This window comes from Zootoca vivipara, chromosome 7 (assembly GCF_963506605.1).
Source record: "Zootoca vivipara chromosome 7, rZooViv1.1, whole genome shotgun sequence".
NCBI classification, from domain to species: domain Eukaryota; kingdom Metazoa; phylum Chordata; class Lepidosauria; order Squamata; family Lacertidae; genus Zootoca; species Zootoca vivipara.
In genome coordinates this window covers 75999431-76071519 of record NC_083282.1, presented here as the reverse complement: position 1 = coordinate 76071519, position 72089 = coordinate 75999431, and the positions used below count along the sequence as shown (strand labels likewise).

The 72089-nt window shown below is 40.0% G+C and overlaps 1 protein-coding gene and 1 long non-coding RNA gene across 2 annotated transcripts in view; both read right to left on the bottom strand.

Moving 5' to 3' along the window:
- Window positions 1–302, bottom strand: part of NCOA3 (nuclear receptor coactivator 3) — a 27220-nt gene extending 26918 nt beyond the window's left edge. The window contains exon 1 of the mRNA XM_060277291.1: window positions 207–302. Within this exon, the coding sequence (XP_060133274.1) occupies window positions 207–295 (89 nt within the window). The 5' untranslated portion in view covers window positions 296–302. The remainder of the gene's footprint in view (window positions 1–206) is intronic.
- Window positions 303–17649: 17347 nt separating this feature from the next.
- LOC132592455 (uncharacterized) lies at window positions 17650–68715 on the bottom strand. Its single transcript, XR_009557955.1, has 3 exons — window positions 68411–68715; window positions 27082–27130; window positions 17650–25332 (listed from the first exon to the last, which is right to left on the bottom strand). It is a non-coding gene; the product is annotated as an uncharacterized LOC132592455 (long non-coding RNA).
- Window positions 68716–72089: the final 3374 nt, after the last annotated feature.

Here is a 72089-nt window from a genome sequence, read left to right as displayed (position 1 = left end):
CTGCCTCTAAAATTGTATATACAACAACTTTCCTTCAATCATATTATTTGACTGTTTCACATACTGTACACCAATATCAGAATGTTAGGCATGTCACCAACTACAATTTGGCACTAAATGCCAACAAATCAGTTTTAAATACTGAAAAAACCCATTCACTATTTGTAAACAACCCATAATAAAATAAAAAAAGGAATACTCTCTACCCTGGTCCCGGGGTATCACAGGGCAATGGCTTGCGTTTTCTTGAATCACTGGTCATGCTGTCCAAGGAGTTCTCCCCTAATCCACTCATTCTGATCACACATCAGCAACTGAAACAGTCAAGGAGTAACCAAGTTGAAATTTTCTCATGAACTAAAAAACAAAGGTGTTCAAAAACAATAAAGTTAGGAACTTAAACTTTTGTAATGTCGGGGTTGCAAGTGACCCGAATATCATCTAGTTCAATGGTTTTCAAACCTCATTCCAGGGCTTATTAGGCATCCTCAATGAAAATGGATTTCAAATATGTCCATCAGCGAATGTGAACATTATCCCTATAAAATAGCATAACCACCCACTTCCTATTATTTCTGTTTTAGATCTCATGTTCACAGAAGGATTGTATCACATACCAACTGGTTGGCTGAACAGACTGTCCAAGAATAGCACTGCCATTTGCCAGGCAGGTGCTGCTTTTAGGATGCCCTCCCCACCACCTTGCCACTGAGTAACGAGAAGGTGCCTAAGAGCCATCTGAGGTACCAGCGTCCTCCTGGATGTTCTGTCATTTTGGACGTAGTGCTTGGTAGGTTCAAAGCAGAAGCTATATTCAAAGGCCATTGCAGTGCCCCTGTCAAATTACAGGGGTTGTGGGGCATCAGCAAGTTGGGAAGGAAGCTGCAAAATTAGTTACCAAAGGCAGGGTCACTTGCAGGCTTTCCTCCAAGCTTACTTACTAAAGCAAAGGGCAGGGGGTGTTGGTGGAAATATACACGGAAGAGCTGGAACGTTCTATTTGGCCACTGCTGTTACACTGTCTACTCTTAGATCATGATAGACAACAGTGAGCCCAAACAGACCAGGCCTTTGTGAACTGTGCACACACACCCCAAATCCTCGGCAACATACAGGGCTCTGTGTTAAGATACTTGGCATTGCAGACATGTTTATACCAAATATGTTCCCTGAAGGAAAAAAAGTTTGAAAATCACTTGTACAATTCAATCTTAAAGTAGGCTGCCACCTATCTTTTTTAAAAGCTGATGAAATTCTGTAATATTAGATATCTGTGTGCTTGCTTGTTTACATAAAAATTACATTTCTAACCTTTAAGGCAAAAATTGCATTGCAACTGCAGCAGTGTAATGACCACTACAGTTTACAACATCAAATATGCTTTTCACTCCCATTTGTTTTAACCTCCTCCAAATCTGCAACAGGCATGGCATCCTTCACAGATTAAACCATATCATCCAGATGTTGTAACATCCAAATTAAGAAGGAAGATATGCCATGTAGAAAGCATGCACAGACTTAGAATACTTAAAATATATAAAATGTATAAAATAATCCAGATGGCTCAAGAGAAAAGAGTACAGTATATGAGTTTGCAATGGGGGCACTCCATCACCAATCATAGTTCTGCTATGAATTCTGTTGTGTCTGTATTCAACCTGATGCCTCAGAGATTATTATGGTTTAAGATACAGGTTGATTTAAATATTTAAAAGGAGTCCTTTCTAATAAAACATTATTAACTAGGAGTGCAATATTAAAGTGACAGATCATAAGACAGATCAGATAGCATTCGGCTTAAAGTTTAGCATATTGGCCACAAGAGAACACAGGAGAATTTTATCCATGAATGTTTAGCTACCGGTACATTCATTTCTAATACTCTTTTTGCTAAAAGCAATAATTTTGGTAGACCTTAGTTTTTCCAAAGAAAAGGGGTCATCTTGTCACTTTTGGGGCCCCAATATTTCCAAAAGTTATCAGGGTTGCCAGTCAAAACATTGCTGAAAAGCCTGTATTAATTATTTGGAGGGTTATTTTATTCTAGATATATGGCAGAATTGCTTAACAGAGGCATAGTGTCCCAGTCAAGGGAAGTAATACCGTAGTACTGCACTATTCTGTCTTGGTCAGAACACACCTAGAATATTATGTCTAGTTCTGGGTTCCACAATTTTAAAATGATAACGACATGCTGGAACGTGTGCAGACGAGGGCAACCAAGATGATCAAGAGTCTGCCAAACAAGTCTTGCGAGGAACTCTTGAAAGACATGGGTATGTTTAGCCAGGAAAAGAGGAGACTGAAAAGAGACATGATAGCCATCTTCAAATATTGAAAAGGCTGTCAAATGGAAGATGAAGCTGGCTTGTTTTCTCCTGCTCCAGAGGGCAGGATCCCAACCAATGGCTTCAAGTTACAAGATTCTGACTAAACATCAGGAAAAACTTTGTGGCGGTAGCTAGGAGCTGTTTGACCGTAGAACTGACTCCCTTCAAAAGTGGTGGACTCTCCTTCCTTGGGGATTTTAAAGCAGAGGTTTTATGGTCATCTGTCATGGGTGCTTTGGTTGTGATTCCTGCATTGCAGGAGGTTGGACTAGATGATTCTCAGACTATCTTCCAACTCTACAATTCTATGATTTTATGATTCTACGGAAGCAGTTACACATCACAAACTACAGGACACCGGTTAATGTTAGCTTAAGAGTTAGCTAAACTAAATTTCTACTAAATGACTGTTTTTCATGTCATATCTAGAAGGCAGCTATCATAAAGCATTACTGTTTCTTCAACTTCTTTTTTAAAATTTAGAAATTGCAGGCACCCATGTCATTGTGGAAGCCAGTTTCCACCTATTGTATTGGGAGAGTCATCATTTTTCATGTACAATGAATGCCCCAAGATAAAGTTCTTTAAAAATAATAAATTTGCATGACAATAGGAAAACCCAGAGAAAAACAAATTGTGAGTTGCATGCTTGCCACAAGATGGCAGGGTAGTATCAAACACTTGGACCTGGCATTTAAAGGACAACAAAATCACCACACACAAAAAGGGAAGCTTTTTAACAGAGAAAGCAAGACCAAGCTCTGCTCTGTCATGCAAAAGGCACAGTGCAGACTCATTCAGACAGCTGCTTTCAACAGTTATGTGGTTTGTATGATTTTTTTGGGGGGGGAGAGTTCCAAACCTCGAAGTAGTATTGTGTAGATACTGCATGCAGATTACAGTATTTGGTTGCCTCTGCTCTCATAGCAACTGCATTCCTAAACAGACACACAGTTTTGTGGCGCTAGAAGCTGCCACAGAAAGAGACAGGAAGTAAATAAAACAAGATAAAGAGTTGGAGAGAAGCTCAGGAAGGGTATGGGGTACAGAAGACAAGACAGGAACCCAGGAAAAAAGTTTCTGCACTTAAAACAAACAGTACAATGCCTTCAAAAGTCAAGCTGTTTTGGAGGGTACTAATTTGGATATGAAGTAATATTAAAAGGAGAGTTGGGTGTCTGTGTATAAGGTTCTATTAAAAAAACCCTCTTTCAGCTTTGATAAATTATGCTCAAAAGTATCTTGTTGCACTAGGGAAAAATTATACTGAATACTATATTTTAAAAACTTGTATTGTTCACTCAACTTACAGATAATAGGATGGCCCACAGTCTGTTCTTCTCCTGCATATTACAGATATCCATTATTTATTTCAGTTATACTTCAACGCATAACAGTATCCACAAAGTTGTCAAATCAGGGTTTGCTTGTTGTTGTTTTGTTTTAGAAGGGGGCTATCTTATTTATTTATTATTTGAATTTATAGCAAAGCCTTCACCACAAGGTCTGTTCAGGGCTGGATACATACAATCCTATAATACTGTTTAAAATAAAAATGAGAACTTCAGTTAAAACGATATCATTAACAACTATATTTTAGTGCTTCTTTTATTACCACTGTAGTTGTGCCCTAAAGTAAATAGCACCTTGTAAGGAACTGGAGTAGCTCTGAAACAAGGGACACTGTCTTAAAATGAGACTAGCTGGTGAGTCTATTTCCCTAGCAACAGTGTTCTAATAAACCCTACGAAGACCTCCATCATTTCTCCATAATATTATTGCTTCTGCAATGTAGAAAGCAATGCAATACCGCAGCCAATTTGCAAGGAAGCCCAGAGGGGCTGTGCTTTTGCTGCTTATGGTCCTACAGTGAGCATGCTTAGTGATAGCTATTTTTATGCAACAAGAGACCTTCACAATTGAGCCAATTATTAATGCAAATACAACCTATTAAAATATAGCAGCAATGCTGATCAGTCAGATGTGAGAGCATAATAACTATAGTTCCTATGTTTTTCTGCAATTTTTCTGCAATTTCTGCTTGAAATTATTTTTACTGAAAGTACAGTCACTCGCTGACAAGCAAAACCACAATGCGGCTTTAGAGCTCAGAAATCAACAGTCAACATGATTATCAATGCACCAGCTACAAGAGACAATGAGGTTGTGCATCCATAGCAGTGACCAGAGGAGGAATGGCCACTGGGAAGAGCACAGAGAAGAGACACCATGGTGCATCTGCAGCAGCCACAACTGGACACCTTCATTTTCCCCAGCTGCAACAAAGCATCTCTCTCCCACATTGGTTTCTACAGGCAAAGCTGGCACTATAACCTTCCAATAGTTTGAATCCATCCCCAAAAGGTGCACTCCTGCAATATCTCCCGAGACAGGTGTATGCCAACAACAGCACTCTTGAAAGCATTTCTACAGAGGAATAGTATATCAAGTACTCTGCATACAGATTAAGAAAAGTTTGCTGTTGCCCTCTCTAAGTGTTCTAGTATTTCCCAAAAATATGAAAATGGTTATTTCCATATGTCACCAATTTTCAAAGAACTTCACTAAACAAAAAGCTTCTTTAGAATCATTCCAGAGCACAATGCTCTTGTATTTATTAAGCAGTGTGATAGTCAAAGCTGTTTACAAAGTTCCACCCAAAACAGTGCTAGGATGTTGTTGGGCTACAACTCCCACCATCCCTAGCCAGCAGGAGTATCAGTCAGGAATGATGGGAGTTATAGTCCAACAACATCTTGGGGACCCAGGGTTGGAAAATGCTGGCCTAAGTCCCTGTCTCAAAAAGGAATATGCTTAACTTATTATGCAGACTTTAGATGGCACTGATCCAGGGATTAACCACTAAACTGCTTACAGATACAAAAACAAATAAATAACATGAACTTCTGTTGCCTGAGACTTGTGGAGGGCAACAAACAATGGCTAGTTTAGCCATTGCCAATATGGTGCCCCTCCAGGCCTGACCCAGCCCACTGATGGTGCATGAGAGGCAACCACCTCAAACAGCAGGCTCTGGACTACTGGAAGGTGACAGATGCATGTGTGCCACCACACACTCCCCTCTGGGAGCTTGATCTGTAGCTACTCATTAGAGAGATAAGATAGAACAACACTCTGCACATGGGCAGGGAATAACTTTCCTCTAATACTAGGCAAGTTACAGGGCTGGGTTCTGAAGTAAGCAGGTTCTAGCCTAGCTGCTCACTGAAATAGAAAACAAGGAAAGCTAAAGTTGAGCATCTCCAGCTAAGATTTATTTGCTATTTGGTGAGCCCAGCCAGGGGGACAATGCCATTCCACTCTCTATCTCCCAAGCCAGCATGCCTTCCAGGAAAATGCTGTGGGGGGAAGGAAAGAAGCCCCCATTGAAGACTCCTTGCTCTCCCAGAGAAAGAAGTAATTTTTCCACAGAGCACCATAAACAGTTCATTGGGTGGTGTGGAGTCAACATACTAGCTTCCCAGCTGGTGGGGAGCTGTTGCTTACTAAGAGGTAGGAGGGTGAGGTGAGGAAGCAGTTGACACAATTAACAAACACCTACAGGAGCACTATGTTGGCTCCAGCACTACATTTGTATCATGTTGACCTTGTTAGCAAGCCTCCTTGGAAGACGTGTGTTTCACATACACACGTTCCTGGCATTTAGTCAGTGGCAATAGTGCATCTTGGCAGATTTACACAGTAATTTACACAGGGAATGGGGATGCTTATTGGGCAGAAAAAGTAAGAAAATCTACACATTTCCATTTCAGTGGGGCTCAGCAACAATACATATCTACTCTGACAATGGGGACAGCTAAGTGCATTTTCTTTGGTATGTGAGAATTAGTTAATTCTAACCATGACTAAACTAGCACACACAAACACACAAAGCAAACAAACACATAAGGTATAAGGGGAGGGGAGGGGAGGGGAGGTGTTCAGAGCTGCTTAGGAAGGCACACTAGCCTGCTCTTCCTCTCTAGGCGTACCTTTCAGACTTCCTCTCTAGGCGTACCTTTCAGACAGCTGAATTGGTGAGGACCCACACATGCAGACACTCCAAGGTAGGATGTTAAAAATATATCTAAAAACATAGGAAGAGGAAGCAGATGTGGATGCTACATTTTATAGGGGAAGGACCTCCAGAAGACAGAAAAGCAAACAAAATGTACCTTTCCAACACTGTTGGCAATCCTGAAGAAAGAGGACTAGTGTGTGTCTGTTGAATCTTCCAGGTAAGGCAGGAAACAATGAGACAGGGAGGCAGGCAGGAGGCCTGAAAAGGACCTCTGAGCAGCTGGAACCAAGATCTCTGATTCAGCAAGCAGGGATCCAGAGAAGAAGGAACTGAAGTAAATTCCTGAAAAGGGCTTCTGAAGCAGCTGCACTTGACGCAGCAAGTGACCATCCAGAGGTGCAGGAACCAGTGTTGGGGAGGGGAAAGCGGAGGAGGATAATGGAGTTAGACCTCCATTTAAGGGATTTACAGCAAGTGATTTCAAGGAAAGTGGAACTGAGCAATCAGAAGTAGTAGTGGGATCAGGACCTCAGCTTTTGTACCTTTTTGGACAAAAGCTTCAAAGCAAATTCAAAAATTGATTGGATCAGGGAGGTGCCATTCCTGACCAGCCTTGCTTAATATAGTTCTGAAGCACATGGCAAGATGGGGTGGGTCTTTTTCTTTTGCAGATATAAGGCGGCATTCTTCACTCTTTCACTAGTCTGATTAGATTTTAGTCTTGAACAATGGTCACATTTCCTGAGGGAGGAGACAGTAATTATACTTGGATTGCATTGACTGGATTACATTTCCCAAAGCTATGACTTGTGACATCGCTTCCATTGAGGTGACCAATATTCCTTAGGCAGGCCTTTTTCCTTTTATTGCAAAGTGAACCAAACTGAAACCATTTAAAAAAACTTATAGGCAATACTGGAGTGGAGCATCTCCCAGGCTCTTGAGCTAGCAGCCAGCCAAAATGCCCTTCCCAGTAAGCAACCCACCTACTGGGAAGCTTTGGAGTGGAACAGCTGTCAGCCAGATACCTTTGGGTGGAAGGCAGTAGAGAAAGACCCAAAATGTGAAAACAATATAGATTTTATTTTTTTGACCATTGATGCATATGAAGAATTGGGACACATTCCCCTAAGAAGTTTGTTGAAACTATTTTCCCCCAAGGACTCAAGATCACTGGGGCATGTTGGGAAAACACTCACTTGTCGAAATGGACTAATAACCATCATGTGTATACTATTCATGGTCTTATGAGTCACATTGTTTATTCCATTTAATATATGGTTCTTGAGTACAACAGAATATATGTTCACATTTGGTACTTGACTACTGTATTACTATATATGAACCCTTATTGTAGAGTACTTTATCCATTGCAACATGTCCTGGATCTGAGGAAGTATGCTGTGGAACAGCAATGGGAAAGGGCTATTGCCTTCATGTCCCTGACTGAGGGAAACAGAATGCTGAACTAAATGGACATTTGATCAGAGCCAGAAAGCTTCCTCTTATGTAGCTTGCACCAATGGTATTACTAATCAGACTGATTATTATCAAGACGTCAACCCAGATAAAGACAGGTTTTCTTGCAATCTGTAAAGGAACCTACTATTTAGAGCCAACTCTCAGCCAAAGCAGCTAAGCTGAAGCACAGATTTTGTAACTCCAAAGCTAGAAAAATAATTACAATGACTGCACAGACTGTGCACATGAAACCAGACAACATACTACCCATTCACTGCAGTTAAAAAGTAATACATAGTTAAATTTCTTATTTTTGATCATATATGGGGAATTAAAACACGTATTATCTGATGTCAGAGAAAGGCCACTAACTAGTAAAACAAAATGCCACACTTCTTTTCCTGATACCTTGTTATATGAGTTACTTTAAAAGCTTGCTTTTTAAACAACAGTCTTCATTGGTGATATTCTGAACACAAAACAACCCAATGTCAGACCAAATCACAGCGCTTAAGTAGTTGCACTCAGCAATTGTACCAGGAGTGACTTCCAGAAGAGGCACAATACAGGTGCAATATTTCTAGCTCTTATTGCTGCATCTGATACAATCAGATACACAGACCTATTTGTACTGTGTCATTGTCTTGCTCAAGTGGTTTGCTATGCTTGCAAGAGCTCTTTAAATGTTCCTGGTTCCTGGATTCTTTAAGGTCAAATACAATCTCTGCATAGAAGATACTGTTTCGGGACTTGTCTTTAACACTAATATTAATTAATACTCCAATTGAAGGGCAACATGTTGCATCTATAACCCACACAAAAAATATTATCAGCTTCTAATTTCTACGTTTGTTTGAGGGACACAAGCATGGAATGACATCATGGGCTTCTCAGAGGAAAGACATGGAATTGAGAGGGGCTTTTGCCACCTGAAGAGATCAAGAAGCAGCTGGCCAAACCCTGCTACTAAGATAAAACCCTGGGTTCTCAAAGCTAATGTTCAATAGCTGATAAGTGTTTTTCCCAGCACAAGAAGCAGCTGGCAAACCCTGCTATTAAGATAAAAACCCAAGTTCTCAAAGCTAAGTTTCAATAGCTGATAAGTGTTTTTCCTAAACAATACTGTCAGAGGATGGAAATTCAGGAAGAGTTGGTCTGATAAAACAACTGAGTCTTGTGGCAACTTAAAGATGAGCTACATTATTGTTTGTGTGAGGGTTCACTGGCTAAAGCCTGCTTCATCAGATGCATGAATTGTACTAGTGAGGTGATTAGATTGGAAATGGATGCAGTGAAGGGGAAAAAAATTGTTAAGTGAACCTTTAAAGCAGGGATGGCCAAACCAAATGGCCACGCTGGTTGGGGCTGGAGTTGGAGTCCAAAACATCTAAAGGTTCTGTATTCCTGTTTTAATGTCTTGTGAGCTAGGAAGTCCCTAATTCAAATCTCTCTTCAGCCATCAGCTTACCAGGTGGCCTTAAAGCAACTCACTATCTCACAGCTTCAAGGATGCATCTTGAGCTAATGTATGTGGAACACTTTGACCACCGAAAAAAATACATAACAAAAAAACCATGGGAACATTAGGGAAAACAGTCAAATAGTAGAAAAAATTGTATTTTAGGAATGTCCAGATATTATTCTAATCTTTATTTACATTTATGATTGGCCCTAGAACTTTTTTCAGGGCTTGTTCATAATATTACCACTATTATTTATTAACTTTAATTAGCTACCTGTGCCTATAGTCTTTAAGGAAGATATCACATATTAAAATTTCAATAATAGGATACTCCCTATGGTCTCACTAAATACAGTATGTTAAAATTAGGAGTGAGTTTTTGGTTTGCAACACTTTTCCTCTCATCATCACCATTTATTTGTTTGTTTGTTTGTTTATGAAATGTCTATACTGCCCTTCACCTGAAGATCATATGGTGGTTTACAATATAATTTTATTTGTCAAAGACTTATTAAAACTATACAACAGTGCCCAACTTTAAGAAAAAAAAATCAAGCCCCACCAAGAGCTGTTAAAAACTTTTTGATTTCTGTCCTAGCTTAGGAAAACAGCTGCTGGAATATAATCAAAAGATTAACATTTTACTAACATAGGACATAGTCCATCTACATTAAATATTATTGATTTCAGTGAGAAACTTTCAAGCATATTGGTGCATCTCCTATCGATGGGATTTTGGCTAGAGTGTGCCCAGAATCTATGTTTATAATGGAAACTTAAGGAAAATAAGTAACAATCTCTAAATTTTACTTTTAAAATATTTTCACTTACATGTCCTTAAAACTCAAGCATGCACAGATGATTTCTCAATGGCAGGCATCAGGATCAGTAGGCATTGCGTGTCACGTTCTGTTAAAGAAAATTTTAAAACTTCATGTAAGTATCATTGTGTTCCCCAACTTCATTTTCAGTAAAGCTTAATATGAGATATTAAGGAAATCAGCCCTGAGTGCTCACTGGAAGGAGAGATCGTGAAGCTTAGGCTCCAATACTTTGGCCACCTCATGAGAAGCGAAGACTCCCTAGAAAAGACCCTGATGTTGGGAAAGATTGAGGGCACTAGGAGAAGGGGACGACAGAGGATGAGATGGTTGGACAGTGTTCTCGAAGCTACAAACATGAGTTTGACCAAACTGCGGGAGGCAGTGGAAGACAGGAGTGCCTGGCGTGCTCTGGTCCCTGGGGTCACGAAGAGTCGGACACGACTAAATGACTAAACAACAACAATATGAGATATTCCAATAATTTAGTCAAGGACTACTATTATTTTCACTTGTTTTACTTCCTTATCTTTTATATTTTATTATTCCTAGTAATGATTGATGATAAATAAATATTGGTTATATATTGATATTTGTTGACTATTTTATTTACATTTTAAAGAATTTGGGTTGGGGTTGATGACAAATTTTAGAACCTCATCACGAGGTCAAGGCAAACCCTGCTTCAAACAAAAGGCTACTCAGCTACCACCCTCAAATCCAGGCTGCTCATGCATGGAGAAGATAGGTAGGAATGGTTATTCTGGTTACCTCTGTTACTTTAAAAGAAAGAAAGAGATAACAACAGTGGAGCAGTAGAATAAATTTTCCAACTATCTTCAACCTGTATAGGCTGAGAAACTGATAATGTTCCGTACCTGCTGAAGGCCTAGCAACCCTGCACATAATTCAGCTCATCTTCCTTCCCTCCCACCAAAGCATAAGGTTCTCAGACCAGTTATCTGACCACTTCTATTATTTTGGCCAAGGACACTACCCACCCTTGATTTACAAAAGTGAGAGGACTTTGCTTGAGACTACAGGCAGCTTTCTGCAGCTTATTTTCTACCTAGGGGAAGCAGGTTGCTGATCCTGTTCACCAGCACTGAAAGAAGTCCATGTTCTGCAATTGTCTCTGTCATAGTCTCAGCACTCTAAGCATTTTGAGATTACAAATCTATATCTGGGCCCTTTAAAATACACATTTTTTAAATATATATTTTATTGGTTTTATAACAAATACAAAAAACACAAAGGATACAAAAAACAGGAAAAAATAAAAACAAAAAACAAAGAAAAAAAGAAAAAAACATTTCTTTAACATTTCTCAAATATATTTCTTACACTGTCAACTTCCTCCTTCCCCCCTTCCACGTTTCTATTAATGACTAATATAGCACTCTCTTCTTCTTAAACCACTTCTTCTTCTAAAATACTTATTATATATATATATATATAAATTGATCCATTTTAAACACACATTCCCAATATTTCAGAATATCATTTGGATCTAAAAATCTTAATAATTCTGTTACATTTAAACATATTCTCTTCTTACTATATCTAGTTGCTTCTACAGCCTCTTTGTACTTCCACTTCCCTTATTGTCCATTTTTAATTTTATATTTCTTCTCCAAATAAATCTTAAATTTCTTCCAATCTTCTTCCACCGCCTCCTCTCCCCGATCTCGGATTCTCCCAATCAGTTCAGACAGTTCCATGAATTCTATCAGCTTCATCTGCTAGTCGTCCACCGTAGGGAGATCTTCGGATTTCCAATTCCTAGCTAATATAATCCTAGCTGCTGCCGTGGCATACAGAAAAAAATTAACATCTTTCTTTGGCAATTCTTTCCTTATGATTCCGAGTAAAAAGGCTTCTGGGTTCTTAGGAAACGTGTTTTTAAACACCTTCTTCAACTCATTATAAATCTTGTCCCAGAAGCTCTTTACTCAGGGACAAATCACATATGGTAAAAGGTCCCTTCCAATTCTTTGCATTTCCAACATTTGTTATCCTTTTTATGATATATACACATTTTATTAAAGACATCCACACAAATCTATGACATGAAGGTAAATAAATCTGGCTGTGCATCTTTTCTGCTGCTCATGATGGTTACCAAGTGGTCTCCCATCCAGGCATTGACCTAATCCGGATCTGCTTAGCATCAGCAAGGTTGCTGGAACATGGGCCTTCACACCATGCCCAATAACATTGTTGAAGCTATTTTAAAAATATGGTCCTTTTTCTAACATTTATATTCTTTTATCCTCCTAAATGGTATGTTTCAGAAAAATGACAGAGTAATTTCTTAGTATAAGTTATATTCTGAATAAGCCATGAATATTGCAACGCCTATTATCAAAATAAGCAGAGACCCTGACAATTTCCCTTTCTCTACTTTATCCATTAAGTTTAGAGACTGGTTTAATTTATTTTATAATCATGTTGTAAATGGTATTATTAAATCGACTAGTTAGGAAGCATTCTAATAAGCTATTGAGAATTACAGCAACTTAAGTGAAGTTTTGAACAACAGCTGTGTGTTTGAATTGATTTATTCAAAACTGCTTGAAGCAATGTGTAAAAAAAAGTGAGACTCTTCTAGCTAATTAGAAAAATAAATTGCTCTTGGGAAATATTTATGAGGCATTCATATGTAGAAGCACACATTATAGTACTATCCAGAATTCAGAATTTCAAAATTGATACTTCTACTCAGACTACTTATAGATAATTACTAGTAGTCAGGTGAAGAGCTTTGTACAGGCAGATAATTTCTTAAGAAATTTAACTAGGGCCTTTTCATATCAACTAGTTGCATATGCATTTGCATGCAAGTTTAACCACTCAGTTGACAACATTGACAGTAGCTGTATTCAGATGAACTCACATTACCAATTAGAGGAGTGATTGGCAATATGGTCACGTAAAGATAAGCATCAAGACTGAACTGCCTCCTAATTACACACCTTTGTAAAGCTTTCTCTGTAAGAAACCCCCGCTAGTCAGGGAGGAAAGAATGAAAATATATTTTCAAAATCTGAAGTACTATTGTGGAAATTCTTATGGCAGAATCATAATTTATTCTAACCATTTGAACAAACAAATCATTTCCCAATTAATCCTATATGGCAGCACTTTTCTCCTCATATGCTACAGAGGTGGGGAAAATTTAATTCCCAGTTATGTGACTATTAAAGGCACAGCAGCCTTGTACTTCAAAGAACCTGGCAATCACTGTCAGAAAAACCAAGGGTGGAATTCAATGCCACACTATTACCAACATTCCATCTGCATTAGCATTGCAGCTTGCCAGATGGAACGATCCCCTCTCGATCCCCTCTCTCCTCTCCCAGCAAGCTATTCTGCGGGTTCTCCTGCCTGCCCCAAGCCAATTTCAGAAGGCACAGGGAAGGAGGGGGGTGGAGCCCTGTTGTGCAAGCGGAATTCCTTGCTCAGGTCTCTCGGTCTTCCGATGATGGAAGGTTTTAGGTGAATCCCACCACAAGAGAACATACATGGCTACAAATTGCAGAGTATCAACCTGAGTGCATAAAGAAAATAATATGTCCACCCCAACCATCTGTGCTTAGTGGGTAGGCAGCATTATACAGGTAAGAGCATTCCAGGGCCTGCACCCAAAGGGCTCCAAATCTATCCCCCTTATTAGAATCTGAGTAGATTTGAGTAAGGGGAGATTGAGAATCAACAAAAAATATTTGAAAGTTATTAAAGATAAAAATCAAGAGCTCATACTATGCACCAAGAATACAAGATCTATCATTAACACACCCCCAACTGTAATCTCAATTTCAACCTCTCAAAACAATGCATCAGACTTAAATGCAAGTGGAAAACTGTGCAGGAAATCCAGGCCAGGCATATTTCCTTTCAGGACAGGGCAAGCATCAGGATCCTCAAACAGCTGTCAGAGCCCAACAGAGCGAAGCAACTGATTACATTCCCCACAGTGCCCTGGAATGTTCAACCTAGTGTTGCTCCAGAGAATTGTGGGGAATTTAAATGGTGGCTTGATTCAACCTACCAGTGCAGCTAGGTAAGCCTGCAAGCTGGAATTCCAGGAACGTAGAACAGATACTACAGGGTGAATTTTGGAGCTGGTTCTACTTCAGAAAAGGTGGTCATTATTTGAAACCACTATAATGAGATTTAAATATTGCATATAAAACACCTAAGTGGGGGGCAGGGAGGACAGGAACACACAATCAAGTCCAAAAGGATGAAATCATGGGTGAATGGCAGAGTCAAAGAAAATGTTTTTTTTAAAAAAACAACAACAACACAGGTTTCTTTTTAAAATTGGAGGTCTTGAATAAAGAGAACACAAATATTGGAAACATGAACCCAACCAGAAAAACTATAACAAAGGAATAAGCAGATAGATGGAATCTTTCCACCCGTCTTCACTGCAGCAGATATTGGGAGTGTATCTTCATAATTAGGTGACAAAAATGAGCTTTAGAAGCAATGAATATTAAAAAGAAACAAGTCACCCAAACTGGCATGTATCTATCCAAGTGTTCGTAAAAATATTCAAATGTGAAAATTATATTTGGACTAAAATATGTGGCTTATTGCTAAAACCAGCCTCTTTACTACAGAAGTGGAAGACATTGATGTAACATCAATAGTCTAAAAAGGGTTGCAGGAATTCACATTTGCCAGGTAGCTGAACTGAGTAATTTGAAGGCTGAAATCTTTAAAAGTAAAAACTAACTAACTCAAACAAACAAACAAACCCCACTACTGAGGAAGAACCATTACTAGAGGGTTTTAAGGGGAAAGCCCTGCTTCATCTACATCTAAATATAGGCATATGTGATCACATTATGAATTTCATCTGTCAAAAGGTTTGTCAATGGTTAAAACAAGAAGCATAAACAGTGCTTAAAGTAAACAAACAGTGAAGTTCATCAAGGAATTCTATGATGTTGCTGTTAGTCAAATTATCAGGAATCTGAGCTGGATAGCAATAGACATCAAAGAATGTGGGGTGACAATGCAAAATGAATTAAAAACTTGCCTCCTGGGCTGTAGCAAGAAATCACATAAGAACTGTAAACAGTTTCATTCATAAGATAAATACTATGTTACAAGCGCGTTCTGTATCTCTGGTCCTAGTCGGCTTTCTGGTACCCACAAAATAAATTAGTTTGCAGCTCTTGGTTACTTCCATCTGGGTGCCCTCAGATGCTATGAGCTGCAAGTAGCCTAAGCATCTCTTAGGCCTTCATCAATCCAGTACACAGTTCTGGGGAACTCTACCAGGAAGTGACTAAGCAGCATTTTGTATTGAATTAAATAAATAAATTTGAGAAAGCTGCAAGCTCTTGGAAAGCTGATGTATCTTTCTCAAGCTCATCACTCATCGAGTGCTCATCCAAGATGAACAAAACTGTGATAACCAAGTACTGCTATTTTTACCAGCAATAAGCTATTGCTCCCAGCCCCAAACTTCTTGTCAGTCATTCTATTTTCTCCCATTCTGTTAGTCAGGTGGTTAGGGTATGGATTTAGACAATGGACTAGATCAAAGCTTTCCCCCTCTGTACATACATACATCTCCGCACCACAACGCGGGTGGCGCTGTGGGTTAAAACCACAGAGCCTAGGGCTTGCCGATCAGAAGGTCGGCGGTTCGAATCCCCGTGACGGGGTGAGCTCCCGATGCTTGGTCCCAGCTCCTGCCAACCCAGCAGTTCGAAAGCACCTCAAAGTGCAAGTAGATAAATAGGTACCACTACAGTGGGAAGGTAAACGCTGTTTCCGTGTGCTGCTCTGGTTCGCCAGAAGCAGCTTTGTCATGCTGGCCACATGACCTGGAAGCTGTACGCCGGCTCCCTCGGCCAATAGCGCGAAATGAGCGCCGCAACCCCAGAGTCAGTCACAACTGGTCCCTTTACCTTTATGTTCTGGTGCACATAAGTGAAATCAAGTTTTCCATGCTCTCAAGCTCTCTCTCTCCACATAACTATCTCTTCAACCAGAGCTGAAGCTCTGAGGTCAGCTGGAGACTGGAGGACACGTGAGGAAGCAGCTGATGCTGTTGCCATACCCCACACGTCAGCTGTTAAGACAGGGATGCTGAGCAGTCTAAACAAAGTCCCATTGTGTCTCAGGTTTCTTTGGGGCTTCCTCTGTTCTTACTGGCAGCATCTTTGGGCTCATGAGCCACAAGGACTCTCCAGCTCTCTCCCACCATTTCCTGGTAAGATTTTATTTTAATTATTTGCTTGCTTACTCATTCATTCATTCATTCATTCATTCTTCTTTTCATTTCATTCCCCAGCACAACATGTATACATGGTTACACAAGAGTAGAACATAAGTGGAGGGATGCCTGTATATATAGTGTAACCCTTGTAAAAACAACACTCACTGAAAGCCAAAGAGAGAGAAAATGTACAGTACTCCTGCTCGGAAGATCCTACCACAACACCCAGTTAATGACCAGATATCTATATGGAAAAAAGTATTTGCCTGTGAAAGGAAAGCAGAGGAGAGGCCAGTCTAGCTGCCTGTGGAAGGGAATGCCACACTTTGGAAGCAGCCACTGAGAAGGCCCTCTGTAAATGTATGTCCTTACCAAAAGTGCCTGTGAAGGTCATGTCTGTCTTTTGGAATGTTAGCCTGTGGGCAGAGATTATCTTGTTTTTATTTAGACTTCTCAACTGATAAAAATGCTTTAAAACAATAATTTTACTTATCTCAACTAAGATATTTATTTTGTCTTCAGCATGGAACGTCTAAAAGGCTTATAAAATACGTGCAAGGGGGAAACCATTGTCTATAAAATATGTACAATGAAGTGCCAAAACTGCATATTTCACATAGTTTTATCTTACTGTGACCTTTTACATGCCTCCAAGCCCACTTCATATAATGCCTTGTATTTCAGGAAAATGATACCTATTTGCTTCACTGCAAATACTCATGAACAATTTTCAAGAGCATATTTTAAATATAATTTACAATTAATCATTGTCCTATTCATTTTGGTGAATAGCACTGTAAGGCTGAAGCTGCACCTGAAAAAAGTGATGCTTAAAAGCCTCAGTGTTCATAGCAGTCCACAGAACAGAGGTTTCTGCTAGCTTGTTTTCCGCCCAGTTTCTTCGCTCCCAAGTTGTGTCTCCTCTTTGGATTCTTTCCTTTTGAATGTTTTATGGATTTTAGGAAGTTTGATGAGTCTTCTAGATCAGAAGGCATGATATAAAATGTTTCAAACCCCAATTTTGCATAAAGAAAACCAAATTTCTATCCCATATTTGAAAATCTGCTGGGTCCTCTTCATTGTCTTTCAAGTTCAATGTGGGAATATACCCTTAGGTATATACTATACAATGGGGGATTAGGGAAATAGGACATGATTTATTAACTGTGTAAAAGTTATACAATACATCTAATATACAATATGGTTTTTGATATTTTAGTTTAATAATTTAATAATAATAATAATAATAATAATAATAATTTTTTCATACCCCGCCCTTCCCAGTCCAGAAATCGGGATCAGGGCATCTAATAACAAATATAAAACATTGATTAAAAAAGACTTAAAAACAGCTTGAAAACAACAAAGTACAACATAAATTTACACAAAGAAATTGGCTAGAGTAGACGAAACACAGCGATAGGTGAGGCAGCTGGCCGCAGAGCTTCATGGAAAACACAATTTTATAACCATGTTTTAACGAGCTTTTTAAAGGAGTTTTAAACGGTGTTTTTAAAACCAATTATTTTATCAATTTACTCAATGAAATTAAGGTAACTGTATCTAGGAAAGTGTAAAAACTGATTATTGACTTTATAACCCTGTCACTTGTAGTTAAAAATGAGCAGGTCACACTATACATGTTAAGAGAAGTGTTAACTTAAATTTAAGATATACTTGAGATAAAATATTAGCTGTTGTCCAGTGATAGGGCAAGTAAGGATGGGACTTCAAAGGAACAATCAGGAGCTTAAAGCTCCCAGTTTTTTCTTTGATTGAGTACATCTTCAATTCCTTCAAACCACTGTAGTTTGAAGAAATGGGGAGCATTTGAAGGTGTGTTCCCACCCATCAACTGATTGGTAATTGGGAGCATACCTTACTCAAGGCTTTCAAGAAGAAAGGAGTGTTTTGAGAGGGTAATTTTGCTGTAATATTCCCACATTGAACTATTGCAATATTGGAATTAAGGGTGAATGGTGTGATGGGAGGGCAGGATTTTGTCCAACAAAGTAGTTAGTCGTGAGGGGGAGGGGTAATGAGGAGGGACTAAAAGAAGTGAAAACAAGCATGTGGAATAATTTATTTTGATACTGCCATTTTTCTTATTTCCCTTGCCTTTGAATGTTAAAACTATTAAAGCTAAGGTTTAATTTAATGTGGCCACATGAATCTGAGAAATATTCTAATATTTCAATTACAGCTTTTACAACTAAAAAAACAAGGCACACAATGACTTATCTACATTTTTAACAAATTTGGCATACAATTGCTTTGTACATTTAACACATGCACTATGGCAAAAGCTGCACACTGCAAACACTGATAATGCAATATGCTAAGTAATATAATAAAAGCTGCCTTATGAAAATTTGATTATTTTCACAGCTACACTGCCTTTCCAAATGACATTAGTTCTTGCAAAGCATTATTCCTGACAGTTTTTCACAACTAGCTGATGCAGATATAAGAGCATTTATCTATTAACTGACCAGCCAAGAAAATATTTCCCCTTAAAAGGGAGATGTTCCAAACACACACCTCTGGTATACAGTTTCAGAGCAGCAGTATGTCATTTCCTTTCTGCAATAACTATCCCTTTCATCCTTAAGACAGAACACATCATTCTAACACTTTCAGAAACTGGGATCACTCAAGGTCTTGATGAAAACAGGACATACAATTAATTAAAAACACACAACTTGTATCATAAAAACAAAACAAAAAAGACTTTTCCTGTCAGAATATCAGCTTAGTTTGGCATTTCCATTCACATCCCAAAGGAAATATTTAAAAGTGCCCCAGAAAAATTTGCAGATCTTCTAAGTACTGTATGACGTTTTTAGTATAACTAAGGCACTGCAATTTGCATGAACCTCCTCTTTTGTCTTCTTACATTTTTAATAAGTGAATCAGGTTTTAAAAGAGCACATTCTGACTCATTAATCTCAGAACAATGTTGTACTAGTATAGCCTGTTGTACTAGTATAGCCACAGATTCTTCAACTGATCTCATTCAGAGGTGTGTGTTTTCCATTTTAGTTTGGATTATTTTAAAAAAATTAAACATAAATCTGTTTCAAGCAAGTAAGCTTTTTAAAGCTGACCATTTTTTCCCAAACTTCACAATGGCAACACTACTATTGTTGTCAGGAAGCTCAAGGATTCCAGAAAGATTCAGGGTGGGGGAGACCCCAAGTGATATAATGGCATAACTTACTGATTGCTATGCTGTACCCGCAAAGGTCTTTCTTGAGACCTTCTACATCTCCCCCCCCCCCCGCCCCCATGGTCCTTCCCCCACTAAAATTAGGGTTGAAAGGAGACTTCTGCTGTGGACCAAAGAATGCCTTTTCCCAAGTTTACTTGCAGTGCAAAGGGACATTTTTTTGGTAGGTGATGTTTCACAGCTGCAGAGAGCCAGCACCATGATTAGGCTTCAGATAAGCCTTTTGCTGGCTACAATAGAAAGCCTTATTACAATGGAGGTGGGGAGATAGTGGGCAGTTGCAGCTTGGAAGGTAAGGGTTACCACTCCCTTCCCAGCTAGACAGCACTCCCAAGATTTCCCCTCTGCTGCTGCAATTAGACTTGGAAAGAGTTTTCTCTTGTTGAAGGGTGGGGCAGTGATCTTCCTGGAGATTGTAGCTGCAAAGGGAAGGTTATTCGTGTTTCCCTAGCTGCATAGTCCAGGAAGCTCACCTTTTCCCCATTAAGCTTTATAAAAAAAGTGAACACCTCATAATACGTTGGTTCTTCTCCGCTTTCTCAGAAAAAGCTTTATCTTTGTACAGCCCTCATACTTAGGGCCTAATAATTCCATAATGCTGCCCAGCTCAATCAATCATCCAGGCTCCCTAGGGAAATGGACTCTTCAACACATGTTCAGCAAGTTCATAAAGAGGCTCCTGTGGTTGCTGAAGCCATTTCCACCTCCAGAGTTGATGGCAATTCAGTCTCAACTAAAGATTCAACCAACCAGCTCACTTCACTTAAAAGTAATACCTGATTTCCACCAGCTACTGTACTGCTGACTTCTGTTCAGTGCTGGTAGTTTAGTTCCTTTAAGAGTAGATTACTTACTGCTACAAAACCCACATGCTCTTACTTCAATACTGTGCAGGACATAAATGATGTGACAACAATATGAATACATATGTGAAGTTGTACGTGGGGGGGGGGGCAGAGAGCAAGGAACAGGAGGACATCCACCCCATAGAGCTAAATTACATGTTTCTCCCAAAGAACCCTGAAAGTCTACCCCTCACATAGCTACAATTCTCAGCACTCATAACAAACTGTAGTTCTCAGAATTCTTTGGGGGAAGTCATATGCTTTAACTGTATGGCGTGGCTGTATCCAAAGACAGTGACTGTGGTAGTGTGGCTTACACCCATGCAACAGGGCCCCTGCAGTTTGGTCAAAGTCTCTGTCCCAGCCAATTGCTTCACCCACAACAGCAAAAGTCTCTCTGCCTGCCAAGACAGCAGCTGAAATATCACTGCAGAACTAAACAAGTCAGCAGCTCTCCCTTCCCCACATGATTTTTATTTAGTCATCAACAAGTTTTGAAAAAGTTAGCTTTTGAAAAACTATTCCAAGAAATACATGAACATGTTCTAGTGATAAACCTTCCATCTAGTGTTACTGAAAGCAGGAAACTTAAACCATGGTATGTGATAATATCTTTGAACTTTGCAAAAATGTGCAGCTTGGGCACTTATGATTAGCAGCCCTGAATAACAGCATTAAGCAAGCATTTTTAAGATTATAATTTTAAAAAGGTACTTCAGTAAAAAAAAATCCTATTTTTATTATGATTAGGTATTTTAAAAATAAATATAATTGTGCAAACAATTATAAAAAGCTCATTACATCCTGTAAACATATGTTTCATTAATCTTTCCATGCACCTGGTCCACCAGTTTAATCCTGCAATGCTTAGGAGCTGAATACCTGCAAAGAGATATACAGTTGTACCTTGGTTTGCAAATGCCTTGCAACTCAAATGTCTTGCCTCCCAAATGCCACAAACCTGGAAGTGAGTGTTCCGGTTTGCAAATGTTTTTTGGAACCCAAATGTCCAACAGGGCTTCCATGGCTTCCGATTGGCTGCAGGAGCTTCCTGCAGCCAATCAGAAGCCGTGATTGGGTTTGTGAACATTTTCGGAAGTTGAACGGACTTCCAGAATGGATTCCGTTCGAGAACCAAGGTACAACTGTATATAGTGTTAGCAGCTGGAAAGTATTGCAAAGACCTACAAGATTCAGTATTTGCATAAATTAGAAAATCCCCTAAAATAAAATCTTCTATTTCTAATTTCCCAAGTAGCAATATCAAGTGGGTGTAGTCTTCCTTTCCTTCCTCTGTACGATGAATTTTGGCTTTTTATAGCCAAAATATTTCCTGAAGTTACCTTAAGTTTTGGGGGCTTTCAAGCAAGATTCTCTACATGTGTTTCTTAAAATGTGAGGGGCAGAGTGAGACCTTCACACAGGGCACAGCATGAGGCCAGAGTCCTATATTGTTATACCCCACATATCTTACCTCTTCATCTCTTCCCTTGTATTTGCCTTTCTTCCCTTTGTAAAAGAGGTAGAATACAAGACACACACTCATGAGAGGGCTTTCTCGTTCTTGCTTTTTAGCAAGTTGCAGACAGGAGGTATTTTTTGTTTGGTTGTTCCTATCTTCCCAGGCTTACATAGAAACAAGAGAGCCTCACTAGTAGCTTTCAGGATGCTGTTCAATTGGGGATTTGAGTATTATGAGCATCACACCCAGCAAAGCACTCATGGTTGCTATAACAAAATGTACATTTTGTATCCATATCAATAGGTCAAAATGTACTAATTCCTTTTTTACAGTAGCTTATCAGAACTGCTTATTGTAAAACTGTAATTTATTTCATTTTACATATATGACTTTAAATAGCCTAAATTTCAGCCACCTATCTAATTTATCTTGACTGATACAATTAAAGGAAGAATTTATTGTATTCAATAGTATTCTAAGTATTAAAATGGGTGAGACTCAGGAGTGGACTGAGGTCCCTTATAATAGCCTGGACAGCAAACCATTATAAGACACCTGAGTTTTACTAATGCTTAGAATTCTTCCACCCACAGCAGCCATTATACACTTCCCCCCCCCTCTTCCCCACAACAGTTTGCCAATAAGTAGGAGAGCCTTCAGTTTCCAGACTGTCTCCAAATCATGAGTTGGAAGTAATGATACAGTCTGACATTTTCATTTGCCTACTGGTTTATTATTAGTCAGCAGTTCATGTTATTCAGTCAAGAATCATCATATGTGAATGCATAATTCATTTCTGCAGTGGCAGACAGACAGCTAACAGTAAACCTGTAGGCAACATCCCATCAGGTTCTGGTTCAATAAAATTAATAGCCAGCTGGCCACAGAATAATCCAATAATAGATACCTATGATATATAAATACCTGATACTGTTTCCAAGATGTAGTGAATCCTGTACAAAGCTTAGCTATTAAAATATAACAGAAGAGCCGAACAACTGGTGCTCGTTGTAGAACACAAATAGAATACAAATAAAGGTAACTTGCATCTTACACTTATTTAAAATATGTGCTCATAGCTTTACACATGTTGCAGAAAAATGTTTTTTTTAAAAAAAAATGATGAAAAGTTGCACACACAATGAAAAAATAAGAAAATGGTGCATGGGGTGGGGTAGGGAGCGGAGAGGGTGAGAGAGCATAAAAAATGGCCAGCAATCCCAGCAGTCTTCATGAAAGTGTTTAGATGTGGAAGAGGCAGATGAAGAGGGTGACTGGAGGAGACCACAGAGATTTGTGGAGGTGTTTGGAGAGCTTCAGACCACAAAATGGCCCCAAAACACAAGGCATTACCATCATCAGCTGATGGGAAACCCAAGAAGCAGAGGGTGGATCCCACACTGGAAGAGAAGTTGGCTCTACTGGACTGCTTCAGAGATGGCATATTTATGTGTACTGTAGCACTCAGATTTGGCTGCAATTAGTCCAGCATCCATGCCATCAATGTGCATGAGAACGAGATCTGTGAGGCTGTGGCAGCAAGCACACCACTGACTGCAAAGGTGACCAGCCAGGTGCAAGACAAGGCTTTGGTGAATATGGGAGAAAGCAATGAACTTGTGGCTCGAAGGCATGAACTGGAAACGTGCTCCTATGGATGGCAGCATCTTGCATCAAAAGGCTCCAAGCCTATATATGAGCACTTCAAACCTTCCACCACAAATGGGGAGAGGGCTACCAAGGAATTTAAAGCCAACCCAAGTTGGCTTAACAGTTTTAAAATCTGCTTCAACCTGAAGAATATCTGAACGACAGGAGAGGCTGCATCTGCAAGACTAAGAGGCTGCAAAAACATACCTTGTGCAACTAAAACAGTTACTGGACGACAAGGAATACCTTCCAGAGCAAATCTTCAACACAGACAAGACAGGGCTTTTCTGGAAGAAAATGCCTGAGTGGACTTGCTTTGTCAAAGCTGAAAAAAGAACCCCTGGATAGAGTGACTGCTGCTCTGTGGCAATATGGCAACACTTAATAAATTGGTTTGGTTTCTTTTTAGACACCTTTAGCTTCATAACACACAGAGTGCCCCCTATTCACTAGCTCAAATAATATAAATATATAAATAAATAATTGGGGGAAAGGAGTTAGATCAGGCTTCCTCAACCTCGGCCCTCCAGATGTTTTGAGACTACAGTTCCCAGTATCCCTGACCACTGGTCCTGCTAGCTAGGGATCATGGGAGTTATAGACCAAAAATATCTGGAGGGCCGAGGTTGGGGAAGCCTGAGTTAGATAAAGCCTCTAAGTTGTTTTGGTGATTTAATCTGAAATCAAGCTGGATTTAAGCTAATTAGTTCTCTGATAGCTTCTCTCTTTTTCAATGTGGATGTTGGCTTATTTATGGACGGATGTTCTGTATTTTATTAATGCTATTCCTACAAGACTGTCATGACTTTTGGCTAGAACAATAATCTTATGAATTTGAAACTTAATAAAGCTAGGTTTCCTAAACAGGTCTCAAAAAACCCCATACCCTAAATCAAGAATCTGCTTCCTGTGCTTTGGCAATCCAACAAAAAGGTCTGGGTGACTTCTTCATTTCTGGACTGGTTCCACAACTGCTTCATTTCATCAGTGACGTGTTACCTTGAGGAGAAACATTTGCAGCTTAAAAAGATGCTGCTTGTAGACAATGCTCCTGGGCATGTATTCCCTCTCATGTCCCTACTGTCCTTGCCCTTCTGTACTTTTGAGTGGAATGGAAACCCTCTTCTGAGCTCCTATTCAATATACTGGTATAATATAACCTCACATTTTAGAATGGTTTGCCTTATATAGTATTTTGTTCTCTAACATCAAACTTAAATCCTCTAATACATGTAGTACAAATTCATTTCCAGTTATGAGGAACTTTTAAATCAAATTATTTGCAACTACAGAAGAGAATTAGATGAGTTAGATCAGGCTTCCTCAACCTCGGCCCTCCAGATGTTTTGAGACTACAGTTCCCAGTATCCCTGACCACTGGTCCTGCTAGCTAGGGATCATGGGAGTTATAGACCAAAAATATCTGGAGGGCCGAGGTTGGGGAAGCCTGAGTTAGATAAAGCCTCTAAGTTGTTTTGGTGATTTAATCTGAAATCAAGCTGGATTTAAGCTAATTAGTTCTCTGATAGCTTCTCTCTTTTTCAATGTGGATGTTGGCTTATTTATGGACGGATGTTCTGTATTTTATTAATGCTATTCCTACAAGACTGTCATGACTTTTGGCTAGAACAATAATCTTATGAATTTGAAACTTAATAAAGCTAGGTTTCCTAAACAGGTCTCAAAAAACCCCATACCCTAAATCAAGAATCTGCTTCCTGTGCTTTGGCAATCCAACAAAAAGGTCTGGGTGACTTCTTCATTTCTGGACTGGTTCCACAACTGCTTCATTTCATCAGTGACGTGTTACCTTGAGGAGAAACATTTGCAGCTTAAAAAGATGCTGCTTGTAGACAATGCTCCTGGGCATGTATTCCCTCTCATGTCCCTACTGTCCTTGCCCTTCTGTACTTTTGAGTGGAATGGAAACCCTCTTCTGAGCTCCTATTCAATATACTGGTATAATATAACCTCACATTTTAGAATGGTTTGCCTTATATAGTATTTTGTTCTCTAACATCAAACTTAAATCCTCTAATACATGTAGTACAAATTCATTTCCAGTTATGAGGAACTTTTAAATCAAATTATTTGCAACTACAGAAGAGAATTAGATGAGTGAGCAATTCTTATTAAAAAATAACTGAAGGCACTTTATCATAGAAAATGAATATTCAACAGAAAAGCTTAATAGTCATTTAAAAAACGGTGTGTTTAATACATAGTTCAGGGCTGCTAAGGATACACAAAAGGGTTTCCTGTTTTTGTGAATATCTGCCTTTGCTTTGGTTTAGTCAGTTTGAAGCTTTGTGCATAAAGCTACAGTGGTGCCTCGACTTACGAATTTAATCCGTTGCAAAGGCACCCTCGTAGGTCAAAAAATTCGTAAGTTGAAAAGCGCCATTGGAAACGCGATTTCCCATAGGGATGCATTGGAAACGGAAAAATTTGTAAGTTGAAGCAACCCCATCTAAAAATTCATAAGTCGAAAAAACCGTATCTAAAACCACAGCGGTTTCCGTTTGGATGTCGAGAAATTTGTAAGCATGCGGCCATTTGCCCCACTCGTAAGTCGAAAAATTCGGTTGTCGAGTCACCACTGTATTTGAAACTGGTGACCATATCTAACATTTTTATTTCAAAGATTCAAGTTTAGTTGCAGGATATTACAATGTTATTTTAAATGCATAACTATCATTGTTAGTTGTGCAGCTAGAACGAATATTTATATATTTAAAATATTCAATGGTAACAAAATATGCAATAACGAGGTCTTTAAAATAAGTTGCAAATTAAAGATATTTCAAGTAGTTTTAATTGAAAAATAAAGTGTTATACTCATTTATATTAAAACAAGATGAACCACTGCAATTAAAAATTACTTTCATTTTTACTCAGACTTGGCTAGAATCCAAAAACCACAAAACTATTGCTATGCACCCAAGAGGGCTCTGAGTTTATGCTTTTTAAATGGCAAACAATTTTTGAAACTGAGGAAGCAGTTTGAGCTAAGCTATAACATGGGGCTTTGCAGAGACCCTCTAGAGCAGGCACCCCCAAACTTCGGCCCTCCAGATGTTTTGGACTACAATTCCCATCTTCCCCAACCACTGGTCCTGTTAGCTAGGAAATCGTGGGAGTTGTAGGACAAAACATCTGGAGGGCCACAGTTTGGGGATGCCTGCTCTAGAGAAACATAAGATGCCAAAATAGTATGAAATACAGTGGCCACATTAAGACATTAACACTAAAGATGTCCACAAGCCTACATCCCACCCTTCTCCAGTGCAGTCATGCGGAGATTTGAAGAACTTCCTTCCACTTTCAACTAACTACAGTTTGTTATAGCCAAACCAGACAAACTGTTTTTAGCTTTAACTATAACAATTGTGCTTCAGCCTGGAATATTTGGATAAGCCATAGTTATAATCTTCTTTGGTCCTAATGTTCACAAATTTAACAAATAATCAACTGAGGTTAGCCACTTCTAATGTGTCTGTTATGTATCATACAACTTGGAAACATTTAAATTAAGTCAAAAGTTAGAGAGGGTACTTACCACAGAAAGTCTTGCCCTCCAGGACATAAGCATATGTTTAAAACACTTTCTGAAAGAAAACAGTGAACACAGTGCATAAGAACTTTACAATTTTGATATAGCATTGAACACAGATTGTGTAGGTCTTACTCTTGAGTTACTCTGTCCCAACTAAAATTATAGTTGCAGAACTGCAAAAGGTCTCATGTATATGCAGGACAGCCCCCACCCCCAAATTTTGAATATTTCCTAAGTATGTTAGATGAGCTCAGCTAGATCTGACCACAGCCCCATCACGTCCAGCATCATGTTCTCAAAGTGACCAGCCAGATGCCTATTGGAAACTCACAAGCAGGGCATGAGTGCAACAGAACTCCACACATGTGTGATATCAGCCCACTTTGAGAACATGATGCTGGACGTGATGGGGCTGTGGTCAGATCTAGCTGAGCTCATCTAACATACTTAGGAAATATTCAAAATTAATTCTATTATTGTTGTATACCGCCAGTATCAACTTACATATGAAATGTTTCAACAGGTTTAGTAGACCTAATTATAATCACTGTGACATGAGAGGGATTTGTCATGGTCATAATTCACTGGTGGTTTAGACTCCTTTCCCAAGTTGTATTGTTCAATAAGGTACAAGAGGCATTTAGCTATTTAAGATGCTTTCAGAAAGTACAAATGCCTGAAAAGCACCAATTGCAATTTTTTTATTTCTTAAACATACTTCTGAAATGTAATTAAAAAGTAAACAGCCAAGGGTCACAGCAACAGAAAACAATACCCATTTGCTAGCAAAAGTCCATTTTAAATTAGAGAGAAAAGAGCTCAGTTTGAGAGAAAGTCTGAAGCCTCAAAGCATTCCATAGCCTTAGCCTTTGGTTCAGGACAAACATATTTCAGCTGAAAATAAATGCCAGACGACTTCTGCCTTCAGATTCAGCAGACAGTCTTGGAATAAATCCTACAACTCAAATGTTGCTCTGGTGTGAGCAATGTGGAAGACGGGAGGAGAAACAACGGCAAGGAAAAGAACCTGATTTAAGTCTGATCCAGTGTTTTAATAACACATTCCATCTATTTATGCGTACTAACTTAGTAACATAAATTTTATCTGGCAGTATCAAGGAGTAAAGAGTGAAGCCACCACATATATTATGAGTTTGAGGGAAAGTACACATTATCAGTGGAATTCAGGGTTGTGCTATCATGAACATGTTGTCTGCACAAGCACTGCGGCTTTCCAGTGGAAGGATTCTTCCTCTCATGTCACTGAGCACTCTTCTGGTGCTCTCTTGACTCCCACAGAGCAAATTGGGGGGGGCATTGCAGGGGGGGGGGGAGAGAAGAAAGAGGAGACAGGGGAAATCCCTTGGGGTGGCAGAAACTTCCCTAAAGGCTTTTAGCTTAGAAAACAATTTCCTCTTTCAACAGCAGGAGCAAAAGGGTGGGAATTTAACTTGCTAAATCACCCTTGCATACTGGCAATATATCCTCTTAGAAATTACAACAAAAAATGTTTAAAATATATGGGAGGATCTGGACTACATACTGGATTATTTTATGGTGCTACTTGGATCTAGCTGTCCTCTGTGTCCTCTTATAGCTACATGACATCTACACATGGAAACTGCTTGATAAGACCCTGCTGGGTTGGCTCTGACCTGAGTGTACAATGAGCTGACTGACTGATGGTGTCCTTTGCAAACACTCCACAAAGCAACAAAAGGCTGAATCCTGAATCCTAACTCACACCTAGCCAATCACAATGAAAGAGGGGCATATGGGGAGGATGGTTTGGGCTGCCCTCCTCAAAGGCTATTTTGGTTTGGGAAGAGCACTTGAAAAACAAGGTGTGGCATGGGGGAAGTGTTTGAAAAGCAAAAGCCCAAATAGCCCTTGGGCATCTGGACCCAGTTATGAGATTCAGTTATGAGATCCAGCCATAAATAAATGAATAAATAAATACAGGAATACCCATCAAGCTACCACCAACTGGTAAAAGGTAAAGGTAAAGGGGCCCCTGACCATCAGGTCCAGTCGTGTCCGACTCTGGGGTTGCAGCACTCATCTCGCTCTATAGGCCGAGGGAGCCAGCGTTTGTCCACAGACAGCTTCCGGGTCATGTGGCCAGCATGACAAAGCTGCTTCTGGCGAACCAGAGCAGCGCACGGAAACACTGTTTACCTTCCCGCCGGAGCAGTCCCTATTTATCTACTTGCACTTTGATGTGCTTTTGAACTGCTAGGTGGGCAGGAGCTGGGACCGAGCAACGGGAGCTCACCCCATTGCAGGGATTTGAACCGCCGACCTTCTGATCAGCAAGCGCCTAACCCACAGCGCCACCTGGGTCCCATATCACCAACTGGTATTTAAACTTAAAACAATGGAGAGACCTGGTCTGAATAGAGACATTGGATTCTCATCTCGTTATACATGATAAAGCCATCTCACCCCTTGCTTTTTCCTGTAAGACCAATTGCAGTCGTTAACGGTCGTCAACAGGTTTACCACACCTATCAGCCAATCACCCATTCCCACCACCCTTCTGAGTAATACTCCTCCCCACCCTCTCACTATATATAAGGGTCTGGTGACTTCTGTTTCAGTGTATCTGAAGAAGTGTGCATGCACACGAAAGCTCATACCAATGACAAACTTAGTTGGTCTCTAAGGTGCTACTGGAAGGAATTTTTTGGTAGTTATATTTGCATATTCTCTATTACACACACACACACACACACACACACACACACACACACACACACGTATGTGCATGGACTACCCTCCTCACAAAACCACCTGGAGAAGGATTTGCAGCCTATTAATAGGGAAGGGATAAACGTAGGGTAAAATGGAAATACAGAATACAATTATACCTAGCAGTTACAAAAGAACAAAAGATGAGTCACTCCAAAATTGTTTGATATCAGACGACTACAACATTGCTATGGTGTGCACTGCACAGGAAAAAATGGTTTAGAAATATACAATGTTCCTAATATCTATGCAGAGCCAACAAACAGAAAAGTAACAGAAGCCCTTATTGCAGGAATAGCCAACATGGCGCCCTCCAAATATTGATGGACTACAACTCACATCAACCCCAACTATCACATCCAAAGACAGATTTATTTAAAAAATCCTAAAAAGATATTATCTAAAATGTACAATCTGTTATTAGAATGGGAATTAAAAGATGAAGAGGTGAAGGGAGTTATTATTAAGTGGGCCAGAGACATAGGCCACACGATTCAATTAGACCAATGGGAGAAATTATGGAAATATGATATCAAATTCACAGCTTGCTTCACAATCAGAGAAAATATAATGAAAATGATATACCATTGGTATTTTACCCATGTCAAATTGGCAAAAATTTATAAATCAAAATCTAATTTGTGCTGGAGATGCAAAACAGAGATAGGAACAATGTATCATACGTGGTGGGAGTATGCGTATATCAAACAATTTTGGAGTGACATTCAAGAGGAACTTTTAAAAAAATGCTTAAAATATCATGTAATAAAAAACCAGAGGCGTTCCTCTTGGGAATTATATCGACTGACATTCCTGTCGCTAGGAAAAAAAGTTTTCTTATATGAAACTGCTGCGGCTAGAATGATTATAGCAAAAAATTGGAAGGGAGAAAAAACTCCAATAAGAGAATGGCAAAGAAGATTTTGTGAATACATAAAATCAGCAAGACTTACAGCAGTGGTAAGAGGTCAATCAGACCAAAAACTGATAGAGGAGTGGACGTGTGTGAAGGAAAACATGAAAAAAATATTGTTCTGGTATCAATATGCAATGAATGAAATTTATAGAGTAAAAATTAAGAAGAAATGGGTATAAGATGAGATAAGTCAAAAATAATATTGATAACACAGCGAAAAGAAGAAAAGGAAGGCACACATAGGTGGAGGGAAGTCAAGATTTATGTTTGTATGTTAAGGTTTTTTTGTAATTTAAGTTGATATTTCTTTTGTTTAATGTATGTTTAAATGTTTTCCCTTGTAGGATTTAAGGAGGTGTATAGGTGTGTGTATGTATGTATGTATGTATGTATGTATGTATGTATGTATGTATAATAAGTTTGTTTTGTGTTTTGTTTTGTGTTTGTGAGTATTGTAATTATCAATAAAAGTTTAAAAAAGAAAAGAAAGTCCCTGAGGCAGCCCTCTGCAGCAGACAGCCTGGTAGCTGCAAAAGACAATTTCCTGCTGAAGATACACCGTAGGTGCGTCCACAAGCCCAGGCAGTGCAAAGATTCTGGTGAAACCTGTAATGAGCGTGCAGAGGGCAACTACTTCACTAAACGGTGCAAGACACAACTTACATGTTCTTATCTCACCAGAAAGGAATGCCTCACTTATGGAAGCAATGATTGCATGCCAGCAAATAAAGCAAACAGAAACCAATGTGCCTGGTATAGTAGTTATTGTACTTTAGTAGTAGTAGTAGTAGTAGTAACTGAATTTATATGCAGCCCTGTACGCGGAGGTCTGTAGCTGACATCCCAGTTGCTTTTAAGCCAGACATGGAGCTAATGCCAACACAATTCCATGGGACACTGCACAATGCTTGCAAGATGATTTATACTCAGCAAAACAAATGTGACACCAGTTTTATTTGTGGGGGCAACAGTCAAGCCAAGAAGCACTATCATTGCTCCTGTGTGCATGGTTCCAACACATAAAATTTAACCTTCTTTGTCAAAGACACTGGAAATCCACCACTAGGCAGACTGGCCTGATGTGCCTTGACTTGAATCCCAAAAAGACAGAAATACAGTTTCTGTGGGAAAGGTGTGGGCAGGTTTGGCCCACTTCCTGGTCCTGAATGGGGTAATTGTGTTCCTAAAGGACCAGATGTGGGCAGCCTTGGGGTCATTTTGGTCTCACAGCTGTATATGGAAGTGCCCTACTCACTGGATCATCAAGTAGGTGTATTCTGTGTCCTGGGCAGTTGTTTACCAGCTCTATCTGGTACGTTGGCTGTGCACTTTCTCGTCAGAGTGGCACATGCTCTGGTTATCTTCTGCTAAGACTACTACAATGTGCTCTAAATGGGCTACCTTTGAAGATGACTCTGAAACTATAACTAATCCAGAATGTGGCTGCTAGACTGGTGACTGGAAGTGGTCACTGGAACCATATTACACCAGTCCTATAAGAATTACATTGGATCCCAGTACGCTTATTGAGTACAATTCAAGTGTTGGAGTTGGCCTTTAAAACCCTAATTGGCCTTGGCCCTGCTGCCGCCACCGCCTCTACTCTGCAAAGACCTTACACACCACAATCTGCCTCCTGTGCCATCCCCCACCGCCAGAACCATTCTTGCTTCTCCTTGGCAGCAGCCAAGTGGCAGGCTCCCCTCACTCTCGTTTGTTTGTTTGTTCCCAGTGCTTTTTTCTACTAAAAGAGTGGTGGTATTCTTAATCTTAAACGAGGTGTATTAACTTTGCTGAACATCTTTAGAGTTTGTGAATTTGTGAGCAATCCTCTTAATGCTAAATCTAAAGGTAATTTATGATTATCAAATGATATCACCTCAACCATTCTAAGACCTTCATGCCTCACCCTACATAAAAATCTTTAGAAATAGTATTGCAAATATGATTTGTTCCCTAGCTGCATAGTTTGTCAACAATGTTTAAGCACTTGCATTATTTTGCACAAATTGCTTTAAGCCGTGTAGGCACTTTCCTCTGCAGCACACCCAAAATCTGCTCAAGAGGATTGTCAGACTCTTTAGAATGGTGTGGGAGCTGACACAACAGACTGCAAGGAAAAGGGGACGTTTGAGGAAATCACCTCCACCCATTTTGGCTCATGGAAGCCTTTGCTATATCAAACACCCCTACTGTCGGTGAAGGGGCACAACTGGATGCAACTCCATGCATTGTTTAAGGGAATCCACATTGTAATGTTTTTATGCTTAAACGTTAAACAAAAAACATTTCCCCTATTACAGTATTCTTGAAACAGACTGGTTTGAAGAATGCTGCCACATTCTTGTTCATTCATCTGACATATGGTAAATTATAAAGGAAGTTATTAAACAAAAAATATTTTGGAGCAGTCTCTTGGCATTTGCTTAACACTTGCTGCTTTCTCTTAGAAGGAGGGATATATTGTTGATTGATTCATAAGACACAATTTTAACACACTACTCTAGGGTAACAATTGCATTTATCTACACCAGTCACCTAGAGACTTCTGTTACCTTGCTGCAAGTCAGTGTGATCTACATATCAATATATTGAGGTACCACTGTAACAGGAAGAAGCTAACCCAAAAACAGTAATATGTAAAAATAGAAATGAAGAGGAGCAGTCCAATCCACAACCCGGGCAAAAACCTTAATCACAATTAACACCAAGTTGCATAAATTGGAGAATTAGAATGTGAAAGCTATTCTATCAGTTTAAATCTCTGCTAGAATGTGTGCCAACAAAGGTCCATATACCGTTTCCCCTATTTTAAGACATAGTCATAAAATAAGCCATAGCAAGATTTTTAAGCATTCAAGGAATATAAGCCATACCCCGAAAATAAGACATAGTGATAGGCGCAGCAGCAATGCCGGCTGTGGCAGGAGGAGGAGAAAAAAAATAAGACATCCTCTGAAAATAAGCCATAGTGTGTGTTTTTTGTGTTTTTTTTTAGGAAAAATAAATATAAGACGGTGTCTTATTTTCGGAGAAACACGGTAGTTAAAGCTATGGTTTTCCCAGTAGTGATGTATGGACATGAGAGCTGGACCATAAAGAAGGCTGATCGCCAAAGAATTGATGTTTTTGAATTATGGTGCTGGAGGAGACTCTTGAGAGTCCCATGGACTGCTAGAAGATCAAACCTATCCATTCTTAAGGAAATCAGCCCTGAGTGCTCACTGGAAGGAGAGATCGTGAAGCTGAGGCTCCAATACTTTGGCCACCTCATGAGAAGAGAAGACTCCCTGGAAAAGACCCTGATGTTGGGAAAGATTGAGGGCACAAGGAGAAGGGGACGACAGAGGACAAGATGGTTGAACAGTGTTCTCGAAGCTACCAACATGAGTTTGACCAAACTGCGGGAGGCAGTAGTAGACAGGAGTGCCTGGCATGCTCTGGTCCATGGGGTCACAAAGAGTCGGACACAACTAAATGACTAAACAACAGAATGCGTGTCCCTGAGAGCCCTTATTTCTGCCTTAGGACCACTGAGAGGATCTCTCTCAAAGGTTTTCATATGAGTATTTTGAACTATCAGTTAATAAAAATAGATTTTCCAAGGCCAGATATATTTAAAGCTTTGAACATACAACATTTTTCTAAATTTTATGTGTCATATTACATAATAATATTGCTATGCACAAGTTTGATGTATGAGGCTTATTAAAGTTTTATACTTTGCACTCTTGAGCTAATGAGAGCCAAGGCACTTCAAAACAAAATGTTCAAAGCTCAGACACATATGCTGAACATGTGTGCATACAAAAAGGTTTCAAAATTTTGTTTAAAATGTGAAAATGAGTAAAGCTCCTGTTACCCTTGATAAATATCAGCTGTCCTGCAATTCAGGCCAATATGTACAAATTTTTATAAACCACAGGACTTGAAAAGGAAATTTTGACTTCAACAGCTGTATGTAATGCATTCTACATGGCAATACCGACTCAAGGTCAAGAGTTCAAAGGTTTCACTTCAATATGGGAAAAGCTACCTTTTAAGAATAAGCCACTGCTATCCCTTTACTAGTAGAAGTAATGTCAATAAAGTGAGCGAAGACTGAAATAATTCATTCAGCTTGACCTTTCTTTTATTTAGACTCTTTGTACCAAAATATGTACTAGTCTATGAAAGGACATATCCTTCAAAAACAGTAATCTTCACGTTTACTTTCATGACAATCTATCTTTGTTTCTAGTTTTAAACCGGGGTCCCCAATTGTGCGGCCCCTGACAACCCCAGCCGCCACCCACTCTTATCGGCGCACCACGGTGCAGTTGCCCATCTCCGGGTCGGCGCAGCGCCAGAAATAGCATGTGCGGGCCGGAGGGCAGGGGAACGCACTCCCATACGCACGTGCACAAGCTATTTCTGGTGCCGCGCCGACCCAGAAGTGCACCGGAAATGACGTCTGCGCATGCACAGAAGCCATTTCCGGCGCAGCGCCAGAAAAAGTGAGTGTGCGCGTGTATGGGAGTGTGTTCCCCCGCCCTCTGGCCCGCCGCGCGATCGGCGCTGGAGGAACTAGCCTGAAGCCGGGTAAGTTTGGGGACCCCTGTTTTAAACTAAACAACATGACCTGTAGGGAGCAAGCTACCAGTACATGAAAAGAAGCCACTATTACAATACAAAGTGAAATTAACCTACCTTTCTTACTTTCAAGACTCAAGTTAGTGTTTTCATACTAACCCCCAGTACTACTTTTTGCAAACGATATTCCTCAGTGAATTAAAAGTATTATTTGCATATCACCACTTATAACCATTGGGAGCTTTACCAGGCAAAAATCAAGCAGGGCATGTACAGAGATTTAATGTTCCTGATCTTTCCATAGCTAAGAGCTCCAAGGCAATATGGCAAAATCAAAGCTTTAACCTCCAAAGAACTGTTGTGGTGGATGCCAGAACATTATTTTTCCACATCAGAAAAGCAGGCAACATGGGTTGGTCAAAAAGAAAGACTGCTCCCAATCTTATTTTGGGACTAATTAAAAGTGCTGTCTTTAACTCTTAAAGGTGTAAACAGCTTGAAACCAGGTTGTGTGAAAAGTTCTCCCTCCTCCCAAATATTCCTAACCAAGAAACCTTTTTCAGTGGTGGCATAAAATTGTCTCCCTAAAGAGGCTTGCCTGGCACCGTTTCTATGGCCTTTTCAATGTCATGTGAAGACATTCTTTGTTCATCCAGGATTTTTAAATATTGTGCTTAAATTAATATTGGGGTCTTGTGGCCTTAATCTGAGCTGTAAACAATTTATGCTATCTTTTACAAGGAATATTTTCTGTTGTTTTTTATTTGTTACTGTTGATTTTAATTACTGTATATTGGGTTGTACTACTGTCATTTTTAAGCTAGCCAGAGAATTTTATTGATAACCAACCATATAAATCTAAACAGCCAACAAAAATAGTCAGTCCCTGGTACTTGGTACCAGCAGAGGTACCACATCATTGCAAAAGGCCTTACTTCAGTAGTAGAGCACATGCTTTGCATGCAGGTGGTCCTAAGCTTCATACCTGGGTAGTTAACAGATATCTCAAGTCTGGGCAATGCCTTTATATTGAAAATATGGAGAACCACTAGCCCATCTAAAACAATGTTGGTCTGGATGAACCAATATTCAGTGGAAGACAGGAAGATATTGAAAATACATAAGACTATTTCTGCAGTGCCCAGTAATAAAGGTTCTCTGTGTGATTTAAGCCATACAAACTATTTATTCCACTTTAGGAAATAGTGCTACAGCATGGAACACAAATATGCTTATTATAATCAAGCATTTACAATACAAGCCTGAACTACAGAAGCGATTATGTCCCAGAAATGAGGTCTCATGGCTGAGAAAAGAGCATTTTACTTACTTATTCAACTGGCACATCACTTTTACATATAAATATACCCAAAGAGGCTTAACACACAAGAAAAATATATCACATCACAAGAACATTCAAAGAACATTCATTTTTGTTTTAAATTATAATGATAAACTATCAATCCTTAAAACGTATATTAATATCAATCAGCTATAATAAGGATTCCCAGTACAATCACATATTAACAATAATAAAAGTCAGCAGCGTTTCTATGGTGAATGTATAGCAAGGGAGGTTCTGGATTAGAACACCTAAAAAGTAGATGAATTTGCTCAGAGTAAAAAAATTGTGATTTGTAAGGGGTGGGAAGAAACAAGGAGCCAAAGGGGGTTTTGCATTCAGGACAAAATGCAGACCAGCAAAAAATCACATATATTCAAGTTTATTAAATTGTCTGGCATGCTTCATTTAAAGACAAACAGAATGCTCATTGCATAGCTAAGATTTGCAATGGGAATAAACAGCAGTTAGCTCTCAATTTTCAGCAGTGAAAATGTTAAGTGCCATAAACTATGAATGAGATCATGTCTTTGGGTACCGAAAGGCTATGGCCCCTGGAATTCCACAGTACTAAATTGCTACTTTAACTGGAGTAGAATGACAAACTTTCCCAAGCATTTTAAGGGATCCATACAAAGTCTATTACAATTCTGAGTCAAAAGCAAAATATTTTTTTACACTAAAACTTAATTTTAGTACATTTTTGTACCGTAAGATGGTATATTTAGTATTGTACTGTAGTTTTCTGTTTTTGCAGCCAAAGACACCACTATGTATGACAAATTACAGTATACAATAGTAAACAGCCACAAAACTGTTAAATGCAGCTCAGAAACAAGTGGTTACTTGTATTATAAGATTCAATATTTTTGGTAGTTAATATTGCAAACCATACGATAAAAAGACATCTTACTAAAACATTGGGGGAAGGTCCTTAGAATCACAGAGTTAGAAAGGACCCTAAGGATCATCTAGTCCAACCCCCTGCAATGCTGGAATATGCAGCTGTCCCTTAAGGGGACTGAACCTGCAGCCTTGGCGTTAACAGTACCACACTCTAACCAATTGAGTTATCCAGCTTCTTGTGGCCTACCACACACAGGGGGTTTGAGACACACACGTAATTAGTGACATTTTAAAAGTTTGTATGGGGCTGGCCTACAGTAGAAAAAATTCTGACAAATATAAATACTTCTGCAAGGTTGCTGGGAGGTTCTTTATATCAATAGAGAATATAGTCTAGAACTACTTTCTGTGGAGGACCCAACTGAAAACGTTGCACAATAGATGAGGTATTATGTGATCACAGGTAAAGCAAATGCTAGCAGATATATGGAGAAAAGTTTTCAAATTTAATAAGCAAATGCCATGTGATTTTAAAATATTAATCCTTTAAGACCAGGCTTCCCCAAACTAAGGCCCGGGGGCCAGATGCAGCCCACGAGGCTCTTTTATGCGGCCCCCAGCGACCCCCACTGCCCGCTGCCACCAGCCGCTCTTAACGGCGCAGTGCGGCTGCCCACTTCTAGGTTGCCGGACTGTCAGAAATAGCTTGTGCGCATGCGCAAGCATCATTTCTGGTGCACTTCCATGCTGGAGGAGACCCATGCACACAAGCTATTTCCGGTGTTCCAGCAACCCGGAAGTGCACCAGAAATCGTGTGTGTGCGCACGTATGGGTGCACTCTCCCGCACGCAAACAACTCTGGCAGCACCAGCCCTCGGTGACGTAAGTTTGGGGACCCCTGCTTTAAGACTCTATTGGACCATTAATACTAGAGGGAAATTCAAATGATTTTGGAAAAGGCTATGGATTTGATAAAAGACAATTGCTTCACAGAGACATTCTTAAGTAACTTATTTGTGGCAACCATTAATTAATGTTTCCTAATTAAACGTTTGGTCAGGATATAATAAAACACCAACTCATCTCACCAAAAAAGGCTGGTTTGTAATATGATTTCCTGTATCAAAATACATGCACAGTAAATCCAAAGATATCTTGCATGAGAAATAAAAATAGCCAGTGTGTACAGTGTAAAACGACGCTAGACAAAAGATTGCGGGAGGCGAGGAGAGTCAAACTACAATAGCTGTTACTTGGGAGCACTGATTAGAACAGAGGCCACAGAGTATCATTATGAATGCATTTTGCTATTACTGTTTCGAGGTGAACTGCACCCAAGGGGTGGGGGGAGAAATTGCTATTAATCATATTAAATTCATTGTTTCTTTGATGCTACAGGCAAGGCTATATACAAGGATTCTGCCTCTACTGTACCCCAGATCAAACTGTATAATAGAAACAATAACCATCAAAAATTAGCAGTTTGCAGTCATAAGCCTTACATGTGCTATACTTCTTTCAAACATGAGCTGCTACAAGATGATTAAGCCAAATGTTTTTAAATAATCACTCTGACATAGTAATAGTCCATTGGAATTATTGCACACAAGCCCTGTCTAGATAATATGCCTCAAGTTAAAACACAAGATTTCAACTGGCGCCTCAGTACTTTCTCTGAGTCCAGAGGAAAGAAAAAATTACCAATTTCAGAAAATTGAAAATGGCTAAAGTGTTTATCATGTCAATTACGTTCTTAGAATACTAAGATAAGCACCTCCATTTATTAGTAGAGTCAGTCAGATTATGAATCTACTGTCACAGTAGCAAGGAAAATGTAAAAATAAACAATTTTATGCAAATGCTTAAATACAGTTTAGGTTGGCAAATTTCAACTCCTTTTTTTTAAATTACAGAACAGTGCTATTGTTCACATCTACTTTGTGAAACAACATTAAAGGTTTTCTAATTTGAAAATCCAAACTATTTTCCTTCGTGGCAATGGTTACAATTTGATTGAGTTTTTAAAAATCTTTATCAAAATAAACTTAGGAAAATTTAAGAATAAAGACATGTAAACATTGAACTAATACAAGCAATTACCCATTTGCACAGGGGTTGCATTCCAAGGCATGTGTCGGCAGGAAAGGGAAAAGCCCACCCCACCCAGTTCCATCCCCTTCTAGGGCGGAAAACAGCACACACTTGGGTGGTTGTGTGTGTGTTGAATGTGTGCAAATGGGGACTTGCCTGTATGAGAAACCATTTAATAAACATAACCTGAAGCATAAAACCTTGATAGCATCAAGAATGCAATACTAAACCCAAATAATTAACAGCAAATTTGGTTTAAAACAGTGCTACTAAATATTTTTTTTATTTTGAAAATTTGTTTAGGATTGGGATGCTACAAGATGATTTAACTGGGATTTCTCAGATACACAGGTCTTGGGCACAAACCGCCACTTAGTCTTGCTGTATGCACCAAATACAATGGTACCTCCAGTTACGAACAGGATCCATTCCGGAGGCGCGGCCACATCCCAAAAACTTCATAACCAGAGGTGCCCTTCTGCACACGCACACGGCACAATTGATCGCTTCTGCGCATGCGCACGTGGCGAAACCCGGAAATATACACTTCTGGGGTTGCTGTGTTCGCAACCCGAGGATTACGTTAGCCGAGGGTCCACTGTAGAGTTGCATGAGATGACAACTGTGTTCCATCATTCACTACACATAAACGGCCTCGGTCCAGTATACCTGAAGGAGCGTCTCCACCCCCATCGTTCTGCCCGGACACTGAGGTCCAGCGCCGAGGGCCTTCTGGTGGTTCCCTCGCTACGAGAAGCCAAGTTACAGGGAACCAGGCAGAGGGCCTTCTCGGTAGTAGCACCCACCCTGTAGAATGCCCTCCCACCAGAGGTCAAAGAGAACAACAATTACCAGACCTTTAGAAGGCATCTCAACGCAGCCCTGCTAAGGGAAGATTTTAATGTTTGATGGATTTCTGTATTTTAATATTTTGTTGGAAGCCGCCCAGAGTGGCTGGGGGAACCCAGCCAGATGGGAGGGGTATAAATAAATTATTATTATTATTATTATTATTATTATTAAGCATTGAGATTTTCACACACACACACCCCTTATGCCAAGTCGGACCATTGGTCCACCTAGTTCCGTAACATCCACACTGACAGGCAGCAGCTCTGCAGGATTTAAGAGAAAAGGCCTCTCACAGCCCTATCTGGAGATAACAGAGATTGTACATGGTCTACCACTGAGCTATGACCCTTCCCCAGGTTAAATGGAATGCAAACAAAATTGCTGTCTGACTACTAAAGCAAATAAAAAAAACTTTGTTTAGTAGCTGCTGACTTTTTGTGCTGACATTAAAAGCCTCCAAGAATTTCCAATGTTTACCACCATTTCTTTCCATACCAAAAGAACCTAATATTTTGGGATGGAAGTGTTTGTTAGACAAATAATCTCAAATTGTCTGCCTGTTACATTGTCAGGATCCATTTATAGCATTTGCACAGAAAGAGAATCCAACAAATTAAAGGGAGAGAGTCTACTTATTTGCCAGGTTGTTTTAATTGTGGGTGTTGCTAAGTAGAGGGAAAATGCCAACTTTGCTGTTACTGGAACATGCAAGCTACTTGCTTGTACTTGTTCATCTCTCTCCACCCCCACCTCAAAAGATTGCATGTGGAGCTGCACGATCACACAGAATAAATACAGGAAAGGAGGCAAAAAACCCCACCCTCTTTCTCTGCAAGTGGTAGGCGTTCCACAAGAACTGCTATGGGGTCAAAAGTTCACAGTGATTTCAATTTCACCTTTTAGCAACCAATCAGAAAACAGCGACTGAAGACAGAACTTTCAGCTGCAGAGGAAAAGTTAACTCATTGAGTACCAGATTCCAGAGGAAGGCTAACTTTTTTGAATCTCCAGTTACAGCTACTGTTTTTCTAGGAATCAGACAGTGACAAATAGATTCCATATTTTTTCTTACCAAGTGTTTGTTTGGAGATATTTATAGCTTCACAACATTTGCACAATTTCCAACAAGCAAGTTATGAGCAAGATTTAACTGTGGCAATAGTATATTATTAATACCAACTGAAGGTGACATAGTGTGTTAGCTTTTGCATTTAACATCCAGCTTGATGAACAGTTCTGTGAAATAAATATTCCTTCATTTACTTTACAAAAAAATAAGTCTGCATATTTTGTAACTGGGTTTATTCCCCTGGTAGTTTTGAAACTGCACTGAAGATGAAGGGTGATCTTCAAAACTATTTCTGCCCTGCTCTATAACTCTAAAAGTGTCCAGAGAATGATGATAAAGGGCATGCCAGGTTTTTCTTCACTCCTCTTCCACCCAACCTGAAAAAGAACTCTGGGAAACCTGAAAGTGCCTTACTACTTTAAAACTTTATGTTTTAATGTTGCTGTCACAAGATTTAGAAGTCTTCTAAAGAACCAATACAGTTGCCTGCATTTTTTTTCTTAATTCCACTGGAATAACTATGAAATTTATGTGGTTCCTTTGTAAAATCTCAGTTACCCAGATATTTTTCTCTCTCAACTAAATTTACTCCGAGTAGACCTACAGAAATAAATGAACATGACCAAGTTAGGTCCATTAATACCTATAAAAAGGTCTACTCTGCCACCCACTATATTTGCGCACATGTTAGATCTTTTAAGTTCATCCCTCTTCATATCAGAACACCACAGAGACAATTAAGCTTTCTGTACTTCACCCAAACAAGTTTCATGACATACTCTTAAATTCTACAAAATCATTCACACACGATTGGGCCGGATCCACCCCCAGGCTTTAGTTTGCCTACCCATGGTCTAACACATTTGGGAACCTAGACATAACTAGGCATAACTGCATCTTTAAATCTCTGCAATACCTCAAGGACTGCCTCTCACCAGCCTCTCCCCATATGAACTGCCTTGGACCCCACAATCATTTTATGAGCCCTTCTTTGTGCATTTCCTCCACAAGAGGCTTGGAAGGCAGCAACACAAGATCAAGTCTTTTCTGTGGTGGCTCCCCACTTGTGGAATGCACTCCCCAGGCTTGCCTGACACTTTCACTACATATTCTTCCAGTAATTTGGGCTAATTAAATAACCTATGGCCTTTTAAACTGAGTTTAATTATATTTTAATTTGATCCTGACTTGTTTTTAGGAGGTAATTCAATTATTGTTTGATTTTATACCAATGTTATATATTTGATGTTAGCCGCCCTGAGCCCGGTTTCGGCCAGGGAGGGCGGGATACAAATAAAAGATGATGATGATGATTAGTTTGGTTTTGTTTATTACTGTGTTACACATTTTGTGTTTTTATATTGTAGACCACCTTGTGATGTTCAGATGAAGGGCAGAATAGAAATTTATTTAACAACAACTCCATCTCTGCCTGCTCAATGGCCTCCAGTGCACTTTCTATATTGTTTGTGCACCAAACCATTTTTTCACATGAGAAGACTGTGAATACTTTACCATCACTATACTTAAAGTGACAGGAGACTTTAAACTGAAACAGAACATCAAGCCATCTTGGGACAACCGGGTTTGTGTTTTTTTAAAAAAATGTTCACCAGGTGGAGCAGGTTGTGAGGAAGGAGGTCCATTTGCAGCAACTGACTAAAAGTTCTAGCTCAACAATATCTGTGCACGATGGTACTACTGGTATTTGATTGCATTGCTGAAATACTATCTTGCTTAAAGAAACCATCCTGCCTACGGTGATGTCTTCCATATGAGAAACTTAAAGGTCACTTACTAGTCTTATAATTTTTCCTGGAACCAGTTTTGATATTTAGATTCCCCACCACCACCACCAAAGGTTTCAAGAGCAGGTTACAATGTAGGTGCCTCCTGACATGTACATTATCAGGGTTTTATCTGCAATTGGTAAAATTTCTCAGCGGCATAGCTAGCCACCTGGGACGGCACATGCCTTGGGGCGGGGCAAAGTGCCCATAGGGGCAGGGCAAGTTGGGTCAGGGTGCACTGTGCGGAGCCCCCCACCAGCTTCCTCTCAGCTGTAGGGCGGCTAAGGGAGAGGCAGCGGGCAGACTCCACACTGCTTTTTTTGGGCAGTGTGGAAAACTGTAGGTACCCGAGCCACCGCGTCACTCCCAGGAGAGACGCGTGGCATGGGCGCACTGCACGCCAGGTCCCACGGTAAGTGTGATGTGGTACTCAGTGAGCTGTCTGTCCATCCAGCTACACCTCTGACTTACCCATCTGCATTAAGTGGGTAGATCTCTGCAACTAGGGATATGTAGTAACTGATAAAAGCTTGAACGCCTCCCTTTTCCTGAATGCACCTCTAAATAGTCTGGAACACCAACACTGTTCAGATGCAACTCTGAATGTTTTGAGGGGCAGGGAGAAAAATCACAGCTGTTCATCTCCACACTTAAGCAATATGCATTCATACAAAAACTGGAAGGTCTATCCATTTTGAGCAGGGACTCTTGAATATGCAGAATCTGCCAGTTGAAGGCACAACCTACAGATATGCACAGTTCAGACATTACTATACACACATGCAAATGTCCAGTGTCCATAGAAAGGTGTGATTTGCTTACACACACACACACACACACACACACACACACACACACACACACACACACTACTCCATCCAGAGCCTTAGTGCTACAATAGAAACTCTGTATCTCTAGTCCATTAGAACCTGAATTGGTTCCTGAAAGTGGTAACGTGCTGGATGACAGTCAATAACCTGAAGCTGAATCCTGATAAATTGGAGGCACTATTCTTGTGTTTATAAACTTGGTATTCAACCTGTGGAGTCACACTCTCACTGAAGGAGCAGGTGTGTAGTATGGCAGTCCTTCTTGATCCATCTTTGCCTTTAGAATAGCACTAGGGACAACATATAGTACTACTCAATACCATGCACATGCAATAGAGCAGATGGGCAGTGCCCCAACACTGCTTTCTGAAAGTTGATACCCATGCAGGAAAACAGGAGTGCAGTGCACACGATCTCCATCCTGGGTAACAACCATGATATGCCTAAGAGTTCTTTGCTGTCTGTATCTGTTTTACCGTCATGCTCTTAAAAGCAGAATGGTGTGGTATGCATATAAAGTAGGGTTGCCATATTTCAAACAGTGAAACTCTGGAGGTTTTTAGTTTTGCCCAAAGCTTTTTTGGCAAATTCGCTTTAAAAAATTGAAGATTTTGAGATATTTTTAAGGGAAATCACCAAAAAGCCGACATAGGTTGCCATATGTCCGGATTTCCCCCGCATTTTTAGCGATTTCAGCCCAAACACTGCTTCTTACTGCAGTATTCTGAATATGTCCAGGAAATTATGGACATATGGCAACCCTATATAAAGACAGACAAAACAGGGCCAAATCTAAAAGCTTCAGGAAAAAAACACCACATACACACAAAACCCACAGAACTTTAAAATAATTACACCCCCTGTGCTAGGATTGATGCAGTCAGTCTATTATAGATAGCCAAACTTTCCAAATAATCAAGGGTTTGCTTCCAGTCATTTGCCACAAGGGTGATGTTCTGGCAGAAAGACAAGAAAAACTGGTAGGATGTCATGTTACCCTGGATCTGTAAGAAGAGAGATTTAACAACCTATTAAATAGGAGGAAGCTTGACAATGTCAACAATGTTGAAGGGAAAAGCTTTTTTGTCTATTTGATTTGCAACATCAAAAACTGACCTGCAGGATCCCCCAAGACTCCAAATATGGCACTAATTACAGTGTGAGTACTAAAGCCAAACAAAATCCACTCAAAGGAGAGAGAGAAAAAGAGAATATACCCTCTCCTTTATAACTACATAATGCACCTCTATTAAAGAAAGTACTCTGAGAAGAGTCTCTTCACAAGTTCTTAAGACATGGATGGATTCTAAGGAAATTCTGCAAAACTGTTGAAACTTCAACATCTTTTGTATACCTATTCCATTTGTGATGCCACAACAATGCAAGCTGTCTTCAGTGAAATTTAAAGATTGCAATGCTTTGCTTATATTTATTGGTGATAGGCAATAGATTATCGTAAAAGCTTCCCATGTCCCTCCTTGCCATAAATATACTCAAATGGTTGCTTTATTGTCTTCTTTCAGAGGAATTTCTCATCTTACCAACCTTAAGCTTGTTGAATCTCCATTGTTAAGGTTCTGATTTCAGGCCTCATTTTCTGCAGTGGTACCCTGAGTTTCAAATGCTCTGTCTAAGGAGGCCTATCTAGCATTAACCTTACAATATTCATGGCACAATATTTAAAATTTCTAATTTGCTCAGATATTTTAGTCTAAGCCGCTTGATTTCCTTAGTTTTATTCTTTTTAGCTTGCTTTCTATTGATTGATTGACTGACTGATTGATTATACTTCTTGTTGGGTGAATTATTTCACACTTCCCAGGAATCCTCAAATGCAGGGCAGTGAAAATATTTTAAATGCATAGCTTGTTCCTGCTTTGTAGCTCAGTCCTATGCATATGGCCCTGTTCCTCCTCTGCCCCAGCCACAAGGAGATAAGAAGCAACTACTTCAGATAAACCACAGTTTAGTGTTACATGCAACCCAAAAATTAGTTATTATTGACTGTAGTGTGGGTTGCATTCAATGATGTTGTTTTACTTGTGCAACAGACTTTTCCCTGTAACCCAAGGATAATATTTCCTGGATATACATATAATTTGTTAAATGAATAATGAGAGTTAAACCTTATCAGATGTTCTGTTTGATTTTGAAGGTTTAATGGTCTAGTCCTAAAAAAAGTAATCAACAAGTGGATTTCTACATAAGACAGCAGACAACAACAATTTCTATGTAAGACAGTACATAATGGCAGTATCACAAATGACTATTATTCTATTCCTGCAGGCAAGATGCCCTACACAAAATAGTAGGATCTTTCATGTCTGTGCTGCCTCAGTGCATGTTCCAACAATGACACTCTTTTGAGATGGATGAAGAAGAGCAAGACCATTTGTGGCAGCATTGTATAAAAATCCTTGCTAGATGCACATGGGGCCTTCCTGCATGCAGCAATTATTATGGAAGGCATTCACCTGGCTACTATGCATCCATCCTTAGCATGCAATGTTTATCAACAATGCTGATCAACTTTTAAAGAGGAAATTATACAGACTGGTTACTAGTTAAATGTTATGCTGTGCTTAACTTTAAATGCCAATTGCTGCCTAATACATTCTTAGATCACAGATACTGCTTTGAAAAGGCAACCAATAAATTATTTTAACACAGGCTTTATATATTAATAACCATCACTGTAGGCAACTTCTCTGTCCTTTGAACATACATACTGAAAAGTTGTCCCAAATGGAGATATTATTTAAGAACTCCTCTTATTTCCCTCATGGCCTCATTTTAAAAGAAAATGGATGCTCTAACATTTTATATCAAGTCAGCATGTTAGCAAGCAGCTTTTCTGTGTTCTGAATTTGATTAATACAAGCCAAGGTCACTTCCTGAAAGATGTCTAGCACTGCAGCTGCAAGCAAACTAGGTTTCTCTACACTCTGAAGCTGGGGGAAGGGAGTGGGCGTTGGCAGTTGCTAATACCACAATAATAGCTAACATAAACCTTGCCTGATATCAAGGGGAAAGGGAAGGGAACAAATATTCTAAAAGTATTCATGAATGTACACAACTACACAATTTTTAAAAAGAGGAAACTTCAGGATGATGTTTCCGTTCCCCTGCACACACAGAAACGGTGGCAAATGCATTTTTAAGACAGAGCCATTTGGGTTGTTTTCCAATATCCCAGAAGTGGGGACCCTACAAGCCCTTGTCCTTATCATGTGGTTTTCATATGGCAAGGAGACAGAAAAAGGAGGGAAATGGGTTGCAGAGAGTGAAAAGATGATCGTCTGCCCATGTTCTGGCTCCACACCAACCCACCAGCAGCCTGTGGCCTCCCACACACCCCTCCAAAGGAATGTGGTCCTCAGCAGAAAAAGGGCTCCTCAACTCTGTTGTATTTGTTTTTTGAGCAAGCCCCACCGAGACTGAATTCTGAATAGACACACCGAGAATAGCACTGTAAGTAAACAATACATAATGTTACCTATCTGAATTCCATTTTCCCTCAAAGCTGTTGAATTGCACTCCGCTTTAATACAGATTTTATAATGCAATTCCTATAAATCAATCAGTTTCACTTTGCATTAAAATGTTTCAAATACAATACTTAAGAAACCATCCTTAAATCTTTTTACTGGCTCAATAAGCATGTTTTGGCAGTCATGCAATTTTGGCATTAACCCCTTAATATGCTTTCAACATCACACATTATTATGTTCCTGATAAATGCCAAACTTTGTCATACCAAGATTAAATGGTGCTCCCCTTTAAACACTTCCAGAAATAAGCAACAATAATTTTCATATTTGACCTCCTGGTTTGCAGCATCCCAGAAATTCTAGAATAACAAGTAAGGTATAGGCAATCATGCAACAAATTCTAATGAAAACGTGGTAACTCCGAATCAAGACCAACTGTACTTAATGTGGATTACTCTCAAGAAAATGAGCAAAGGATTGCAGCCCAATTCAAGCAGAAAGTTTGCCTTTGTGACCCATGTTTAATAATCACACATAAGATGAAAAATAAAAATATTTCCTTAGATTTGAAAGCTAAAGTATTCAATATTTGTGTACTACCTGTGGTGTGCTTATAGAGTGAGGAACTGGACTATGACACAAAGAAACAAACAGCTTAAGAACACAATATTGTGGAACAAGCAAAGCTAACAATTGAATATGACAAAGATCAAAAGTTACAGAGGTTGTGGAAAAGGCCACAAAGTTAAAATGGACATACACAGGGCATGTGGCAAGAGATGACTCAGGTTGATGGAATCAATAAAGCAATGCTAGTGTGGTGACCCCCACAGTTTTAAAAGACCAAGGGAATGACCACTAACAGCAGGGCTTATGTGGATGGAGGAAGCAAACAACAGAAAGCTATAGAGAGAACCTGAAGAGGTGCATATCCAAAAATAGATCTGAGACTGTAAAGATTTTTTAAAAACACATGGAAAATCAAGTACAGTTCAACAGAATTTTTCCCCACTTCCAATAGCTTTTAAAAACTACGTAAGAGTTCCTGTGCTTAAACTGGCTTCATTCCACCAAGTTCAATGGGACCAGATAATTAACTGTATTCTAAGTTCGCTGTTAAACACTTACAGTACTTGGAAATGTATTCCTCTCAGCACTCACACAGCATCTCTACCGAGAGGTTGAAAAACAGCAGGATACTAGTTAGCCATAGAAATAAAACTATTTATCTAATCTGAAAACAAAGAAATGTGTGTGAATACATGTCTATGGAAGTTATGGGAACAACCTAACCCTCAAATGAGAATGGGGGATCTAATGAACTGAACTGCAATTCTGCTGTCTGCAGATCTCCATTTACCCAGGCTTTGAGAGCCAATTCAAACATTAAGTTGCTGAAGTTGTACAATCCTCTCATATGACTGTACTGTACTGTACCACCACAAAACGATTTTTTTTTTAATTTTAAAAAATATTGTGCTAGCCAAAGGCCATGGCATCATCCAAATAAAGGAGGGGGGATCCCAACAGTCACTACATATGCAGTAAAACCATAATCAAATCCACCAAAATTCCTTGTCACACAGAATAAAAGGTAATTCTCAAGTAAAATGTGCAAATTAGATCTCCGAGTCCCCTTTGCAGTTGACTGCTAGCCTATCTAGTTTCTTCCTAATCTTCCTAACCATGTTCCACAGCAAACCTGCCATCTTACACATTAGATTAAATTGGGAATCTTTTCACATTAGAATTATTAGAGTGGCTTGAATGGAAGTGTCTTCTATCTAAAACAAATAGATGATAACAATCAAGTGGAAAGCCTCAGAAGCTCAACATTTGTATTGTTCCTCAACTGCAATGTAAAATATGTACACATTGACATAAGCAGGGCCGGCTCTATGGTCAGGCTGGGTGGCGCAGGGCGCCATGGCGCCGGCCCGCCGGGGGGGGCGCCGCTCCGCCGCGCCTGCCCACCCGCCGGCCGCTCCGCTCCGCCGCGCCCGCTGCGCGGCATTGCCCTCGGCAACCGCGCTGCGCGCTGAGTCCAGCCGCCCGCCCGCCACGCTGGAAAACGGGGGGGGGCGGGGGGGTGGAGGGATCAGTCACACCATGGCGCCAAAGGTGCTTAAGACGACCCTGGACATAAGTAGCAGCACTCTGCAACTTAAGGGCTCCAGTTTGCAGCCTACACAAGGGGGTTACCCTAGGAAACAGAAGCACAAAACAAAGATAAAAAGATAGGAAACAGTTATACTGTGAGTTGCTTCACAGATTAGAAGGTAAAAAAGAATTCCTATATAACCGAATGTTCCAGGGAGTTATAATAATAATAATTTATTATTTATTATTTATTATTTAAACCCCGCCCATCTGGCTGAGTTTCCCCAGCCACTCTGGGCGGCTACAAATCAAGTGTTTTTTTCCATACCAAACAAATGCTGCATTTCAATATGCACAAATCAAGACGTATGTTTGTGTGTGTGTGTGTCTTTTGGTAATACAAGTGCAAAGCATATAACCAATGATACTATCATTTTGTATGAAATGCTCAATATTTCCCCAATGAAAGGGAGTCCTCGGGGCCACAGCATAGAGCAGATCGTAACCACAAAAGGGTGTTCCAGGGGCCAAATCCAAAGCCCTTCCATTTACCAGAAACAGAGCTGGTAGAATTCTTTCCCATTCTAAGGGCAGTTGAGAACAATATACTCCCATACTAACACTGAAGACCTAAGACTGAAATATGAACAATACTTGCACCATATGTTATTTCTGTTCCTGATACTACAGTTGAATTTGACTGCATTTTATAAGCCCCTCTTGGGGCTATAAAAGCAGGCTGTAAGTATTTCAAACTTGTAAATAAATATAAAATCTGGGAGTCTAGTGTTTCAAAAAGTTAATTCTATCAGGGTCATGTTGTATCAAGTAAAATGGGTGCATGAACAGTATCTAGAATACACAGTGTGCATGAAGCTAAATCCAGATATGAAAAACTTAAAATAAAATTTTAAAGCCTATCCATATCAGAACCTGTTACATTTAAGATTCACCTCACCTCCTGTCTAGAGGTTATGTAATTTAGGGAAGTACTGCATACTATAATTGGTGCAGGAAATACCAGTGTCAAATCAGTGCTTTTTATGCCAAATGAGTACATAATGGAAGCAAAAGATGAATATATACTAGTTTGTACAACCCGAGCCCTCAAAGTTTCCTAAATGAGGTTTAAACACACATGTGTACACACACTAATTACTCCTACACTTTTTGTGTTAAATGCTGGCTCAGGGTAAATGGAATTTGTCTTTTACTGAAATAATTTTATTTCCGTACCAATGGCAGTGCTTCAATAGAGTTAGTGCAAGTTTGCACAAGATGATACTGTTCAATGAACCAAGTGACAGAAGAGAGAATTGCACACGGATATCAATAGAGAAGTTAAGAACTAATGAAACATAAGTGTTTTTGCACACACAAACATTTGTGGAACTGGCACATAACACTCGTTCATAATACTCATCGCACACTTTTAGGAAACAAATCTTTTGTAGGTGTGGCAGCACTTATACTTTGGAACTCCCTCCCTCCCTCCTTATTTACACTAGGTAGGGTGCACTGTACTCTTTTTGGCATCTGCTAAAAATATTTTAGTTCAGGCAAGTCTACCCAGACATGTAGAAGTCTCCATGTATTTTAATCTGTTGTTTGCTTTTTGTAGATATTATTTTTAAATGTTAATTCTTCTTTTTAACTCTGTAAAAATTTATAAGTTTAACATTTTCTTTATTTTTTTGTTAAGTGCTTAGAGGTTCAATTTACTATCAAAGCAGTATCTATTAAAATAAATAAACTTAAATGGAAAAGGGAAATTCAAATGGAGGGGAGAAAACAAGCTGAATGATGTCTGCTGGGAAAGATATAGCTGTTTTGAGGTTAAAATCTTGTACAGGAGGTACTTACTTTGATCTGAAAACATATTCCACAAAGTGTTCTGGTGAAACATTTAGAAGGAAACTGCACTTTGCACATGTTCAAAGGTAATTTTTCCACACATATACACACATAGAAAGAGCTTTAAATTTTGTTCGCCCCACCTGCAAAGAGCCAGTGATCATTCTGGACTTAAATACATATTTATATCATACATAAAATTTGGCTCTTACCCAACATTAAATAACACTTCTCATGACTTTTTTGAAGAGTTTAATAATTCAGGTAGACAATTTATAAATAACCAGAATGGGCCACAAACAGCAAATAGTTGAAGAACAAAAAAATTAAACAAAATATTAAAAGCAAAATTTTGGTTGTTTGCCCCATGATATGGGAATGAACAGAGCTACAAGCCCCATAAATGTATTTCCTACAGCTCCTTGTAATTGCTGAGTGTCAGTCTTGCTTATACAACTGGAAATCTTTTCAGATTTAGAAGAAAAATCATCATCGTTTGAAAAGACATTAAAAATAATTCTTTAAATTGTAGTTTAAGTACACATGCTTGATACTAGTTACTACCAACTTTCTTTTAAGTAATTTGAAGATTTTTTAAAGCATATACATACACTTATATAATTGTTAGTGTCTGTCCTTGTGTCCGTTACCCTTTGTATAAAAATGTCACTTAAAATTAATTAACATGTAAATATTGTGAATCCATTAGCATTCCTCATAATATTTAATGCAACAGTAGAAGACTGAAAAAAGAACAACAGGAACTGCTAGGTGCTCTTATTTTGTGTAAAATCCAAGCACTCTGGGCTATGGCTGATGAGTGACCTTGAGGCAGCTCTCAGAAGGTAGTTGCCATAGCAACACTATCACAAAAGTGGCTCATCCTTTGCAACACACACCAACCTGGTGCATCATGTTGCTAGATATAATACCATTGCTATTCTGTAGCTCTGCTGAAGCTGTAATATACATTGCAAATGTGGGTAGATTTTTTTTAAAAAAAAATAGTATATTGTTCATAAAATTATCTCTTCTAAAATGCAATTGATAGACATTACTTCCAGAAAAGATATTTGGATAACATATTACTGACACGTTTATACTTTTAGGAGAACTGAAACCAATAATCAGAAAATTATTATTTACCAGAACATTATTATTTTAACATAAATATTTGAAATAACCATGGGTGATGGGCAGCATGTTAGAAGAAGTTTCTTCTAAGATGGCTCCCACGGCAACACAAGCACATAACATTCAAGTACAAATATAAAAACCTTTTTGTTTCCTTGGGGCTAGAGATGGTCAATAGTTAAATTTTGGTTCATAATCCCAGTAAAATAATCCAGAAACATCTTTATCATCACAACCTGTGGTGAAGAACTCACCAGCTCTTACGCAAATAGAATCCTATTAAACTGGTCTGCAACATTTATCCATTTAATAACTTTGATTAAATAATAAAAATATTGGGGCAGATAAAGGCCCGGCTGGGCCAAAAATGGGTTTGCAAAGCATCACAAGATTTATATCCTGTTCTTCACCTAATGGCCTGAATGAGTTACACTTGGATCAGCATCCGAAACATCCCATGTGCCAGGCATGTTTTGCAACTTGGCATGGTCTATTTGCAACCAATTTTACAATTACTGTATTATTAGAAAATAACAACTTTTGAACAATTAACAACTTCCTCTGCCCTGTTAGGATACTATAAAGAAAAAGTGAACTGAACCCTAAGAGCCAAGTCAAGTTGAATTCCACCCAAATATTTTATAACTAAGTCCTACTCAGAGTAGGCCCACTTAAATTAATAAAACTTAATCATGTCCATTAACTTCATTGAGTCTACTATTGAGTGGGACTAGTGTTAAATTCCACCCTATATAGATCACGTCTAACTCCATCACTTGATTTACATTGAGACAGAGTTATGTAGGTGAGCTGGAAAAAGGTACAGATACTTACCCAAAATATGTTGAGTTATATTCACAGCAAGCTAACATGGACTCGTTTCACTTGCTTATACTCATTAACTGAATTACTAAATACTTTCTGTAGCAAGTGTTTTTCTGCTCTAAAATTCTGGCTGTTGTTGTTTAGTCGTTTAGTCGTGTCCGACTCTTCGTGACCCCATGGACCATAGCACGCCAGGCACTCCTGTCTTGCACTGCCTCCCGCAATTCTGGCTAGTTGTCTGTTTATTGCAGATTGAATAACTAAAAATTCCAATCCAGAGTCAAGCCTATTGCTCAAAATACCAGCAGCACAAACATGCCTCCATGTTACTAATGAATATACAGTAGTGGAAAATTTCACAGGCCCATATCCAAAAAGTATGCAGCTTATTTTTTTTACCTTACTTCCTGCAAAGCAGTCATTAGACTATGACCTCAGATTTTACTTTGTAAATCCTGGAAGTTGCTCTTCCTTTTAAAAGGTTTATATTTCACTTATAATATAGTTTAGAAACTGGCATTTGTGCAACAAAGTTTTGGAGAAAGGCTAACTTGATCTTTTAACAATATAATGATTCTAACTAGATGAAAAGGCTATGTGAAGATAATTTGTTGCATCAGGCCATTAAGTAAAACTACGGTACTTTGTGACATTTTGAAGCAGAAGGCATGCTTTTAAGCGTTATAAAAAATGTTGAAGGTATTTGCACTGTTAGCACTTGCTATTCTGTAATATTTTGTAACATTTTGTATCTAAGCTTACAGTGAAAAGTACATGAATTCTCATATACTTTTCCATGAGTGAGAAATGCTGAAATCCTCTCAAAAGGAAGTATTGTGTTAACACGATTAAATGTGCAGGACAATATCCACAACACATCTATCTTTCATGGTCTTGGAACAATTTTCAAAGAAGTGTGCAACTTTTCAGAGCAATTAACCATGGTTAAATTTCATTTCAAATAGACCTATTTCACTAATCATATGACAGCAGCTTTTAATTAGACACTTTGCCTGCTCACCTGTGGCAAGTGAGAATTTCCTTCAGGCAGCCAGCAAGGGCAGATGGTTTTAATAAAGAGGATATGTTTTTTCTGCCATGAAATCAATGTGCATCAAATAACTAACATGGGTATATTTTGTGAAGCAGGTAAGTAAATGTTCTGGCTGTATTTACAAAATTATACTACAAAGTCTAATACTTAAGCACACATTTGGCAGAACTATATTCCTATATAGGGAGCTTAATGTAGAATACTCATAGCCAAAGTAGTGCCCTCCAAATATTTATTGGACTACAGTGCCCATCAGCCCCAACTAGCATAGCCAATAGCTAGAGGTGGAAGTTGTAGCCCAGCAACATCTAGACCAGTGTTTCCCAACCTTGTTTTGGGACTACAACTCCCATCATCCATAGCTAGCAAGACCAGTGGTCAGGAATGATGGGAATTGTAGTCCGAAAACAGCTGGAGGCACAAGGTTGGGAAACACTGATCTAGAGCAGGCATGGCCAAACTTGACCCTCCAGATGTTTTGGGACTACAATTCCCATCATCCCTGAGCACTGGTCCTGTTAGCTAGAGATGATGGGAGTTGTAGAGGTACAAACAATAGCTACCCCTAATTAACAAAAACAAAAACAATTGGCACCAACAAAGTGTTGCTATGGGGAGTACTCTTGTTGAGTGTTGCAGAACACCATTGCCCTCCCCCATCCAGTTTTTCCATTTCTCCCCCCCCCCCTCCAATAGCATTCCATGTCCACTAAACACATTCAGTCTTCATTGGGCTATTTGGGTGGGTTCCCCTTGAGGTTTAGTTTCCTAAGTATTTTCCATACTTCTGCAAGCCAAAGAAACCTCTTGGGCATGGATGGTACTATTTGAGCATATCCCTACATCAAAATGTGTGGAGTGTCCCAGCTCAAGGTTCCAGACACACCATCCCCAGTTTTCCATTCTATTTTCCACAATAGTCACTCAGCACTCTGAGTATGCTCAGTCTCATCACACTGTGTACTATTGGGGGGATATAATGGGCAGGCTTGTCTAAACAAGAATGTTTTTAGCAGGCAACAAACAGTACAGAGAAGGTACCTGCTTGATCTCAACAGGGAGAGAGTTCCCAAGTGTAGGCACTGCAGTTGAGTAGGCACTTGTGGGGTAAGGCAATCTCATAGGTAAATTGGTCCCAAGTTGTTAAGGGCTTTAAATACTAATCATAACACTTTGAACATTGCCAGTAGCAAACTGGCAACCAGTGCTGATCTCTGAGCACAGGTGTTACATGTGACAAGGGCTCACCTCTGTCAGCAATTGTGCTGCAGAATTTTGCACTAACTGCAGCTTCTGGATCAGGTGTGAAGAAAGCCTCACATAAGAGTGCAAGTAATCCTGTCTTGAAGTAACCAAAGCAGAAAATACATACACATACAGATCTTCTGAACACATGATTAGAAGTGCAAGTTAAAGGTGCTCAAAGTGAAAAATGGTACTATGGTGAATATACCATCAACATAAGCATTGCAGCAGCTTGCCAAAATGCATATAATATTGTATTGTCTAATATACATTTTAAGTACTTTTAGCATCCATTTCAGGCTTTGCCTATTTTTTTTCTTGGTGGCTTCTAGTCCCATTTATGCAAAATCAGTATGGGTTTTATTCAGCTAGACACATTGAAACTAATTGACTTTAGTTAGTTATTGCTATTAATTCAATGGGTCCAAGTAAAAGTTAATTGAATACAAACCTACCGTATGTACTGTATCTGCATACGTAGGAGAGACTTTCAAGTATGGTATGCTTGGAGGACAGTTTGGGGAGCCTGATAGGGATACAGTATTGCTGGAAACACACACGGGAAGGCTTCTGGTATGCATGCATGTCTCTAGGTTGTGGCCTTTACTGTAAATGGTGTCCTTGGGCAGCATTATAATTATATATGTGCTGTGGTAGTGTAAGCAGTCCCATAGGTATAGAATACTTAGATGAGCAATCAACCACAAAGCTACTAGAATGAAATCTTAGTAGCAGAATCTACTGAATTACGCTGGATTTCCCCCCTAGGAAAGTATTTACTGGTACGTATAAGATTGAAGCATGGAGACCTAAAGAACTCCCAGTACCTCAATCCTAAAATACTTTGTTAATTCTAAAAAATTTCAATGGAACTTATTTTTACATATTGCATCTACAGTTAGATATAAATCAATTTAACATGAAATCCTCAATCTTTTAAGTAGTTGTAGACATGCTTAGTTTTTACCCAAGGGAGCTTTACACCTATAGCTAAAATTATTAGTCAAAATGCAAACATTTTACCATTTCTGCATTCTGTAAAAGTCCAGAGCACTAAAATTATTGAAGCTATAAATCTCTGCAGACTGTTCATCTGACTCAAAGTTTGGCTGAATGAAAGACAAAAAAAAGCCTTTGCGTCTGCCTGAATAACCATACCCCTTCCAACATGTTAGCTCACAAGCCATTTTGTAACCAGACATTTCATGCCAAATCAGCATCAGAATCCACACTTGACTCACATTGTTCTTGGGACTTTCAGTGTTTTGCCAAATCAAGGTTTGCACAGATTTTTGGTAGTTTGGGTGGGGACTCTGTATAAAAACTTGTAAAGTCAAGAGAGTTCAGTTTAATTGTACTGGATCCAGCTCCAGTGAAGGTTATTACTGTAGTTTCAGAGGTCAGCTTGCAAGCTGCTACTCAGTCTGTCTCAATTTGCTTTTTGCAATGATAGATTTATTCTAATTCATTATTATTTAGGCTCATTTCTAAACATTTCTAAAAACCAGTAAGGGACATGTTCACCTACCATTGCTGATCTTCATATTTTAGTCTAGTGTTCCTCCATCTTTTTAACTTTGGCCCTATCCCTTTCTGAACTTACTCTATCTCATACCAATACCAGAAGTCTGCTCAACTGATGAAAAAGCAGAATTCTTACATATCAGAGGTTGGGAACCTTTTTCAGCCTGAGGGTCACACTCCCTTCTGGGCAACCTGCCAGGGGCTGCATACCAGTGGCAGGCAGAGCAATGCATGTAAATTTTGCCTTGTACTGCAGGAAAGTTTCTAAACACATTGGAACATGCCCCTCTAGCCTATATCCAAAAGAGCAAAGGCACTATCAGTGTTCAAGGACACATTCCAGCCAAACGAAAACACTCAAGGGAAAAGCAGAGCCTGTAGGGGGAATGGCTTGGAGAGAGTACTAAGGGCCAGATAGGTGTGGAGGTCTGCATTTGGCTCTTGGGCCAGAGATTCCCCTGTTATATACAAATCTACGAGTCTGCAGCTGCATGCAAGGATCCTTAGACTCGGACACCAATTCAACACCTAAAATTCTACATGCCCATCAGTTTTGATAATGCAATCCAACTTGTATGTTGATGAAACACTGCTGTTCTTGAGGTCATTATCTTTTGGGGTGTGGGTGGGAAGCACCTAGCTTGCCAATGTTATAAATGAAATGTTGTTATGTGAGTGTGTGCATGTGAACGCTGGAAGTGAAACAGGGGTATCAGCATCTTCTATGCCAGGCATCCCCAAACTTCGGCCCTCCAGATATTTTGGACTATAATTCCCATCTTCCCTGACCACTGGTCCTGTTAGCTAGGGTTCATGGGAGTTGTAGGGCAGGCCAAAACATCTGGAGGGCCGCAGTTTGGGGATGCCTGTTCTATGCCCAGGGCCGTCTTAAGCATGCCCGGCGCCCTGGATCCCTCTGGCGCCCCCCGCCCCGTTTCCCAGCACGGTGGGCGGGCACCGCGCGCAGGGGTGCTGCCGCGGGCCAGCTGCACTGCACCCCCCAGCCTGCCATAGGGCCGGCCCTGGGCCAGGGGGCGCTGCCCACCCCGTTGCGACGCCCCTGCGCGCGGCGGAGGCGACCCCAGGCCCGCGCGCCTCCGGAGAGCGGTCTGAAGCCGCTGAACAGCGGAGGCGCGTCTGGGGCAGCCTCAGTCGTGCCTCTCAGTGGGCGCAGCGGCACCCCGCGCCACCGGAAGCGGGCCTAGAGCCGGCCCTGTCTATGCCCTTCTTTCATGTGATCCTTCCTTCCATGTGACCCTTCCTTCCATCAAAGGTGGAAGAGGATAGAATGTTGCACTATATGCACCTTTGCTATGATCCAGAAAGGCACTTTTAATCATAAGCAATGTAAACAATATATACAGAAATAGTATACATTATGAATACTTGAGGTAAGAAAGAAACAGAATTATGTCCATTATTCCTTAAATCTGCCTTGACAATCATTTCACAGTATATGTAGTAACTTGATAGTACTGTATATGTATACTCTATGTACAAAATGCATAATTTCCTCTGGAACTTACTTTTAAGCACATGCAGATTTATTTGATTAAAACTATCAGCTAAAAATTGATGATTCAATTAAAATTTAATCCAGTTGCTTCTCTAATTAAAACATATAGCTTTCTAACTAAGTAGAGCCTATGGGTTGTATCCAACACTGTCTGCGTTAGGAGAGTTGCACTTACACAACAGGATTTCCCTTTCCTTTCCCGTTTTCTCCCCCTGCTCACCCAAATGTGTTCCAGGGGTCCCCCAGGTCCCTAAAGCAGATTTTAAGGGTGCACAAGGAACTGCAAGGAAGAGCAGGGTAAGTTCCATTCTGCAAGAAAAAGTCTACTGCCTGAGCTGAATGAACAGCAGTGTTGGATATAATCCTATACAGTAGTACCTCGGGTTATGAACTCAATCCGTTCCAGGTCGCAGTTCGTAACCTGAAAAGGTCGCAAACCGAGCGCCGCTTCTGCGCATGAACAAAGCGTGTGTGCTTCTTCTGCGCATGCGCGGGGCGCGCGCCCCGAAAACACTTCCGGGTTTGCGGAGTTCGTAACCCGAACGGTTCGCAACCCGAACGGTTCGTAAACCGAGGTACGACTGTACATCATAGAAATATGATTCTAACTCTTTGCCATGCAAGCCCGCATGTCTTTCGTAAGGTGCATAAGTTTACAGTTTTTTAAACAAAAAGAAAAACAGCCAGATATTTATTTGAAGAATTGTGAAAATAAAGTTTGTTAAAGCGTAACTAGTTTAATATTAAATAATCTGGATACTGTATAAGCAAATTAGCCCTACTGTTATCCCTAAGTGAATCAATGTCTCTATCAGATACTGAGCGAAAGGTGTTTCCATCCAAATGAAAAACTAATCTGACCACCTCTCAAAATTTGGATATTTAAATACTACCTACAAACACAAGCATTCAATTTTCACATGATGAAAATTAACTATTCAAGTCTCACAAGAACCTACCAAACCTTGCTTCAGCCTATTGCAGTATCCCAATTGAAAAAGAAGAGAAGGCTCCCATAACTTTCTGTACAAGAGGGATTTTCATCCGATATAGCTTGCAAGTTGAGTTACACCTGCTGGCATTTCCTCTTCTACACAAGTTAAAAACAATGAAGAGTTTCATGGCACCTTTAAGACATAGGACAATATCCAAGGTCATGTGAGCAAACTTTCATTTGAGCAAAGGAACTTCTTCTACTTCCCCGCCACCAGGCCCTCCTCAAATGTGCTGTGGAAAGTTCCCTGGCCTAACCCTTCAGAGTTAGGGAAGTGTATTGGGTTTGCAAGGGCAAGGAGTGAAAGGCAAAGACCCCTGTTGTCTAAGCAGACATTCACTCCACTCTCAAACAGACATCACTGGATGTGATCCTAATAAATTTATTATGGCAAAGGTTTAATGGACTACACCTCATCAGATACACTGTATCCTGAATTGCATGAGGTTTTGTAAGTGGTGATGTTGAGGAGCGTTACTAGAGGAAACAGAAATGCATAAAAACACACAGTGATAATTTATAATTAATTGTGGTCACTCACGAAACAGTTGCCAATACTACAGAAATTCTGGTATTAGTAAACCAATTAACACATGCAGTGTGATAACGTGAGAGCTTTGGCCCCACCTTGGCCTGTTTTTCATCTGGCCATTTTATCCATGAGTAATAAGCATTTGTATCACACTACTGGATTTCCACAATTATTTCTGCAAAACTGTTATCTGAGACCATGCTGTTATTGAAATCAGTCATCAATTTCAGCAAGCCAAGGGAAAGATAGGTGTGTGTTCTTTTTAAACTGTTATGGTATGAATTCTGAGTCACCTGAGCAATGACGCTCAAGTCACATCTCCATCTTTTACCTTAAATACTCAAACTCGGATTTAAAATACAATAAATTATTGTGTTTTAACACTTCTGTTGGAAGCCGCCCAGAGTGGTGTATAAATAATAAATCATTATTATTATTAGTCACCTGCCCTGTAGAATCTACAGTAATCTGTTTGCACATCATCCCTTATTCATCTTCTCCATCCATTTCCCTTCATTTTGTTCCTTTCCAATATACATTAAAAATGGAAAATATAAAGTTAGAAATGTTGACAGTAATTTGTTTTAAATTTAGTTTTTTTAAAAAATCCTACACTGTATTTAACTGCAATGCACTTTTACCAGATAACCTTGAGTCTCCTGAAGGCACAATGAGCAAATTCCAGAAGCAAAGGAGGCACACTGCAATGCCTTATATGTTTTAGATATACAGATATACAGTATAGAGTCTCAGATTCTGATAAAGTGAGCGTGCATTTCAGAAATGGAAGTCTAGCATTTACCAGAAAATGTTTCAAATATTTTGTCAGATATTAACCCTGCATTAGGCTGCATTTCCCTGATATAACGCCCAATGTGTTACTTGCATACTCTTCTACATAGCCACAACATTGCCTAATATAGTAAACCTATTTTAAGCTGCTAATCAGCATAGCTTTTTAAAGACTACTACTGGGAAAATGGAAAAGGCCAAGAACTAAATGTTTTATTGTGCTATTATTAAACAGTTGGGTGTTTTTCTTAAGCAATAGATGTATAAGGAATCCAAATAAAGAACAACTAGGCTATAATCCTATCCACATTTACCTAGAATTAGGGTTCACTGAACATAATCAGACTTATTTCCTTAAAAAACTAAAGATGGCAGGTGCAGGGGACATTTGGTACTCCAAATGCTCCATAATTACAACTCCCATCAGCCCCAGCAAGCATGGTCAATGCTTAGGAATGATAGGAACTATAATTTACCAACATCTGGAGGACCAAAGTTTCCCCAGACCTGGTATGCGGTGTAAAGAGAAACCTTTCTATTTCAGATAAAAGGACCAACTAGGCCAGTGGCTAATCAGATGACTCTGGAAAGTCCACAAACAGGGCTTGAAAGCCCATTGCTGTTCAGCAGAGCTCAACAACTCTTAACAACAGAGGTTCCATATAGATATCATAATGAATAGCTGTTAATCTAATACAGTACAGTAGTGAGCAACCTCTGCCTGCTGACACATCAGCTGATGGTGGGGAGGCCAGGCATCCCCAAACTTCGGCCCTCCAGATGTTTTGGACTACAATTCCCATCATCCCTGACCACTGGTCCTGTTAGCTAGGGATCATGGGAGTTGTAGGCCAAAACATCTGGAGGGCCGCAGTTTGGGGATGCCTGGTTTAATCTTACATTGGCTGTGCTGCCATGTTTCCAAGCAGAAAACAGGGTTGTGAAGACAAGACAGGTTAAAGAGCCCTTTGCCTTGTCCTTTAAGTGGGTGACAGGGGTTTGGGTGTGCAACTGGTACTACCCACCCACTAAAAGGAAAATCAGAGCAAAGCACAATCTGAAACAACCCTACGCCCTCCCATTTTTAATGAGGTGAGAGGATGTTTGAAATAGTGTTTTGCAAAGCCACAGAAAGGATTTTGACAGGTGGGAGGCCCTGTACATTTGCCTTATGGGGCAAATTGGACAAGTGTACAGAAGTAGCTTTGCCAGGTTTTGTTTTTAAAAGAAAACAGCATAACAGGTAAAGGTAAAGGTACCCCTGACCATTAGGTCCAGTCGCTGACGACTCTGGGGTTGCGAGCTCATCTCGTTCTATAGGCCGAGGGAGCCGGCATTTGTCTGCAGACAGCTTCCAGGTCATGTGTCCAGCATGACTAAGCCGCTTCTGGTGAACCAGAGCAGCGCACAGAAACGCCATTTATCTTCCCGCTGGAGCAGTACCTATTATCTACCTACACTTTGAGGTGCTTTCGAACTGCCAGGTGGGCATGAGCTGGGACCAAACAATGGGAGCTCACCCCGTCACAGGGATTTGAACTGCCAACCTTCTGATCCTAGGCTCTGTGGTTTAGACAGAGTAGGTGCCAAATGTGATACTTTGGGTGGCACAAATTAAAAGGGCACTCTCTTCCTGCTCACTGCTTGCTTTTTGTCCAACAGCAGAACACCCACAGAAGTGCCTTAGTAGAAGACCTTAACATCTCGACATCAACATGGGAGAAGGTGTTCTTTAACATCAGGATTCAATAACCTTGCTAATCGCCCTTCATGACAGTAAGAGGGGCACTAGGCTCTGGCAAGCAAGATGAGCACAAACTTGGAGCTACAGGGAGAGGCAAGGCAGCATGCCTCCAACCAGTGATTGAAACTAGCCAGGAGCATTTTGCACCTGGCTATCAGCTACTTACAACCAATTGAACATGCCTGGGCACTAGAATGGTGCCTGACATCTCCACCATCTGGAGGTACATGCCTGGGGGTCATTGGATCTTGACTGTTTTCACACACTAATACCACTTCCTGTTAAATTCTATCAGTTACATTTTATCTGCACAAACAGAATGAACTTCAAGAACCAAATTGCTTTTGCTATGCAGTCTGAACAGGAGCACTGAAGTCCTAAGCTATGTCCAGCTTTAAAATTCAAGAACAATGCCTTGGATTGGGCTCAGAAATTAACTGGTAGCCAACAAATCTCTTTCAAAACTAGAAAGATATGCTCCCAACAAGACTGGCTAAGATCCTAACAGCCACATTTTAAAGTAGTTTCCAGACTGTTGTCAAGGGCAGACAACACATTACAGTAGTCTAAACAAGACACTACCAGTGCATTGGTCATTGCAACTATACTATGCCCATCCAAGATCATTCATGGATGACATAAAAACTTAAGCTGGTAAAAAGATCTCTGCATCACCATGTGTCCTGCAACCAATTTCAGAAAGTTTAAAAAGTTTTCAGATGCCTGTTGCCTCAAACTTTGGATTGATGAGACCATACCAACACTAGTATTAAGCATACTGTATTTTTAGAAGGAATTTTATCTTCAAGTTAAGTAAAAGTCTTAAGATCTCTCATATAACAAGACCGTATGGCAGAAGACATTAAACTTAGTATCAGAAATGCATTTTTGTTTCCATTTATAAAGGTGTAGACCAGGCATCCCCTAACTGCAGCCCTCCAGATGTTTTGGCCTACAACTCCCATGATCTCTAGCTAACAGGACCAGTGGTCAGGAATGATGGGAATTGTAGTCCAAAACATCTGGAGGGCTGAAGTTTGGGGACGCCTGGTGTAGACACTCAGGCATGCATATTAAGTGCCTCTGATTAGTCATATTTCAAGATGTTCTTTACTACAGCCTTTGACAATAGGTTCTCCATGAGTTACTTACTATCCTTGTTGCTTTCTTAAAACTTAAGAATGACTCAGCTTTTCCAAAACTTCTAGTTGTATCAAAAAGCTTTCAGTGATTAGAGTGTAATCAAAAGACACAGAAAACAAGGAAGAGCTGGGGAGAAGAACGGAAGCAAGTTGTATGATTACAAAATTTAAAATAGCATTCCTGGTCGCATCCATTATACACATGCTTGCCTGAAATATTATTTACCTCCTACAAGGTTCAATTTGGAAGTTATTAATGTTATCAGATAGTTGAATCCATATTCATTTACTTAAGATTAATGGCATCACCCCCTTCACACCATCTGCTTTAAGAAATAAGTTTTATGAAGCTTTTCAGTGTAGTTCTTCAACAGTGAAAGGTTGAAAACAGACTACAACTTACACATTGCAGCAAAACAAGCTGACCAATTCTAGGTTTACAAAATAAACGAGTTGCAATATAGGAGCAACTGGATCGAAATGGCTTTGTCATGGGTCCAATAATAATTTGTCCTAGGACAATGTGTACTTCTCTGGGTGTGCTTGGTTGTTTTCTTTTCAAGGGAGTGGGTTCAGAATGCAAGCACAACTTAATTTGTAGCCCTATACCAACTTACATGGAACTAAATTCCATTGAACACGGTGGAACTAAATTCCAAATAAATATGCACAGGATTACACTACACACAGTACAGTGCTACCTCGGGTTACAAACACTTCAGGTTACAAATGCTTCAGGTTACAAACTCCGCTAACCCAGAAATTGTACCTCAGGTTAAGAACTTTGCTTCAGGATGAGAACAGAAATCGTGCTCTGGCAGCGCGGCGGCAGCAGGAGGCCCCATTAGCTAAAGTGGTTCAGGTTAAGAATGGACCTCCGGAACAAATTAAGTTCTTAACCAGAGGTACCACTGTATATATTTTGAGGTGAAGTGCCATTTAATTTGGTACAATGCAGTTTCTGCAAATGAATGAATCCTTCATTATATGGCTGTCAGATTAAATCCAAAATGATTTAATAAAGCTTTGACTGACTATAATGTCTCCTCATTAAAACAGCAGTGTTTGTAGGAGGAGGTGGGGGGGGGATTTTTTAAAAAATACAATGTATATGTTGTGTTTTCATCTTGTGAACTGTCGTGAGATCTATGAAGGGTGGTATACCAATTTAATTGATGGTGATAACCAAGATTTAGAACTGGGATGGGAGTGATTGACACTGATGAAATTGTTGTGCCAAATGTTGGGGCAGTAAGTCGTTTGATCATCTATTTTACACACTGGCATTTTCTATAGCTATTAGGCATCCAGTTGCCCGCTCCAGCCTTGAGAGATTGATCGTCAAGTTTCTGAGAAGAGGAACATCCTTCAAAATCTTTTGAAATTCACTTCAACCACATTAGATTATCTACCTGAGCATCAACGAAAAAGAGGAATATTATGAGTATCATGGATGCTTCTTTGGATTGCTGATTTACCAGCAAATGTAAAGTTTCTTAAAGAGAGGGCTTTGGTCAGCTTCTGAGCACTTGGACTTCCTAAAAACTGTCTCCATCACTCACTCCTCTTGCTTATGCCAATAGCCATACAGCCCAATCCTATACCTGTTTACTTGGATGTCCCATTAAGTTTAGTAGAAATTACTCCCATGCAAGTACAGATAATGTAGCCTTGATTACACACTTTAGAGGTTTTTAATGTATTATTAAAGATTACACACTTGCTAATAGAACATTAATTTTCTAACATTTTATACCTGAATAAATCTTTAAATTCCGATTTAGACTAATGCATTCAAATTATTTTTTGTTTGTACAAATTACTACTATTTTACTTGTGCCTATTTCTCAATTATTGGGAAAGCTCTTACATTTCATACTAAGAACATATAGTTATTATTTATTCCTCCTACTTGATAAAAAAAATTAAAGCCATTTTGTGCACACACCCATTTTTTGCAGTTAAAAATTCTAACTAAACATCTCGTAATGCATAATAATACAATCTGAGAGGCTCATAGGTAGCTGTCACTTGTAAGCAACTGTCTCAATGCCAAAAAATGTTCACTCATTCTTAAAATTACAAACACTAGAATGAAATAGTATTTGGCATGCTAAAGATAGCATTTTCTCTTTTTATATCAGCATGCCAAGCGCTATGTGAACCCAATACAAAAATAAGATATTCGATTACTGCTCATATTGCTCATTTATATGCAAGACCTGAAGCAACCTCCAATGTCAGACTAGTGTCCAATATCATATTAGACATAGTAACAGAGTTCAATGCCTTCCTTTCCTCAAGTGTCTCAGTAAGTGTATTTTGGATTACCCCTCCAATATCTACAAAAAGTCAGGCTTTTTTGTTTGCATTTTATACACCATCTATGTTATTAAGCTCTGTACAACCTAAGAATACTGTTCCTTTTTTCCCTATTGTGATCAGGGGCTTTCCCCTTCTCGTCTGCATTTTGGCTCAGCTATTTGGTGCATATCTTATAAGCAACTGCACACAGAACACAAATTACATTACAGCGACAACTTCCCAGTTAAAGGCATACAAAATAGCTTTAATTAATTTATAAGACTTAAACAGATATTAAATATTTTTAAAACTTATAGACCAAGGCTAGCTTGAAACAGCAATTTAACAGCTTGTTCTAACGCAGACTGAGCATTTGTGTGTTCAAAACCATGGCTCCCTCTACATCACCACACTCACCAATGTATTACCTCATTGTAGTTATTATTTGCATGCAACTTCTTTATTTTGAACAGAAAACGTAATGTGACATAACATTTCAAAAAGAGACAACGCAAAAAGACATCTTTCAAAATAAAGGACCATATTTAAGCATTAAACATTCAGAATCCCAAATCCTATTGCCAAAATACTTTGGGAAGATATGCCTCCCCATTTCCAACAACCATTAACATATTGCAGGGTGGTTTTGCCATTTAAACTGCTCAAACCAGCCACACGTCTGTATGCTGGACAGTGGGCACAATACACTCTCCCATACAGTATATGAAAGACTAGGCTCGTCCAATTTTTCTTCAATGTTATTATCGGGAGTGCCAATATTTATCAGAGCTTGTCATACAGTCGGTACCTGTTATATTTACGTGTTCTCCATGCTTTAATCATTTGAAGTCGGAGGCAAAGTATCTCGAAGAGCAACCCTATCCTTTAAAACAACACGATTAAGCTGCGCTACAAGAAAAGGGGCTGGGAAGCAAATGTCTCTTTCCCCCCCAAGCAACTTGGCAAAGCAAAGAGACACAACACTGGAACCGCAGCCAAGGCAGCAGCGGCAGCACCTTGCTCAGGACAGCGAGGCAAAACTTTAAAACAAATAAATAAATCGCTGGGTTGCTTCAGCGTCGGGCAGTTATCCCAGGCGCTCTGCCCTTCCTACCCAGCCAGTTGGTAACAAGCAGGAAGACGGAAGCTGCTGCTTCTCGCTTCCAAAAAAAGAAAAAGAAAAGAAAAGAGCCACCTCGCCATGGCTGAGAGACGCAACACAAACGGCCAACAGAGGCAGACACCAGGCATCCATCCTCTCACCCGGGTCCCGACCAAAGCACAAGAGAGTCTCCCGCTCGCCCTCGTGTTAACTAAGCAGGAGACTTACCCGTTTGAAACTTACCAAGCCGGCAGGCGAAAGAGGAGGGGGTAGTACCCAAATTTACCCACCGGCCCCCAAATTTACCTGAAGTTAACTCGCTGCCCCCGCCCGTCGCCTTCCTTTTCCACACAGACTCAACAGCAACAGATCTTGAGCAAGGGAGGAGGAGCAGAACCATCGCACGGGTTTGGTTTTGGTCCCTCCAAAACGCGTCTCCTCCCGAGTGCCCGTGGAAAGGCGTGCAAGGCGAAATACACGTGAAAAGGGAAACAAGTTCCCTCCCTCACTACTCACGCCGAGGGGAAAACAAATCCCACCCACCCCACCAAGAAACCAGGCAAAGCCGCCTTCTCAAAGTCCCTTCTTCTCTTCCCTCCGGGCACCTTAAAAGTCCTGTGAAGATAAGGAGACGCTCGAAGAAGAGACCCGCAGAAACGCAGCGCCCCGAGGCAATGATAATAATAACCTCTCCTTACACTTTCCTCCTCTCCTCTCCGCTCTCTCTCTCAACCGCCCCCCGAGCCCCACGACGCCCCCCTGTGGAAGAGGCGCCGGAGAGAGTGGGCTGCCACCTCGGCTGGCCGGTCTCCCGAGGCGGGGAATGGGAAAAGGGGAGAAAAGCAGGCGTCCCTCCTCACCCTCGCCGGCATATGCGGCAGTTGTTTCCCCTCCCGCCCCACGTCTGAACGCAACTCACCGGAGGATTTGTGAGGGGAGGGGGGCGGAGAGAAAAAGGAGAAGGAGAGCCGAGCGTTGCCTTCTGCCCAGCGCCCCCCTCTCCCTCTCCCTCTCCCTCTCGCTCTCGCTCTCTCCTCCCCGCCTCACGCTCAGCTCGCGTCCGCCATTTTATCTCTTGACTGGATTTAAAATAGGAACCAGCCTCCTCAGAAGCAGCCGCCAGCTAGAGCCGGAGCCAGCCCGGCAAGCGCGTGGGCAGCTGGGATTTGTAGTTCAGCAGCCGGCGCCTAAGGGACGTCGGGATCCTGTGTTACTCCGCGGCTGTTCGCGGCCGCGCGGCGTCTCGTCTACGCCCGTTACGCAAAGCCCTCTGGGATTTGTAGTCTCGTCCGCGAAGGTATCTTCGCGTTCCTTCTGCCGCTCCCTTCGACCGAAGCGGCTCGCTTCTGCCTTGGAAGGAGCGAGCGTTACTTTTCACAGTGTGTGCGTGAATCAGAACAGAGCCGTTGTGATCCTGGATTTCTCCCCACTTGGTTTTATAACTGATGATGCAAGCATCCTAGCGGGCCTCCAAAACGTAAAAGCTGCATTTGTTACAGGTTAAAAGACGCAGGCACTACTGTACTGTATAGTGAAATTAAAAATTCTGGCGGTAGGCGCACGCGCGCCAGCTGTTGAGAGTAGCATGCTCTGCACTTCAAAGGAGAACAAAATCTCCACCTCGAGGAATAACAAAAACGGAAATAAACAAAAGCTGCAGCCCCAGGTTAGGCCTTCCAGCCCCAGGTCAGGTAAAGAATGTTAAATAATAAAAATCTGTTTTTAGCCGATAATCAGAGCAGCAACAGAAAGAACATTTTGCAAAATAAAGCTGAGGTCCAAATGTAGTGGGACAAAGATAAAATACATCAGGGACCAGCAAACCTCCCACTGGAAGCTGTGTCCACTCAAATAAACAACCTGTACACCGACTTTTTAAAAACAAATTGGCAAGAAGGCTTTAAATTCCTGGAGAGTAAAATAATTGATTTGGCAGGGAAGGTGGGGGGAGTAGAGGCAGCAGTCACTGTCACTGGATATGAGTTTACGCCACTGACACAATTTTGAATGTTACAACATCCCAAAATGATTTACAATTAAGGCTTCAACTGGTTTCCGAAATGATCGGTGGAAGTATTTACTGAAATACATGTTATATGTACAGATATGAAAAGGGCCCACTGCAGCTTGAGACCAAAGCCAAAAGAAAGTGCCCCACCAAGGGGTATAATAATAGCTTTTGCTAATTATATGATCAAAGAAGAATGGAAGCAGAGAGGAGGATCAAAGAACAAATTACTTATGAAGAAAAGCAGATAACACTGCTACAGGATCCAAGTTCTGAAACTTTAAAGAAACAGCTGAAGTACTCAGAGGAGCAGGGGCAGGGGGGACATATAAATGGGGGCTCAATTTTGCCTTGAACCCAGAAGTTGATGGTGTGCTGCATGCATGCATTGGATACTTCAATACTGGATTACTGCAATATTGCCTAAGCAAGTTGTTCAGGTATCCCCCCTTGCTTCTACAGTGTGATGCTTCAACAGTGTGATGCAGCAGCTAAAAAAGCCAATGCAATTCTGGGCTGCATCAATAGGAGCATAGCATCTAGATCAGGCATCCCCAAACTTCGGCCCTCCAGATGTTTTGGACTACAATTCCCATCTTCCCCAACCACTGGTCCTGTTAGCTAGGGATCATGGGAGTTGTAGACCAAAAAATCTGGAGGGCCGCAGTTTGGGGATGCCTGATCTAGATCAAGGGAAGTAATAGTACCACTGTATTCTGCTCTGGTCAGACCTCACCTGGAGTATTGTGTCCAGTTCTGGGCACCACAGTTCAAGAAGGATACAGACAAGCTGGTCAAAAATGGTCAAAGGCCTGGAAACGATGCCTTATGAGGAACGGCTTAGGGAGCTGGGTATGTTTAGTCTGGAGAAGAGAAGGTTAAGGGGTGATAAGGTTAAGCCATGTTCAAATATATAAAAGGATGTCATATAGAGGAGGGAGAAAGGTTGTTTTCTGCTGCTCCAGAGAAGCGGACACAGAGCAATGGATTCAAACTACAAGAAAGAAGATTTCACCTAAACATTAGGAAGAACTTCCTGACAGTAAGAGCTGTTCGGCAGTGGAATTTGCTACCAAGGAGTGTGGTGGAGTCTCCTTCTTTGGAGGTCTTTAAGCAGAGGCTTGACAGGCATATGTCAAGAATGCTTTGATGGTGTTTCCTGCTCGGCAGGGGGTTGGACTGGATGGCCCTTGTGGTCTCTTCCAACTCTATGATTCTATGACCACCCAGATCTAAAACAGGAGGATAGCTTCTTGTTTTACCCATTTGAGGAACAGAAGGACTTTTCGTATTATAGACATACCAGGCAAAAGTCAATGTATTCCCTCTGAACTGCTCGAGGCTAAATCAGATGCAGCTAATTGCTTCCAGTGGATTTAAGTTCCATCTGTATGGACCATCTTTTTAATCCAGTTACATGTTATTACTGATTTTGAGCAAATTACTTGCCACATGTCATTTTGTAAGGCAGTGGTTTTAAAACTTTTTTCTTTGTGCTACACTTCCATAATAAAAATTTGTTCATGTCACACCCAAAAAAAATTATTGATAAGAAATACAATGGAAGACAAAACCAAAAGTCCTAGCTGTGCTGGATTTTGAAAATATATCTATCCATATTCTGAAAATAAACAAAGTTATTTTGATACTATACTATACACTAAAATGTTTAAATATTTCTTTGATTGTCCTTGAATCTTCCTGCCACACTTGCCATCCTCTCCTGCCACACCAGTGTAGCATACCACACATGACCATAAGGCAAACATAAATCCCACTATTTATAACTTATTGATGGCATATATAATGGATTGGATACTTATTAGGTATCATGGTCTGGTAAGAATAGTTACAGGTAGGTAGCCGTGTTGGTCTGACATAGTCGAAACAAAATTTAAAAATTCCTTCCAGTTGCACCTTAGAGACCAACTAAGTTTGTCATTGGTATGAGCTTTCGTGTGCATGTACACTTCTTCAGATACTTCAGATTCTTCAGATAAAGAGAAGGTACAGCAGAAAGATGGTCACATGCAAGAAGAAACTAATGTAAATCATCTTCACGTTCAAATAAATAAGCACCAAAATTCAGAAGTTATTTCTAAGACTGTCAGATGGCATCCTGGGCTGCTTACAACCAAAAAGTTATACTTGCTCTTTGGCAAATGCTACAGATGTTGCAGTGAGACAAGTTCTCTTATCCACATGTGATGGCTTTGTCAGTATTCAGGTTTTAACAGAAATTTACTGACCAGCTTCTAACAATGCACCCTGGAATAGCACTCTTGGACATTCGTCCAGAACTAGAACAAATTGCAGTACGTAAAGTTTTTTTCCTCACTTCCTATCTGTTGCTAAGACACAGTTGGATAGAATCAACTCTCTTCACAATAACAAATAATGTGATACAGAACAATATGAGAGCACTTACTTATGGAAAAAGAGTCATCTAGGATCCTATTTGTGAAACTTTAGGACCACAACAAATTGCAAAACAAGCAGCACTTAGTACCCTTTTATATCCCACACCGAAAATGCCCCCTCACCATGTTCACCTAATAATTACTGAAACTATACTGTTAGCATCTTCTGT